The sequence below is a fragment of the Sminthopsis crassicaudata genome, chromosome 1, assembly GCF_048593235.1.
Source record: "Sminthopsis crassicaudata isolate SCR6 chromosome 1, ASM4859323v1, whole genome shotgun sequence".
In the NCBI taxonomy this organism is placed as follows: domain Eukaryota; kingdom Metazoa; phylum Chordata; class Mammalia; order Dasyuromorphia; family Dasyuridae; genus Sminthopsis; species Sminthopsis crassicaudata.
This window is the reverse complement of record NC_133617.1, coordinates 108,848,399-108,920,487: the sequence shown is the minus strand read 5'-3', so window position 1 is coordinate 108,920,487 and position 72,089 is coordinate 108,848,399. Positions and strand designations below refer to the sequence as shown.

Sequence of the window (72,089 nt, the reverse complement as noted above, 5' to 3'; positions counted from 1 at the left end):
CCTTTAGCAGGATATAATGCCCTTCCTTATCTCTTTTAATTAGATCAATTTTTGTTTTTGCTTGATCTGAGATGAGGATGGCTACTCCTGCTTTTTTTGGTTTTGCCTGAAGCATAATAGATTCTGCTCCACCCTTTTACTTTTAGTTTGAATGTCTCACCCTGTTTCAGGTGTGTTTCCTGTAAACAACATATAGTAGGATTCTGACTTTTAATCCAGTCTGCTAACTGCTTCCTCTTTATGAGGCAGTTTGCCCCATTCACATTTATGGTTAGAAGGACTAATTCTATATTGCTTGCCATCCTATTAACCCCTGCTTATGCTTTTCCCCTTTCCTTCCCTCTTACCCCCTACCCAGTATTAAACTGGTGAACACCACTTGCTTTTCACAGCCCTCCCTTTTTAGGATCCCTCCCCCACCTTAAAGATCTTCCCCTTATTTTACCCCTTTTCCTCAAAATTTCTGTATTCCCTTCCCCTTAGCTTACTCCTTCCCTTTCACTTTTCAATGAAGTGGAAGAAGTTTCACCATAAATCGAATATGTCTATTGATACACACTATGTTCATCTCCCTCCTTTCCTTCTCTCAGATATAATAGGTTACCTTTGCCTCTTCTTTTTATGATATAATTTCCTTTCCACCTCTAGTTTCTAAGACAAATTGTACATATGTTCTTTACATATTTTTTTTGGCAGAAGTATAGTTCTCAAGATTTCTTTTTACCTTTTTAGAAATCTCTTGAGTTCTGTATTTGAAGATCAAACCTTTTATGTAGGTCTGGTTTTTTTCATCAAAAATAGATGGAATTCATTTATTTCGTTAAATGTCCATCTTCTTCCCTGGAAAACGATGCTCATTTTTGCTGGGTAAGTTATTCTTGGCTGCATACCAAGTTCCTTAGCCTTTCAGAATATCATGTTCCAGGCCCTTCGTTCTTTTAATGTGGAAGCTGCTAGATCCTGGGTTATCCTTATTGTGGATCCTCCATATCTGAATTGCTTTTTTCTAGCAGCTTCCAATATCTTTTCCTTTGTCTGATGGTTCTTGAACTTGGCCACTATATTTCTTGGCGTTTTGATTTTAGGGTTCCTTTCAATAGGTGATCGATGAATTTTTTCAATGTCTATTTTACCCTCTGTTTCCAGAACGTCTGGGCAGTTCTCTTTGATAATTTCCTCGAAAATGGTGTCCAAGCTCTTTTTTTCCTCACATTTTTCAGGGAGTCCGATTATTCTCAAATTGTCTCTCCTGGATCTGTTTTCCAGGTCTGTTGTCTTTCTAGTAAGGTACTTGACATTCTTTTCAATTGTTTCATTTCTCTGGTTTTGCTTGACTACCTCTTGGTTTCTCTTTGAGTCATTCATTTCTACTTGTTCCAGTCTAATTTTCAATGATGTATTTTCTTCACTCACTTTTTTTATATCTCTTTGTAATTGTCCAATTGAGTTTTTATCTTCTATGGAATTTTTTTCCATTTTATCCATTTTATTTTTTAGAGAGCTGTTTTCTTTTTCCAGCTCACTAATCCTGTTTTCCTTGGAATTGTTTACCTTTTCCAGCTCACTAATCTTGTTTCTCAATGATTTGATTTCTTTATCCACTCTGTCTTTGAATGCATGGGATGACTTCTTCAGGCTCTCTTGTCAAGCTTCCCTTTCCTTTTCCCATTTCTCTTCCAGCTCTCTTGTGAGAGCCTTTTTTATTTCCTCTATGAGATTCTTTTGTATTGAGGAGCAGCTCATATCCCTCTTAGGGGATTCATCTGGGGACAGTCTGTTTTTAGTCTCCTCAGTGTTTGAAGTCTGCTCTCTCTCCATACAAAAGCTGTCAATGGTTAGAGCCCTTTTGAACTTTTTGTTCATTTTGTCAGAGTAGGAATCGAAGAAAACAAACTGACAAGAGAAGCAATTGGTCTGTTTTGGGGGTGATGGGGCTGGATGGTATTAATGGACTTCCTCTACAGACTGGGGGTAGGGCAGCAGAGAGCCACTAACAGAACAGCAATGACTGTACTGAGTCTGAGCTCTGAGAACGCACTGAGTCAGTCCAGGTGGGGGTTGGGAGTGGCCGGGTTCTGAGAGATGCTAGCTTTCTGGGGTTTTAATCTTCACCTCCGGTGTTTACACCCTCTCCGCTGTTCCTGGCTTGCTGCCAAGAAGGAGTATCCACACTGGGGAAAAAGTCTTTTTGCAGAAACGGCAGAGATCGTACCCCTCCCCCTCCGGTCTGAGCTGTGTGAGCTGCCTGTCTCACTCTGGCTTGCCTGCCCTCAGTCTGCGCCCAGTCTGATTGACCCTCCCCCGAGCAAACACAGACCTTTTCTGGCGACTTTCAAGGATGTCTTCTCTTGGTGATTATTTGTGGATTTCTTTCTGGGTCAAGCATTAAGTCAGAGGCTTGTCATGAAGTAAGTTCTGAGAGAAAACGAGGAGCTCAAGCAGCTGTCTGCCTCCACGCTGCCATCTTGGCTGGAACAGACCCAAATTCAAATTCCATCTCACACTTAACACTTTTAGTTGTAAAAAGAAAAGAAGTTATGGGCTTCCCTACTCTGGAATTGTTGAGATAAAGAATGAATGATCCTTTGCCAATTATGTTGTAGTAGGAGAAGTGAATATTTTTAAATTTTTATAATTATAACTTTTTTTTGACAGTATATGCATAGGTAATTTTTTTTTTTTTTTACAACATTATCCCTTGTACTCCCTTCTGTTCTGAATTTTTCCCCTCCTTCCCTCCACCCCCTCCCCTAGATGGCAGGCATTCCCATATATATAGGATATAGTATATCCTAGGTAGAAGTGAATATTTCTATCTTATACTTAATATTATTGTTCAGTCATGTCTGACTCTTTATGACCCCTTCTGGAGTTTTGGCAAAGATACAGGTGGAATGATTTTCAGCTCATTTTTACACATGAGGAAATTAAGGCAAACAGGATTAAGTTACTTGTTCAAGATCATACAGTTAGTAACTGAGGCCAGATTTGAACTCTGGAAGATGGATTAATAACTATGTCTCTTAAAACTTTTTAATTGGCTACTGTACCTCTAAGGTATAGTAGATACAATGTCAGTCTCAGGGCTAAGGAAACTAGGGTTCAGATTTGATCTGAATTCAAATTAATAATAGTCAACAATTGCTAACAATAATAGTTCTAACATTTTTATAATACTTAAAAGTTTGCAAAGTGCTTTATAAATATCATGTCATTGTATCTTCACAACAACCTTGGAAGTTAGTTGGTATACCCTCATTTAATAAATGAAGAAATTGAAGCAAATAGATATTAAGTGATTTATTCAAATTCACCCAGCTAATATGTATCTGAGGCTATATTTAAACTCAGGTCCTGCAGCCACCAGACTCAGTATTCTATCTATTGCACCTTGATCGTGTCACAGTCTCTTTTCCTTGATTTCCTCATGTGTAAAATGAGATTTAAAAACAGAACTTATAATAAATTATAATAATGATAATTATAGCATTTATCTAGTGTTTTAAAATTGCAATTTAATTTTTTTAATTGTCCTAATTGTTGATACTATTTGAATAACTAATATCTCTGAAAGTTGTGTTGAAAATAGAAATGTCATTCTCCTTTATGTTAAAATGAAATAGAATAATGGCAGTTAATGCTTTCTGGGCTTTTTTTTTTTTTTTAATGTTTTAAAGATCTATTTAATATAACAAGATATTTTGTATGTGAATACTTTTGCTCACTGAAATACATACAAGTTAAATAAATGATATTATAAAGATAAAAAATCACCCTATTTATCCTCACAACTCGGGGGAAGTAGGTGCTAAATTATACCCACTTTACAGATGAGAAAATTGAGATAGTCAGAGGCTAACTAGGCTCAAATAACAAATAAGTGTCTGAGACCATGTTCTAACATCAGGTTTCCTGATTCAAAACCCTGCAATTGTGAGGATGAAATGAGATTAGATTTTTTTAAATATAAAGCACTTCAGAAATATCAACTAGTTTTATTAGCAAAGAAGACACCTGTTCAAGCAACAGCTGGATTAGGATACCCCCTTACAGACACAGCTTTCAATTCTGATTCTGTGATGCATATAGTCCAGTTCTTCCCTGAACATGCAAATCTCCTAACAAAATCCCTAACTAGTCTACAGCATCTTAACCTCTATTCAAAGATCTGCAAGAACAGAGAGCTCCCTGCCCCCTGAGGTAACCCATTCTACTTTCGCCTCCCTTGACCAATAAAAGTTAAGAGCTTGAGTATGTTTTATGTTCTATTCCAAAGGGGGAACTCCAACCCCATGCAACTTTCTTATTTCTTTCCCTCTCTCCTTGTGTGTGTGTGTATCTTCCTCTTCTCTCAACACTATCTAGGAACAAAGGGTTTTTAAAAAGCTAAAGGGGCTTCATAACAGCAAAATAATATGGTCTTTATAGTTGAAATAGAATTAACTAAACTTGTTTGACAGACAGAGATTTGCTTTCACTTTGTTTCCAAAAATACTGAGAGAAATAAAAATAACTCAAGTGCAATCCAGGGATTTATTTTTATTCAACAGTCACATCATTTGGAAATATATATCAGACCTACAATTTTAATTGAAGAGGGAAAGAAATTCTTAAAAGCCAGAGATTCCCAGGTACTTGTTTTACTTCTGGCACATCTTATTGTGTGACTTTATTTTTCTATGCTTGGTTTCTTATCTGTAAAATTAAATTAGGGAGTAGGGATTCTTAACCTTTTGTGTATGTGTGCCATGGACCTTTGGGATAGTCTCATGAAGCCATGAATTCCTCAGAATAATATATTTAAATTTTTAAAATACATAAGATTAAAAGGAAATCAATTATATTAGGAGACAATAATGCAAGACAGCAGCAGGGGGGCTCCGGTTTAGATGTTATCTGAATTAATAATAATTGATAACAATACTACTTATAGTAAATAAAGGGAACAAATTTATAAAAGCAAGAGCCATAAATTGTCAGTGGATGTAAACAAGTAGTTTTCAGAAGAAGACATCAAAACCTTCAATAGTCATGGGAGGAAAATGTTGTAAATCACTAATTAGCAAAATTCAAATTAAAACAACTCTGAGGTACCATTTCACACCTATCAGATTGACTAATGACAGAAAAGGAAATTGACAAATGCTGGATGGGGAAAATAGGTACACTAATGCAACATTAGAGGAGTTGTAAACTGATCCAATCACCCCTAGAACAATTAGGAACTATGTCCAAAGGACTATAAAATTGTGCATACTCTTTGATCCATAATACTGCTATTATGTCTGTATCTAAAAGAAATTTAAAAAAAAAAAAAAAGGAAAGAGGCCCATATCCATGAAAAATTTATAGCAGCCTTTTTATGGTGGCAAGGAATTGGACACTGGGAGGAGAGGAGATGTCCATCATCTCCAGAATGGCTTAACAAATGATTGTGAAGAATAATGTGCTATAAAAAATTATGAGCAGGATGGTTTCAGAAATACCTGGTAAACTGATACAAATTAAAGTGAACAGAACTAGGAAAACGTTGTAAATAGTAACAGCAATATTGTAACAGGAATCAATTGTGAAAAGACTTAGCTACTTGGATCACTATAATAATGCATGGAAGTTGTAAAGAATTCATAATGAAAACTACTATCAATCTCCAGAAAGAAAGAAAACTGTTGAACTCTGTGTGAAGACTGAAGCATTTTTTTTTTCTTTATTTTTCTTTCTACTCCCACCCATCGACCTCTGACTCTCAATATGGCTAATGTAAAAAATGTTTTGCATGATTAAATATGTGTAATGGGAATTGTATTTCTTACCTTCTAACAGATAGGGGAGGAATAAAAGGAAAAAAAAATTGGAACTGAAAATAAAAATATTCTTTTAAAGAAAGTTATCAAAATATTTTTAAAAGTTCACTGACTCTAGGTCAAAATTCCTTAGACTTGGTAATTTCTTTTTTTTCCCAGCTTGTACACAGATGTTTTATTTTGGTTATGAACATAAATTATCATTGTATGCAAGATTATCTTACAATGAAAAAGTATTTTCCCAGTAGAACAAAAAAATTAAATGGAATTCATAATTGCTGTACATTAATATCAAAATCCAAAGTCAAGATGGAATCTTTTACATACACAGTCCATTTCCATGCAAGTTTCATTGCTACATGTATATCTAGCTTGTTTACATCTTGAAAAATTATAATGCACACATTTATGCAGTATAGATGCAACATAATGCACACAGAGAAGTAAAAAGGTGACTTAAAATGTCTGACTTAAATTTTGACATCTTCTTGCAAACATAACAATGCAGTTAGATAAAGGGTTCAACCAATACCAGTCCTAATATATACCATATTAATAATACATATAATATATAATAATATTTTACATAATAATATAGTATAATATATATTAAGTTTATAAAATCTGAATACATTAATATTTAGGTCATTAATATTCAAGAAAAAAATCTTAACAATTTTTAAAATGCAGATCTTTCTACATAATAAACTTTGTTTTAGACTTCAAAAAGAAAAATCAATTCATTGTCCATTTTGTACCACTAGTTCATTGTAAATGAAATACTTTATAATTTTGATTTGTCAATATTTTTCATCCTATAATTTCTGCAAGAAGTCTATTAATTAGCAAGGAATTAACACCCCTAAAAGCTGTTGCTAAGGAAAATCAAACTGGTTACTCTATTTGATATCAACACGGCATAATTTTAATACTCTAATTTTTCTTCACTTCTTACTACAAGGGAGGGCCAAAGTGACTCAGATTTAAATAGGTTGAGATCCTTTTAGGTTTACTTTATGATTTTTAATATTTTTTTCCAATACTAAAATAACATTTCTCATCCTCTAGGTTGAGGATTATGAACCCTTACATAACATAATGGAAAAGCAGATCAAATTGAGATGCCATTTTTTCAATCACTCATTCAGTAAGGATTTATTACTGAAGCAGGTAGGTGGCTCAGAGGCTAGAGCACAGGACTTGGAGTGACTTAGGAAAAAGTTAGTTTAAATTCTGCCTTAATGCATAACTGCTATGTGACCTTAGGCCTCTCTCAGCCTCATTTTACTAATCTATCCAGTGGAGATAGCAATAACATAAGTGTTGTGAGAATCAAATGAGAACATATATAAAACACTTTGTAAGCATTAGACATAAAACATATTGAACAAATGAGAGTCAGGGAGACCAAATAAGAGTTTACTAAAATAGGTCAGTTGCTAAGAAATAATAGCGGCCCTGAATTAAAGTATGAATGGAGATGGGTGAATGGATGGGAGAGAAGATATAGAGATTGAACTGAAATGACTTGGGGAATGATTTGATATGGTGATGGATTGAAGGAGAGTAGAGCAAAAGACTGATGATTACTTTGAGGTTGTGTATCTGAGTAGCTGGCAGGATGGTGGTATCCCCAATCTATATTTACAGAATTATTTATTACACATTACTTCCCCTACCTTGCTCTTTGACACAGCCAGACTGGCTGTTTTGGTGCATGCAAACATCTTCCCATGCAACATTCTTCATCCATCTCTTTGCTTCTAGAAAGGCTGTTCTTACTAGGAAGATGATGCATTCTTACCTTAGAATTCCTAGTTTCATAATCTACATTCTATATGAAGCCTTTCTTTATTCCTGATCAGTGTCTATCCTTCATCCCTAAAATTACCATAGGTTTACTTTGAATATGTATATGTATATGTATATGTATCCTCAATGTCAAGTCTGTGTCAAGAGTCAAAAAACACTTATTAAGCACCTACAATATGCCAGGCATTGTGTTGTCTTTGGAATACAAAGAAAAAGGCAAAAGAAAACATGATACCTGTCTTCAAAGCCCTCACAGTCTAGTAGGGGAGACAACATGAAAACACCTTTATAAAAACAAGATGTATCTAGGATATACTAAGGATAGTTTTAGAAGGAAGATTCTGGTATTAAGGGGAATTGGAAAAGGATTCTAAAAGAAGGTAAGATTTTAATTGAGAGCTGAAAGAAGCTGGAGAAAGCAAGAAGGGGAGAGAAGAAAGAATATTCCAGGCATGAAGAAGAGCCAGTAAAATGCTCAAGGACATAGAGTATCCTGTTCAAGCAACAGCAAAGAGACCAATTTCACTGGATTGCAGATTTCCTAGGGGATAGAAAGGGATAAAAAGACTGGAAAGGGAGTGTGAAAAACGAGAGGATTTTATATTAGATCCAAAGAATAACAGGGAGCTAAATGAATTTACCATACAGGGAAATGATATGGTCAGACCTGGGACTTAGGAAAAACTATTTGATGGCTGATTGGAAGATGGATTGGAATAGGGAGAGACTGGGAAAAGAGAAACCAATCAGTAGAGTATTACCATACTCCAGACATAAGGTGATGAGGATCTGCATCAGACTGGTGGTGATATCAAAGGAAGGAAGGGGGTATATACAAGAGATCAAGGTAAAATTGTAGGTCTTCTCAAATGATTGTATTTGAGGGATGAGGGGAAGTTAGAAATCAAGGATGACAATTAGGTTGTGAATCTGGGTAAGTGGAAAAATGGTGATGCTCTTGAAAGGTTTGGGCAGGAAAATTATAAATTCCATTTGGAAAATATTGAATTGAAGATGTCTACTCGATATCTAGTTCAAGATATCTCAAAAGCAATTGGAGGTTTGAGATTGAAGGCCAGTAGAGAAGTTAAGACAAGATAAGTAGATTTGAGAATAGCTAGAATAAAGATGGTAAGTAAATCCAGAAGAGCTGATGAGATCACATTTATTATCATCTTTATTCTAGCTATTCTCAAATCTAAGGAGTGGTCTACCAGTATCTTTCCTGTTGTGGATAGTAGGAATGACATTCTAAATACACACTCTGAAGATGTTTAGTATACTCCAAGTTCTTGCTCCCTTGCTTGAATGCTTAGCATTCTGAAAGGACTCCTCCCTAGGCAACAAAATATCATTGACTTTGAATATTTCTCTTTTTCATTAATCATTACCCTCTCCATTCCAATGATTCAGAAATAATACGAATTATCATTCAAACCTCATTTCCCATCCTGCACTGCTTGATTCCTTATTCCCCTTCCTTTCAATCTATTCCCTCCCCATCAAACTAAAACCACTAAATTAAAAACTACTCATCCCCTTCCAATCTACTCCATCTTACATACTTATATCTTAAATCTTTTCCTTTTCTATTCCCTTCTATTTTCTGCCCCTCAGAGTCCTTATTCCCTCCTAATGGCACAATATCCCTTTCCAGGATTGTTTTAGACTTTCATTCATTCCCACCAAATCTCTGGTCAAGGTGAGAGAATATAAGAAGAAATTGACTGAGTGATGGTGATAGGAAGAGGACCTAAAAGTGGCAATGGAGAGCAAGGAGTTTTTTGTAATTCTCTCACCCTGATCAGAGATTTGGTGGTAATGAATGAAATTGAACCTATTCAGTGAGAACATCAACTAATTTTAACTGCAATTACAAAAAATGTTCTCTTCTATTCTCTTCAATATATATATATATATATATTTTTTTTTTTTTTTTTTTTTTTTTTTGGAGGCTGGGGTTAAGTGACTTGCCCAGGGTCACACAGCTAGGAAGTGTTAAGTATTACAAGGTGGCAAAGTTAGGGTTCATGTCAGGGAAAAGTTCCTTACAATTAAAGTTGCCCTTAAGTGAAGGGGCTCCTCAAGAAGTAATGGGGGGCAGCTAGGTGGCTCAGTGGATAGAGCACCAGCCTTGAATTCAGGAGGACCCTGAATTCAAATCTGGTCTCAGACACTTAACACTTTCTAGCTGTGTGACCCTGGGCAAGTCACTTAACCCCAGCCTCAGAGGGAAAAAAAAAAAAAAGTAATGGGTTTCTCTTCCTTGGAAGTCTTCAACCTAATGAGGAGTCAATCATATCGCATATCATATCTGTCAGGGTTTCTTTTATACAAATATAAATGCGTGTATATGTGTGTTTATATATAAATATACCACATATATTATATATGTGTGTATGTATATAAATGTGTTTGTATGTACATGTGTGTGGGGGGGGGGGTGTGTAGGTGTGTATGTAATAATGTGTGACAAAGGAGTACCTCACATCCTCTGTATTTTCTTTTGCTGAAATCCCCAAGATAGTCCACCAAGGTACAGCACAGCTTCTCTGCTGGGATCTTTATAGAATCTTAAATGTGCTTAGTCTGTCCTTGGTTCCTAATGCAGACACTATTAGTAATATATTGAAAGAATCCAAATCACCCAGATGCCTCTAATTTCACAAAGCTCCCATGGCTAAAAAGGGTACAAAAGGGAGGAGACCAAGACTGAAATCAGCCTAGTCTTCTGCTTCTATCCTGGCCCCACAACCCTCCCCACTTTTTAGCAGTTTAGCTGGACCACCCACTCCTCTCTGCTACCAAAAGTTTCAATCTCAGATTCCAATAAACTTCCTGTTTTTTCACAGGTCCTCAGGGGTGTAACCAAGTGTTTCAGCCAATCTGAATAGACTTCTGATCACACTAAGGAACTGTGTTCACACCTTGTTCATAAAGTGAAAGATGGAATGTGTTCTTACCCAATATATCAGGGCATGGTATCTTATCACTTGCTTTAAGTAGGGTGGAGGTAATTGTCTAAGTTGATTAAAAATGTGATTATTGTAGAAAGAATTTCAGACTATCTGGTCTTCTGAAGTCTAGATATTGGAACAGAAATCTTTTCATGTCTATGCAAGACACATCCAAATGCAGATCAAAGTGAATCTGTCTATTGGAGAATTGCCTTTTGGTTGAGAATTTCAAGAAAATTAATGAAAAAAATGTCAGATGAAGGTGGTCTAGCTGTACCTGATCTAAAGCTATATTATAAAACAGCAGTCACCAAAACCATTTGGTATTGGTTAAGAAATAGACTAGTCAATCAGTGAAACAGATTAGGTACACAGGACAAAATAGGGTACAACTATAGCAATCTAGTGTTTGACAAACCCAAAGATACCAACAATTGGGATAAAAATTCATTATTTGAAAAAACTGTTGGGAAAACTGGAAATTAATATGGCAGAAATTAAATATGGATCCACACTTAACATCATATACCAAGATAAGATCAAAATGGGTCCATGATTTAGGCATAAAGAATGAGATCATAAATAGATTAGAGGAACAGAGGATAGTCTACCTCTCAGACCTGTGGAGGAGGAAGGAATTTATGACCAAAAGAGAACTAGAGATCATTATTGATCACAAAATAGAGGATTTTGATTACATCAAATTAAAAAGCTTTTGTACAAACAAAACTAATGCAAACAAGATTAGAAGGGAAGTAACAAGTTGGGAAAATATTTTTACAGTTAAAGGTTCTGATAAAGGCCTCATTTCCAAAATATATAGAGAACTGACTCTAATTTATAAGAAATCAAACCATTCTACAATTGATAAATTGTCAAAGTATATGAATAGACAATTTTCAGATGATGAAATTGAAACTATTTCCATTCATATGAATGTTCCAAATCACTACTGATCACAGAAATGCAAATTAAGACAACTCTGAGATACTACTACACACCTGTCAGATTGGCTAAGATGACAGGAACAAATAACGATGAATGTTGGAGGGGATGTGGGAAAACTGGGACACTGATGCATTGTTGGTGGAATTATGAAAGAATCCAGCCATTCTGGAGAGCAATTTGGAGCTATGCCCAAAAAGTTATCAAACTGTGCATACCCTTTAATCCAGCAGTGCTACTACTGGGCTTATATCCCAAAGAAATACTAAAGAAAGGAAAGGGACCTGTGTGTGCCAAAATGTTTGTGGCAGCTCTTTTTGTTGTAGCTAGAAACTGGAAGATGAATGGATGCCCATCAATTGGAGAATGGTTGGGTAAATTATGGTATATGAATGTTATGGAATATTATTGCTCTGTAAGAAATGACCAGCAGGAGAAATACAGAGAGGTTTGGAGAGATTTGCATGAACTGATGCTGAGTGAAATGAGCAGAACCAGGAGATCACTATACACTTCAACAATACTGTATGAAGATATATATTGATTGAAATGGATATCTTCAATATAAAGATCCAATTCACTTCCAGTTGATCAATGATGGACAGAAACAGCTACACCTAGAAAAGGAACACTGGGAATTGAATGTAAATTGTTTGCACTATTGTCTTTCTACCCAGGTTACTTATACCTTAAAAATCCAATTCTGACCATGCAACAAGAAAAATGGATTTACACACATATATTGTATCTAGGTTATACTGTAACACATTTAATATGTATGGGATTGCCTGTCATCTAGGGGAGGGAGTAAAAGGAGGGAGGGGAAAATTTGGAAAAATGAATATAAGGGATAATGTTGTAAAAAAAAAAAATTACTCATGCATATGTATTGTCAAAAAAATTATAATTATAAAATTTTAAAAAAGAGAGAATTGCCTTTTGCAAAATGTTTGATTTGTTGAAAGAGACAGTGCATATCTAAATCTTGTCCTAGAGGAAATAAGTACAGAATATTAAGAAATGTGATATGTGGGGCAGCTAGTTGGTGTAGTGGATAGAGCACCAGCCCTGAAATCAGGAGCACCTGAGTTCAAATCTGGTCTCAGACACATAACACTTCCCAGCTGTTGTGACCCTGGGCAAGTGACCAATTGCCTCAGCAAAAAAAAAAAAAAAAGAAAAAAAGAAATATGATATGTTCCCAAATACTTAAGTTGTTAATTTTTAATAGCAGACAGAACTGTTTTTTTGTTACCCCTTACTATAATATTAGTTTGACATGGGACTATCCTAAGGATTAGAACTGGATCCATAAACAGGAATACACTTAGGGAGCAAAACTCCCATGTGAAAACTTGTTCAACTAAAAACACATTGGAAATAATCTCAATGTTGGCAAAATGCTTCTTTGGCAGGGGGGAGGGGGTGTCTTAGTCAATAGACTAAAGAAAGCTAACACCAGCACAGAAACTTCCAACAGAAGCATGAAACTTAAATTGGAGTCTTTGCAGAAAACAAGAGTTCTTAGCAACCAGAATCTGCAAAGCATAAATGGATATCAAAGAATAAATAACCATGTTTTCTCAAAATATATTAGAAATAAAATCGTATGAATATTTTTGGGGGGTTGTTTTGTTTTGTTTTAAGAAAAAGACCTATGGGGGCAAATAGGGGTGCAATGTATTGAGCACCAGTCCTGAAACCAGGAGAACCCCAGTTCAAATCTGATCTCAGACACTTAAAACACTTCCTAGCTGTGTGACCCTGGGCAAGTCACTTAACCCCAATTGCTTCAGCAAAAAAAGAAAAAAGAAAGAAAAGAAAAAGATCCACATGTAGAAGAGTGCTTTATTTTCTCACGTGATTTTTCTTGCTTCACTTATATTATTTATCCTAATACAATGTGAATTTAAGAGCTCAACTTTTTATGACATCTTTTTTATAAGCTTCTTTAAATATATTGCTAATAAAACTGACTTTACTTCTAAAATTTTTTAAATGACTGAAAACATTTGGGGACAGTTCATAAATAGATAAATAGATAGGAATATTTTAGGTCAGATTCTGAACGTAAGGTCCATGAAGTTGGTTTTCAAAAGAAATATTTTGATAGTTCTATTTCAATAGAAGTGGTAAAGTTGTCTTCAGTACAGTTTGAATCTGTTGTTTTGGGGGTTTTTTTTTGTCTAAGTAAAAGAAAAATGTTTCTTATATTTGAAGGTTTGTTAGCTAGAGTATTTAACATGGATAGTATGTTAAATTCTAATGTTTACAGAGGAATCCTGGATTGGAAGCACAAGTCAAAAGAGACTATGCATGACACAAAGACAAATATTTAATGAGAAGTTCCAAGACTAAAATTAGCCCATGTCAAAGCATGCATTAATTCTAAGGTAAATAAAACGTGACAACATTTTAGATCAAAAAGATATGTTCTATAAAATAAACTTTAGTCCTCTTGTATAACTTGGAAAACAGGTTGTGAAAGCAATTCCAAGAGATATTCCCAAAGTGCTTTAAACAATGAAAAACTAATTGCAATCCTTGTAAAACTTGTTACTTTAAAGGATAACAGTCATTTGGATAAATAAGTTCTGACATGTTTATTTAAAAACATCCATTTAAACAAACTTTTTAGAATAATAAATTATGACTTAGGCTTAAATTGTAATACAAAGTGCCCCATTAAAAGTTTCCATTGTAAATAACCTCCTTTTAAAAGGTTGCATTTTAGAAATGGTCACCAATGAGAATTTTAGATTACCACAATGCCACTATATTTACCATTCTTAAACCACAATTTTATTTGACATCCATTAAAGAGGATCAACTTTTATGGAAAATATTACTTTAAGACAAAGGAAACATTTTTATAATTTCAGTATTTATTTCATCCTTATAAATTGTATCTGCTTTACATGAATTCTGAAAGGAGTTAAGCTTCTTTTTCTTAAGCTTGTTTGAAAGGTTTAATATGGATTGGGTTTTTTGGTTTCTTTTGCCTCCCCTCTTTGTAAATTTCTTGCCCAGTTAGTCAGTAGTTAATATAATAAAAATTGCATGGGAGCAGGACTGTTTCATCAAACTGTGTCAAAGCATAAGATGACAAAATGCTTTTGAATCATGCTCTTTACGTTATTTATCCATCCCCAATACATAGCTCTGAAATATTAGATTTTTCAATGAATCCCCAAGTTGTAAAATACCTCAGAAGTCATTTAGTTCAATTTATATCTGGAAAAGAGTCTTCCCTTTCCACCCCAACTCCTCCCCATCTCATACGTGGCAAGAAATTACCCAGCCATTTCTTGAACTCCTCCTTTTCAAGCAGCCCATTCTACTTTTTCATAACTTTACTTGTTAGAAGCTTGGTACTTCAGACCATAATCTCCATTTCTGTAACATTTTAACCCTTATTTGCCCTTACTTCCCTCTGGTGGCAAATAAAATAAATCTACTTTGACTTCCAAGCGATAAGCCTTCAGATACACAAAAACTCCTCTCACAGGTCCTTAAATCTGTTCTTTAGACAAAAGATCACACATTATTTCACTTAATTCCCATATGGCATAATCTCAAGGTACTTCCCCATTCTGGTTGCCACTCTCTGGATGTTTTCTAGTTTATTAATGAATGCCTTTTAAAGGGGGTTCCTTTTCCAACAGAAATGAAACACTTCAAATGTGGTCTGACCCAAGCAAAGTTCAGCGATATAATAGACTCCCTAATCATACATACCATGCCTCTCTAATGCAGCCTTGGATCTAATTCACTTAGGCTTTTTTAAATTAATTTTTAGCCACTTTACTGAAGACTCACTGAGTTTGCAATCTGCTAAAAATTCTCTTTTTTCAGATTAAATGTTAGCTAGTCATATGCTTCCAATCTACACTCGTGGATTTTTTTTTTTTTTTAGCCCTCACATGTAAGGTATTACAATTATCCTCAATAAATTTTACCTTACTGGATGTAGCCCAACTGTTTAGCTTGCCAACATGTTTTTGGATCCTGGTTCATTCATCCCTGCAAGCAATCCTTTCTAGGATTCCACTCTATCATCAGCAAATCTGTTAAGTGTGACATACATGTCATCAAATTCTTTAATCAATCTGCATAAAATTCTACTACAAATGAATGAAGCCAGAGGGGAAAAAGCTCAGGGAAGGAGCTTTAATGGGGAGTAAGGGCACTAAAATTTATCATGATTTTCTTTCCTTCAAGGTACATTCCTAAAGGATAGTTTTTTACAGTCTTGTTGGCAAATCACTAATGATGAAAAAAGATACTTCTAAATATTATTGATAATTGTTCTTTTATGTTCTTAATAGCTTCTTTCTTTTGTAAATTCTATGATCTAAAGCAGTACCTCATTTTACAGATGAGAAAACCGAAGCAAAAAGAACCAAGCAATGTTTAAAAAGAAAAAAACTCTGGAATATAAATTTTGGCTCATTAAGAGTTTATGCACTAAAACATTTACATATTCAAACAAGAAACTCAAGAACTTTCACTCAAAACCATTGAACACTTAAAGACAATTAACTGCAGTGTTGATTGCCTTGTTTCTAGGCCCACAGCTCATGATTAACTGAAAATTCTGAAGTGTGCATGAAAAGATGGGCCAAGAATTAACAAAGATAAAAAACATGAAATTCCATGAATCAGTAATATTATAATGTCCCAAATGAGAGACACAATAATTTTCTAGTATGCTTCCCTGGTCAGATCACAAATAAAATAGTATACTCAGATTTGAAAGTTACAAATAGAGGAAGGACATTTATATACTAGAACACATCCAGATGATTATGGTCAGGATATCAAGGAAAACTCAAAGTCAAATAAGGAGGAGGATCAGGAACTAGAGAAGTCTAACCAATAAAATAAGATTTGAGGAAGACAATTACAGTCTTCAAATATTTGTCAAATTGTCATATGAAAGGATAATGCTTATTCTGCCTGATTTTCTTGGATCAGAGTATTAGGTACAAATAAAAGTAATATAGACTTTATCCCAACATAAGTTCATTCAAAATCTAAAAATAAAATAGGATTCTTTAGAAACAATAAGTTCACTATCATGAGAAATCTTTAAGAAGTTAGATGGTTATTTGTCCAGGATGCTACATAACAGATTAATGCTTCATTTGAGGATTGGACTAGATGATCCTTAAAATTCCTTCCACCTTTAAGTTTCAATCATTCTATATGAAAGGCAGCAAAGCATTGTTCTATACAGTAAGTAGAAAACTATCCTCAGATGGGAAGACTGGGCTCGACTCCTGTCTCCAACAAATATAGAATTTGCTCAGGGTCACAAATTTACTTAAACATTTAGTGATTAAGACGATTCTTTTAAGACTACAAATTCCAGGGGCAGCTAGGTGGCGCAGTGGATAAAGCACCAGCCTTGAATTCAGGAAGACCTGAGTTCAAATGTGGTCTCAGACACTTAACACTTCCTAGCTGTGTGACCCTGGGCAAGTCACTTAACCCCAGCCTCAGAGGAAAAAAAAAAAAAAAAAAAAAAAAAGAAGAAGAAAAAAGACTACAAATTCCAGAACATTTGACAATGTACATTGGTAAAGGGAATTTTCTCACTGGCATTCTCTAACAAATGAAATCACAGGTTCAGATATTTTTTTAAAATCCATATGATAATTTACAATTTAATTGTTAGAGAAGAAACAAGAAATCAGAAAAAGCAGAAAACAAAACTCAAAAAACATATATTTGTCTAGGGACATTTATTGTAGGGTCAAATAGTCCTGCAAATTTCAATAAACCTTAAAAAGCATCACTTCCTTGTAATACAATATAATGCTAATGGGTTGCTTTGAAAGGAAAATTTGAAGGATTTTTTTAAAAGGTCAAATTCTATTCATTATATTCTTAAGAAGGGAAACTGAGTTCAATTTAGAAAGATTTGCAGCAAAAATCCTTAGTGGCAGAGTTGGGACCCTGATCATTTTCAAGTACCTTTGTATTTTTGACTTTTTCCTATTAAAGACCAAGGTACCCAGAGCAGGATTGTTTTCTTTACCGATGCCATAACACAAAATGCAGATTCCCACAGAGATGGTTACCTTTCTGCAAGAAGCATATATTATCTTAAATTTTCTATAAATCTAAGGGTTTTCACTACCTGGAGATAATTAATAGTGTCTATTTCAAAATCAAAACTACATTTTCAACTTCTTAAAATATTTTTAGTTCAATTTATCTCATTTAAAAAACAGCTGTTGTAATTAAGCATACAGTAGCAACAAAATACATTCAACTTACATGCATTCACAAGTTAAACAAAAACCAATACATGGACATATTATGACTTAAATGAATACTGCTGTAGCAGTTAATACTATTCTTGGCTCCATTATTATTTTAATGTTCAAACATTAATAAATAATTAGCATGAGAAATGAAGGCTTCATTTTTTAATAGAAGACTCCAAGAATTAAAAGAAAACAAACTCATATGAAGACATTATATTAGGAAGCCAAACCAACAAACCACCTTGTATAAAGCATCATACTTAGAATTATGATTTTGAGCAACAAAAACCTTTGGTAAGGGCACAGACATTGCATTTACTTTAACAAGAATTCATTATTTGAATGATTCAAATTGTTAGAAGTCTCAAATTAGGAATTTATTTCCTTTACATTATGAGATGATAAATTATATTGTGAATGTTGCATTCAAGCTTATGGGGAAAAAATTCTTGTTAAGGTCAGATTCTTATTAAGATTTCATTAGTTTGAGGAGGGGAAAAAATATCACACAGACTTTTTCTGGACAACAATAGGAATTTTGAGATAAGTTTGAAAAAATGTAAGCACCACACAATTATTTGTATGAAAATAAATGGGATTGGTTATACGAGAGCATCAAAAGTATCTAAAACATTTATTTAAATAAGTTTTCATTTAAAATAAGACATCATACTACTCATGTATCAAACAGATCAACATAATTTTGCATTGGTCTGATAGTTCCTGAATGGAAAAATGATATAAACCACAATTTTTAGAAAGGCTTCAAGTTCTATCCTTCTGTCCATGGTAAATGAAGAGTGTCAAATTATTTCTGCAAACTAAAAATTTTACTTTCTCCATATTTCCCTATTTTTGCATTCTATAATTTTTTAGGTTACTGTTTCTGCTTCTTTTCTTCTCTTCATCTACAATTTAAAAATGGCACTGAACATGTGGAAGTAGTTGAGAGAATTTATAACTAATTTTTGTGATAGTTTAACTCTTCATTTTTAAAAATGGGTTATTAAGAAGTAAATAAATGCCAATTACAAATACAACTTTAACATATTATGACTGTAAATATTACAGTCATTCTACAATTTTTAAAACCCAATGCAGCAGTATAACAACCTTGAATGGTCAAAATAAAATCCCTATTTGATACTTCTCCCAATAACATTTTAAAACACCATACAAGGTAAAAAATTGGCTTAACTTATATCCATTTGTAATTATGTAATTAATAGTTCCTATATTGAAAAACTATAAAGATTGAGAAAATTACATTTGATTCATGATTAAATTTCAATGATACCAAAAAATAGAAATGAGCAACTTCTATTCAGAACATATTTTGAATAACAAAAAAGGCAAAAAAAAAGTTTCCTCATAAGTTTTGACTACAGAGTTAAAAAAAAAAAAAAAAACACACACACACACAAAGACTAGTTTTGCCCACAGAATATTTTTTTTTTTTCTGAAAGTAAGTCTATCCATAAAAAAAGTACACATGTGGAGATCTCAAGTAGGAGAATTTTAGATATTTCAGCAGTGGAAATATTCCTGATAAAGATGAAATTTTTGAAAAACCCTCTTCTTCAAGAGAGCACAAGAACTTCTCTAATTCTGCCGAACTTCATTATCTGTATCACAAATCTTCTTAGATTCTAATTTCTTTTCCTAATTTTTTCTTGCCTGTAGAATTCATGTATCCTTAATTTTCAATTCTCACATACAATTTGTATTTTCTCTCCCTTTTGATTCCCTTAACTATAAAAATAGAATACCATGCTTAATTCTGTGATAATTTCCCCCATAAAACATACCAAAAATTATGTTTTTCTTTTCTATGAGCCAAAAACAGAACATAATTATTCACAATTGGGAGTTTTAAGGCAAAAAATAGAAGAAGAAAAAAGGAAGTAGAAAGTGCATTTTATAATGTGGGGTGTATTTTATGTAAGTGGGAAGAAGATAAGCTCATTAACTTCTGGCTCTTAAGACTCAAAAAGATCAAAGCAAAGAAAATAAAAAATTAAAAAAAAACTCCAGCAATAGTTAAACAAACTCATTTCCACACTGATTGAATGAGTCAATAAGGAAAGAGAAACACTATGCATGAATGGAAATTCATTATCTCAAATCAAGCCAAAACTGATACTAGGAGCAAGAACAATGATGGAATTACAAACCTTTAACAAAATAAACAATAGTTTTTGTATATGGGAAAAGTCTAAAGCTGATTTGGAACTATCATGAATAAAAGAGGATGTTTTCATGCAAGTATATATGATTAATAACAAATAAGCAAATTCCAAATCTATACAGTATATCAAGGACTAAAAAAAAATAGCCTGTGAAAAATAAAAATGGAAAAAACTGAAAATGTTGATTGCCACTAGTGAAGAGGCATTTCAACAATTTTTATGAAATTAAGAAGCTATCTTTTTTATAAAAAAATGTACTAAGAACACCAAGCCACAATAAGTTAGTGTTTTAATAAAACATGCTTAATTGCTTGTTCCCATATCTATACATAGTTACTGTCTTAATCCTAAATATTGTGACAGCATACTTAATAGGTGAGGTACATTATTTTACATCTTTCTATAGAGATTCTAAAACAGTTAATTTTTTTCTTCCAGTTTTTTTTCTTCTTCTTCTCCTCTAAAGAACAATAAAGGAAACATTCCTAAAATGCAACCAATAGCCACTCCGACAGCTTTGCCCTAAGGAAACAAAGGAGAACAAAAAATAAAAAATACTTAATATCACTCCTTTTAGTTACTTTATTCCTGAAAGAGATTTGTTTGCTTCACTTCCCATGTAATCAGAAAAGTGATTGAAATATATTATAAATTCAGGCTTAGTGGTTTTTCTAATAGAACCCATCTTCTAGCTTCTTTCAGTCCCATTTTCCCCTCAAGTCCTAAAACATGCTGCCTGGAGCCAAAAGCACAATTTCAGCTTAAGTGAAGTGATGATATCCCTCCTCTATCCCATAAAATACTATGCTCAGAAATCGTGATCAATTTTAAACATGGTAATTAATACCTGTGATAAGACTATAATAAACTTTTGAGTTCATTCTTGATTTCTCTTATTTTCACATTTGGTTCACTTCCTACACACAGTATGGAATTAAGCTTAATACTTTCTTCACTGAATTTTATTAAAATCTAATTTTTTAAAATGTATTACAATCACAACAATGTAAATGGAAAGAATAAAAAAGGAAACTAAACAATGAATAATTAGGATAACCAACACTGGTGCAAAAGAAAGGAAAAAATGCACCTCCCTTCCTTCTTCACAGACAATGTGAGTTTTGAGTGTTGAACACTGCATATATAATCAGATTTGGTGCATATATATATGCATTTTGCTGAAGTACTTTGTCTCTCCCTTTATTTTTTGTTATAAGGAACGAGGGAAAACATATTTAAGAATGAAAGTGATCTAAAAACAAAAGATATCATCAAAAACTAAAAATTATAAAAATCTATATTTATTATTCTTTGAAGAAAATAAAGATGAAAGAAATTAAGAACATAAAATTATTAATTTTCTTATTCATTAAGTCAATTACTAAGTTTCCCCTCCAAAAAAGGTAAAATGCTGCTAAAAATCAAATCTGTCTTCTGCAATTCCTCAAAGGTTTGAATCACGTTCCAAATACCAATGTTATTAAATCTTACCAAGTGCTTACAAAAATGCTTACCAAGTGCGCACTAACTCGTGTTTGCCACATATCAACTTGCTTGGGTGTGAGATCAGGAATTGACAGGCCTAACCTGGAAGCTAAAGCTTCAACATAGCCTGCAAGACTTAAAAACAAACAAAAAGTTAAATAGGATATAAAGTAACGTCTTTAGATATAAAGATTAATTTTTTGAGGAAATCATTCAATTTTTCTTCCAATAAAAAATAAGACTGAACAACCTGCTTTGTACCAATTCCTTCTTTCAAAAAGTTTATAATCTATTGGAAGGAAACAGCACTTACTATACACTGAAGAAAAATACAAAATATTTACAAAGAATTTATAGTGGGGAAAATAACACTATAAATAAAAGGAATTTACTCTTCCAGCACTTTAGCGGAGCTTTGAAGGAATAATATGATTCTATGATGTGAAGGTAATGAGAAAGTACATACAGGATGATGATAGCCAGAATGTGAATACAAGGAAGAGCAAGGAGGTCAGTTTAGTTGGAATACAAAGAATATGAAGGAAAGTAATATCCAGAAACCTTGAAAAGAAAGTCTACAGCCTCACTCTAAAGGGTCAAGCAAAGAACTCTGTATTTTTTCTTTGAGGATATTCCCACATATCTCCTTACAGAGCAGACTAATCACATTTGCGCTTTAAAAATATCCAAATACCTTTTGAGAATTGTGTGAGATATAGATTGAACCAGATCATGTTCTAGTAACGTTTTTTAAAATAATATCCATAGACATTCCTCATTGATTATTTGTTGTAGCCTAATCATCTCTACCACATTATCCTCCAGTGCCCTCTATATGATTTTTTTGAGGCTGTTGTATTCCATTTGACTATAAGTTCCTTGAGGGCAAGGACCGAACGGTTCACTTTTGTCTTTTGTATCCTCAGCACTTAGCACAGTACCTAAGTTCAAAAAGGATGCTTAATAAATACTTATTGACTGATTTTTGTTTTGTTTTGTTTTGCTATATAGCAATGTCAACAGAAAAATAATATTGCAAAGATAAGCCTTTACTTTCATGGGAAGCTTAAGTCAATTTAAAAATTCTGCAATTTCACAAAGTCACTTGTTTGCTGACTATGAAAAAAGCATTGGATTAGGTAAAAAGAAGCACTATGACATATACTGTTTTAAAAGGTTTCTCCCATCCATACATCACAATTGTTCATAATCTCTTAAAAGATGTAACTCTGTTCAACCATTCTTATAGTGTAAGATCCTTTTAAGGAGGGATTGGTTCATATGTTGTACGGGGTAAATAGTAGGTACTTGATAAAATGATTGCTCTTGATTCATTGATCAGGTAAGACATATTAATAGAGATGCATCCTTTTCAAAAGTGTCTGATACTATGATAGAAGAAATCCAATTCAGAGTACAGATTGAAGAGAGATGCCCTTTGGAGGTCAGGATGCTCCTGTTTATGGATGGCATTGTACTATTCATGATAAACAACAGAATACTTTACATCACTCAGAAAAGTTATGTCATCATTCAGAGATGAGCCATACCATCTACAAGAAAAGACCAAGTAGATGAAATATGTCTGTTTCCTGGCTTGATAATCGATTGAACAATGAAGCCACACTGCAAGGACTAAGAATTTGTTTTTAAAGAAAGAACACAGATTTTTCTAAAAGTTGGCTGTGAAAAAAGAAAAGAAAAGATGGTGGTTAGAGGAAGGTAAGATCAAGTGAAGGTTTTTAGGGATTCAAAAGATTCAGACACATTTTTAAACATTTGAGAAGTAATCAGCAGTATAAAAAAGAGAAAGGCAAAGAAAAGGCAAGTTTCCCAATAAAATAGAAGATGAGTGAAAGAAATTTTATGGTATTAAATGGTATTAAATTAAGGCCATTAAAAATGGCCTTAAAGTATTCGCTACTAGAACTTTGAAATTATACCTGTAACTTGTTTTCACTTTGCAAAACCAAATATAATTAATTGACATGAGCAACTCTTTTATCTTCATAAAAATTCATTGATTATGAAGGTATTTTAAACAGGTTTTGCAGAGTTTTGTATATGTGTGTGGCATATAGAAGACATTAAAGATACATAACAGACCATTAAGAGAAAACTGAAGCACTCATGATTTGATAGTGCCTAAAAGAACCAGAAAAAAAACAAAGATTCTGAAGTCTAAAAGATTTATCAAACCCATGCCATGCTGTATTCTAATTCAAAGATAATTTTATAAATATGAAAAAGAATTAAATATTACTAGATTATAAGATCATTATGTAAACTTTTGTCTCTCCCCCAGCACCTCACAGTGATTGGCATATAGTAGTATTTAATAAAAGATAAATGAATCAAATTAACTCAAAAATATTCTCTCCTGATTTGGCTGACTTTACTCAACACTTCAGAAAGCATCAATGGAATGGATAGAGTAAGTTAAATGATGGACTTTAGGATTGCCTATTATATTATTACACAATGTGATAACGAAGATGAATCTTATCCCAACCTAGTATACAGTACAAGGATTTGAGCAGGAGGGACTAGTTTTAAACCCTGACTCTGCCACTTACTTATTATCTGTAAGACTTAGAACAAGATACTTATGATAGACTTGAAGGTCTCACCTAGCTTTTACTCCTTGAAGTGCTAGTCTGCAAGCACCTCTTTACTAGCAGCCCATCGAAGCCTTGTAAGGAATAAGAAAATGACTTTTTAAATTTTGCCCTGACATGTTACCTGTATGACTACAGGTAAGTCACTTTACCCCCAAAACCTTGACAGCCTCCTTTACAGCACCTGTACTTCACATGGTGGCTATGAGGATCAGAAGAGAATGTGTATAAAGTATTTTGCAAGCCTTAAAGCATTAAGTGAATGACAACAATGGTATTGTGTTTATCATAAAGTTTTTACATCCTCATAAAGCTTTGGCTCTGAAAATTTCACTTAAAAATAAAACTTTTATATTTTTTCAAATATTTCAAGTTTTAAACACAAAAAACTTACCCAAGTCCAGCTAAATCTGAAACAAGATTTCCCAAAGCAGCAGCTATAAGATAGGAAAGATTATTTGAAAAGTAAAATTAGAAAATGCTTACTAAAAACACCATAATTCAGAGGCTCTCAGTTAATATATTTCCCAAAGTATGTGAACTTATGGCAATAGAATTTTCTTACCAAAACAGAAATTGGTCCACAAATTAAAAAGCAAAAGCAATTTCACGGAGGATATAGTGTTCTACCTTTAACAATTAGCATTTTTTTATTTTGTTCTAGCACCTGATGTCCCCTTGGAGGGAGGTCTCTAGTGGAGATCCTAGGGGATATTTCCTTGATCATGAACCATATAAGATGTGTCTAAATGACTGACAAAAACAAAGAAAGCATACTTGTCAAATCTGCAGATGACAGGACATTGGGAGGTAGAACAAACAGGAACCAAAAACATCAGAGGTTAGAATGATCGGGCAAAACTAAGTGAGAAGAAATGGGATAGATATAAATGAAACTCTATACTGGGCTAAAAAAAAAAAAATCCAACAACTTAAAGGATTTAGGAGGGGTAGATGGTCTTAAAAAGATAAAAAAGATAAGAGACCCAGAATGGTATCAGAGCACAATTTTAAGGAGCCGATAGTGTGTGACAATACAGCCAAAAAGCAAAAATCAGCATTCTGAATGCAATACAAGTGTGCCTTGTGAGGTAAAGTATACTTATTTAACTCACTTTAACATTTCTGAGTTTGATGGCAGCTAGCTGGTACAGTAGATAGAACACCAACCCTGAAATCAGGAGGACTGAATTCAAATCCGGCCTCAACACTTAATACTTCCTACTTGTGTGACCCTGGGCAAGTCACTTAACCTCAGTTGCCTCAGCAAAAAACAAAACAAAACAAAACAAAAAAATTTCTGAGTTTCAAGCTCATCTCAAAAAAAAGAAAAGAAAATAGGTGCAACACTTATTTTATGCGTATTATATTATCTCTTTGGTCATCTCATGTAAAGCACTTTGAAAGTCTTAAATCACTACATAAAGGCCATATGGTGCAGTAAATAGAGTGCTGGACTTGGAGTCAGTTAGAGTTAATCAAATCCTTCCAGAACCAATTAATAGCTTGAATGGCCCTGGGCAAGTTACTTGGCCTCCCTCACTCCCTTCCTTATCTGTTAAACAAAGAAGTAGTACTAAATGACCCTAAGGTTCCTTTCTCTTCTAAATCTATGATCTTATGATCTTGTAATAAGAGAAGTTCCCTGATCAGCCCATTTGTGAAGTATTATTTTGTTTCTGGCCGTCATATATTAAGAAGGATATTGTAGGCTGGAACAAGAACTGGAGAACACATTATACAAGTGTCAGATGAAGAAATTAGGGACATTGAGCCTGGAGAAGAGAAAATTGATATGTGCCATGATGGCAGTCTTTAAATAGCAAAAGATCAATTACACATAAAAGAAATTAGAGTTGTTTTTGCCTGATCCCAGGAGGTAAAAGTAGGAGAAAAGGATATAAGTTATAGAAAAGCAAACTGAACTTTGGTATTGGTATTTTTTTAAAAAATCTTTCTAAGTACAGATATATAAAAGTGTGATGTATGAACTCAAGAGGTTTCTCTTAGTGGGCTTATAATATTCCTTATATTTCTGCTTATGTAAGGGGCAGGAACATGAAGAGTTGAAAATGACTCAGGTATTGATTGGAAGATGATAGAATACAAAATATCCTAGATCTAGTGAAAGACCTCTCAGAAATCATACTAGTTCAACCACCTTTTTATGAATGAATAAACTGAGGCTCAAGGAAGGTTAGTAACTCAACTAACATAACTCAAGAAGCAAACATCAGAGGCAGGATTTGAACCTAGATCTTCTGATTTCAGAGGCAAAGCTTCTTCCATTGTACAATAATGTAAAGTCTACTTGAAGTCCTCCAGTGAGTCTCTATGAATAACTCAATCAGTATTTCTCATTGTATACTATATGACTCTCTCCATTACATTAATCACATTCTTCCTCCATGTCAAAGTTATCTGTATACTTATTTCTCCCCCAATTACATATTTAGTAACTCAAGAATAATAGGCATGTTACAGTCTTCAGTCTCTGAGAGGCTGAAGAATCATTTGTCAAGGATATCTGAGAGCACTCTTAAAGAAGCACAGGACTCTGAGACTGTGCAGTTCTATCCCTAGGCATTCTTTCCCTTCACTTCTCATTCATCTGGTGACTTCCTTTACTACTCTGTCACCTCCACAGAAAGGATTCTGCCCTCCACCTCTGTCTAGAATCCAGTGGTGTATTTCTAATGCCTTCTAGGTAGCCTATAACATGGCAAGTTCACAATGTTCAAAACTGAATTCCATCTTTACTCAAAATCTTTCACCCACTCAACTCTTTCAATCCCACAGATTCCAGTGAAAAAGGGATACTGCCTAAACCTCTTCTCTACTCTGATCATGTTCTCCCAAATCAAAATTTGAATATTTTCCCCCTAAATTAGATCGTAATCACTTTAAGAATAGTGTTTTGCTGCATTTATTTCTATATCCCAATTACCTACCAGAGTATCTTGTCCCTTTTGTTTTTTGGGGGGTTTTTTGGTCCAAATATATACAGAAAAGTTCCAGTGTAGAAATTTCACTAATGAAGGTTGACAACTTAGTCATAACATATTTTTCAAGAGTTGTGTGAAAATTCAAATGACTTTCTCAAGGATACACAATCGGTATCAGAGATAAGATTTAAACCCAGCTTTTGAAAACTGTAAGGTTAGTCTCACACACAGTAGGAAGTGATTCTGTTGAATTGAATTGAATTTTCGTCATCTGTCTTCAATGTAATAAATACAGCAACTAAGTCTCACCATAAAAAATGGAGAAGGGGTAGTAAGTTACGGGAGGGGAGGAAATCACTTTTGTGGTACTTTGTTTCTCTATATAATTTTTTACTTAATTGTAAATTGAGTGTGACATAGCAAAAAGACTACAGACATGGAGTCAGAAGAGTTCAGTTCAAATCAGGCTTCCACCACTTAGCCATGTTATTTTGAGCTATTCAACAGATGGGCCTCAGAATGGAAAAACACTATTTTCACAACCTATTTCATAGAGTTTCACATGTAAAAATATACATGAAAAGCTTTGTAACCAAAAATGTGTTGCAGAGAACGTAAAAGAGAGAGAAGTAAAAAGAAAGGTGTGATCTATAAGGGGAGTCTCAATGAGAGTAATTAGATTTTCCAGGAGTAAAATATACCAAAATGTTTTGAGTTCCTGAAAAAGGTGCTATATAATACAAAGTGAGAGAAAATAATTCCTATTTTAAACAACACTTCAAAGTAAAATCTATTAGAATAAATTAGCTTCCTCAACAAGAATTTTAGAAAACTTTCAATACACAAACAGTAAGATAAGGACCTTTTCATTCATGTTACTTGCCTGCCATAGTTGAAATCCCCAAAATAAGTCCAATAGACAACTCTATTTGGGTTCCCTAAAAGCAAAAGAGAGAAAAAGATGTTTTTAATATTTTAAAATGAAATTTAAAAATAAAACATAGAAAACCATAAAATATTATGCTGAAAAGATGACTATCTTATTATTCTACCATTACATAATTATACAATGATGACACCAAAAAATTTTAATATCAAACATTTCTAACATAGACTTTCATATTATTTAAAGCATATATCAGAGGTGACCTCAGAAAAGATATTTTAATTAAAGTTAGACAATGCTCTTTGTGGGGAGAAAAATATATACTATCATAAATATTAAATAAAATCAGGCATACTTTTACAAAGACATTTTGGAAAAACCTTGAACTAAGGGAAAACTTATAATTTTAACATTGAATGGCAATTCTTTTATGAACTTACTTTCTATTACAAGGCTATAAAAAGACATTCCCTTCCTAGAGATCCTTATGATTAGAGTGCCCCGAAAATTATTCTTTAATGTTAATTTTATAATTCATTTGTAAAGCTTCAGACAATCTGAGGTTAGATGACTCATTTACAAAGAGAATTAGCAATATTTGAGTCAAAATTCTATAGCATAAGACAACAATCTTCTATTAATAACATATTTAATTCAAAGAATTCAAAGGTATTTTATAGAAATTCCATTATTCCTCTGAAAAAGTAAAGGGGCTCAGATATTGCTGACTCCATTTTATGAATGATCGATTTGGGGTAGCAGTATATTAAATTATTCAATTGGAATTGATTATGTAAGAATTGGAAAGTAAATCTCAAGTTCACATTTCCCAATCCAATCCACATTGCTACACTTAACTAACCTCTCAAAGACAGGCTTTCACACTCTTGTCTGAAAAAGGTAAAAGGGTTCAGAAAACTCTACTGTGTCTGAAAAATATCATACTCTCTGATATAAGGGAATATTGAGTTACCTGACAGGAATTTTTCACACAACTGAAGAAAAAAAATTTTAGATTATTATTATTTTTTAACCTCAGTTTGTTTGATTAGTTTTATTTTGTTTTCCTGTAAGACATCTTTGTTTTACCATTTTAATATCTAATACTTACTGTATATGTGAACCTAACAAGCTGATGTGAAGCATTTTAAATTCCAAAGTGGTAATGCAAGTAAGTTCTTTAAAAAATAAATTTTGAAAATAAAAAATACAAGCAAAAAAATAAAAAGGAATAGTGCTAAGTATTTTAATCTGCTAGAAATGAAAAGAAAGTTGAATACTAATGCAAAAGAAAAATGACTCACAGATTCAGAAATATAAAAAAATACATATTGCTTCTTTGAAAGCAAAGAAAGGACAGATATATAACATTAGTGAAGTCTGAGGAGGGGATTTTAAATAAAAATGGTTTTTCAAGTAGCTACTAACTCAGTTTCATATAGGAAACTTATTTGTCTTCTAAATAACAATAAAGAGATTGAAAATTCTCAGATAAAGCAAAAGATAATTTTTGGAACAATTTAAATATAACTAAATAATTTAAACCCAACTTAAATTATGTTCAAGTATTTCAAAATTTTACTAATATCCACTTTAATAAAGTTGTACAAAATGTGAACCAATATTAAATATATGTAACAACTGACATAAGAAACAGGCTGTTGAATATAAAGATAGGATAGGGTGCCATATGAGGAAATCTTTGTAAAAGCCAAAGCTTTACACCATACAGACCAGATCTTAGTTCAGTGAGATTCACAGACTTCTGACTGAATTCTACCATGTGTCCCCAGTGAAAAGGTGAATCTTATAAATTATTGTGTTTTTATAATACATTTAATCCAAGGGAATTACTCAATACATGAATGTTCCTTGTATTAATGTATTATAAAAAAATCTTATAAATTCTTCTGTTTCCATTAATGTATTATGGAAACAGAAGAATTTATAAGATTTTTTTATTATAAAATAAAGCAAAAATTCCTCAATAATGATTTTCCTTTATTGGTTTGAGGAGAAATTATACAGAACACTCTGTATTAGTTTTAGCTAGTAATACTATTAGGAGATGAATTTTCTTTCAATTTAGTTCAACCCTCTTCTTTGCCCTATACAAAATAATGTGTTTTGTTACTTTTTCACTACAATATTATGTAAATAAGAATTGGAGACAAATTAAACACAGTATTAAATAAGTAAGCATAATTGAATCAGTGAAGTACTATTATTTAAGGTATTTTTCTAGAATTTATAAATCTAGGTAATTCCCATATTTCTAGAAGCAATGTAATAGATAATCTGAAATGTTAAATATTCCTCCAAAAATTTTATCTTTGGCCTCAGAGCATATTTTTTTAAATAAACATTTAAGCAGACAATAGGATGTTCAGGGAATTTATTTAAAATAAAATAAGAAAGCCACAATGTGATTTGCCACCAAAAAAAGCATAAATCCATATGATATGCTATATATATGTATGTGTGTGTGAATTAAGTTAACTCTGTAATCAATTATTCATCATGATTATATCATAATTATATATGTTCTATTAAACACTTTAATACTATAGGGCATTAATTACATAATATAACAAGTTATATTCAGACATATAAAAGCAATCAAGACTACATAGTAAATTCTGTTCTAATATATAAATGGAAGCAACTAAATAACAAATAAGCATTATTTTCAAATGACTAGACTTTTAAAAATTAAACTTTAGGGATCAAATCCATTGATATAGTCCATGTATCCTACTCTAATCTTTCAGGATCTCTAGTTTGTCTATATATGCGTGTGTATATATATATATATATATATATATATATATATATATATATATATATATATATATATTTTTTTTTTTTTTTTTTTTTTTCCTGGTAAACCTTCCATTTTTACTTTGGGTTACTATTATCACTAAGAAGTCACAATTATAAAATATTTTATTTTAACCTCTTTAGATAAGGAGGATTACAAGCATAAAACACAACAACTAAACTGTACCATTTAATGTATTTATATGTTTCATTATACCTTAGGGAACTGAAAGATTTAATTTAATCCTTTCTTCCTCAAAAGCTTTAGAACAGCTTTAAAGAATAAGATTTCTTGTCATTCTCTATTACCAAGTTAATTTCTGTTGATTTTTTTTTTTTTTTTTACATATACACTAGTCAATCCCAAAATGACAACTTTCCTTTCCTATTAACTTTGAGAGATGGTATTTTGTGGTGGAAAGAGTTCTAGGCTGAAGCACTGGAGAGACCAGGGCTCAGCTACTATCTCTAATACTTACTAGCTGTAGGACTAAGTTAAGTCACTTAATTTCCTTGAGTCTCTGGTACCCCATCTGCCAAATGGGGATAATAAGTATAGTATCTCAGAGTTGTTGTGAAAATTAAATGAGGTCAAGTAAGTTCAAAATGCTTTAAGGAAAAAGTACATTTTTAAAAATATAAACCTCTTTATAAAATGGGAATTATCTGTATATATCTCTAAAAAACAGAAAACCACAGGTAAATATGTATATTTGTATGTATATACACATATGTATGTATATATGTGCAAATTATATATGTGTATACACATTTGTAGCACTTTTTTCACTATTCAAAATAAATTTGAACAACATAAAAAGTATTTGAAAATATAAACCTAATTAATCCAAATTGATGATATAATCAATGCTGCAGATTACATTGTGAAAAGTTTCTTCTGAATCATTTCTTAAAATTTAACTATGGTAACAGTTGTTAATATAAACAAAATAATATATTTCAATACATTCAATACAAAATTGCAATACATAAATTATGACTTCATATATGAATAAACAAGAAAATGTTTTAAGATCATATTAATTCCTTTACTAAATAAGAAGTGGGGGGGAAAAAAAGGAACTTACTGCAACAATCATAATTGCATTATCCAAAAAGCCAAACCCTACGAAAGGTAATGCATTGTGGATGAATACTGAAAAACATCAAAAAAAAAAACAGAAAAGCAATAAATACCTTATATAGTTTAAGGCTGCCACAACTTTAGCACAAAAAAAAAAAAAGAAAAAAGAAAGAAAAACATATGGTCAAGTCTTCCAAAAGTCCTTGAAACTCATGGACCTTATGTTTAATATAACGTTTCTGTAATCCCCAGAATGAAACAGTAGTTAATAAATATTTATAGTCACGGTATCTAACAGGTACAAACAATATTAAACCTTCAAACTCTTTTAAACATTGCATATAATATGTAAAAAAGATTTGTTTACTATGATTAGATGTTTTATACTGATATAAACATAACAAGTACACATTCATAGAGGCAGAAATAAAAACAAATAGATACATAACTTTTCCATGTTTAACCTGGTCACAATACTACTAGAACTAACCTGCTTCTCTCTCATGAATAAAGATACAGTTAAACCAATTTCAAAGTTGGGGAGAAAAAATAAGCTTTAGTAATGAATAATAACCCACCAAATCTGTAAACTCTGGTAAACAAATAACAAGATTCAAAATATCAAGAAAGACTGATTAATAACTTCAACACAAGTAATAGACATTTATGGAGATAAATGGGTTTATGGGGATTTATAGAGGAAAAAACCCTCTAAATACATAATGTCTTAATTTGTTGCTTTTCCTAAAGATTAAGATCAAGAGATAATTGTCAAGAGTGCCCCATTAAAATAAATTTCATATGACAACATACGTCAAGGAACAGTTAATATATAGGTTCAATTAAAGATATTGACATCAAAATGAATGTAAAAACCCTTAATTATAAAGGCAAGCCAAAAGATAGTCAAAGGATTTCTGTGGTGTGTTTTAATGCTCTTAGGACTCTTGTTAACTACTGTTAACTCAAGGTGAATAAGACACTGTATGCCAGTTTTCATTGCGCTAAGCTTTGTGTCAAAAAGAAAAAAGAAAAGAAAAGAAAAGAAAAGAAAAGAAAAGAAAAGAAAAGAAAAGAAAAGAAAAGAAAAGAAAAGAAAAGAAAAGAAGGGAGGGAGGGAGGGAAGGAGGGAGGGAGAAAGGGAGGAAGGGAGGAAGGGAGGAAGGGAGGAAGGGAGGAAGGGAGGAAGGGAGGAAGGGAGGAAGGGAGGAAGGGAGGGAGGGAGGGAGGAAGGGAGGAAGGGAGGAAGGAAGGGAGGAAGGGAGGAAGGAAGGAAGGAAGGAAGGAAGGAAGGAAGGAAGGAAGGAAGGAAGGAAGGAAGGAAGGAAGGAAGGAAGGAAGGAAGGAAGGAAGGAAGGAAGGAAGGAAGGAAGGAAGGAAGGAAGGAAGGAAGGAAGGAAGGAAGGAAGGAAGGAAGGAAGGAAAAGAAAAGAAAAGAAAAGAAAAGAAAAGAAAAGAAAAGAAAAGAAAAGAAAAGAAAAGAAAAGAAAAGAAAAGAAAAGAAAAGAAAAGAAGAGAAAGAAAAGAAAAAAGAAAGAAAAGAGAAAAAAAAGAAAAAAGAAAGAAAAGAAAAAAAGAAAGAAAAAGGTTTTTTGGCTAGATGCAATGGTAAAGAGAATTTCCTACTCATAGCAACCAGCAAAGATTTTAAGGACAAGGAAAAAAAAATTAGTGAATCATCAAGTAACTATAATTTCTTTTCATGTTCTACTTCTCACGATATGCTTTTGGTAGAAATTATAGGAAAATATACTTTTGTTAAGCATCATGTTTAATATACTAAATGCTGACAGAGAAAAGTCTAATAAACAACATAGCAAACTTCCAAAGCAGTGGAAGAGACATTTTCAATTACAGAAATATAAATTAACCCAGCCTTGGTTCATTAATCATTCACCTTCCTTAATTAGACTCAACATTTCAGTTTTAATATTTTAAGGAATCCATAATGTTATAAATAGTAATACTCAAAATCACCGAATTCAAAGCTACAAAAAATCTTAGAGAACATCAAATCCAAATTATAATCCAAGGCATCCATAACACACCAGAAAAGCAGTCAGACAATCTTTGTCTGAAATCTCCAATAAGAAGGAAGACATTCCCTGAGAAGGAAGCCTATTCCACTTTGAGGCTAGCTCTAATTTTTAGGAAGTTTTTCTTTATTTCAAACCTAAGTTTGCTACTTTGAAATTTGAACACATTGTTCCTATTTCTACAGTTCTTTCAACTAAATCTTATTGGGAGAAGAGGAAGGGTTGATAAGAAGAAATATGGAAGTTGGGTTAGAAATGAGTGGCAGGTTGAAGAAAAGACAGAAAAAGAGACTGACAGATAAACTTCAGACAAGATGATAAAGACAACTACAGTTCTTATTAAAAGAACAAAATTGAGTCATTGACAATTAAACACCAGTACAATATCAATATACTGACCAATCAGCAGTATGAAAGTAGATGCTAAAACTCCCAAATGTTTCATGAAAAATATCTTTTAAGTTATCAAATACATATTATATATAGTAACGAGATTCAAATGAGATAATTATGAAATTTATGGAGCTAAGTAAAACTGCCTCATGCAGGATATTTTATAATTTGTATGTTAATTTGAATTTCAAAGAGAGTTATGAGTTACAATGATTAAAAATACATATCTTAACATATCTTTCATTATAATGAAAATATATTTAGTATTTTAGTAGTAATGAAAATATTTTAGAAAAAAAATTAATATTTAGGATTCCCAGGATGTCTCTCTGGGAGAGTAGGGGGAAGGGTACAGGAGAAAATTGAGGGATTATACAAATCTTTTTTAAATTTTTAAGAAAGGATCAGTAGTTTGATTATACATCAAGATAACTGTATAAATATGTATATATATATATATTGGATTTAACACATATTTTAATATATTTAACATGTATTGGACTACCTGCCATCTATGGGAGGGAGTGGGGGGAACAAGGGGAAAATTTGGAACAGAAGGCCTTGCAAGGGTCAATGTTGAAAAATTACCCATGCATATGTTTTGCAAATAAAAAGCTTTAATAAAATAAATTTTAAAAAAGAAAGGATCAGTAGGTCAAGAATTATTTTAAAATGGAATCAAAACAACTATCCTTTACCTAAGAAATAGTTATCAAGAAAAAACAAAGTAGCAAAGAGGGACTTTGAAATAACTATATATAATACCTTTATGTTTACTAATTGAGATAGATGTCCTTTAACAAAAACTTCAGTTTTATAAACAATAAGATAACAAAGTACAAAATGTTTGGGGAAGGTATTTCCTTATTACTTATAAAAAGAAGGTAGTTACTCATTTAGTAAAAGTACAGAAAGGAGAGAGATAAGGAAAGGAGGAAAAAAGAATAAGGATTGCCATATCATACCTTACTCAATTCAGTTATCATTTGTTGAGCAAATGTTATGTGTTAGAACAGTATTAGACCTTGAAATAAGAAAGACAAAAAAGCAACAACAAAAAAGCTTACATGGAAGGGAAAGGGACAAAGGAAGAGGGTGTAAAGACAACTCATACAACATTAAGTACACACAAAATAGAGAAAGAGTGGATACAAAGTCATGGAGGTGAGAAGTAGAGAACACAAAACCTGAGCAGTTAGCACAAAGGTTCCCATGGGAGAGAATTGGTTCTCCTGCTACTTGCCTGCTCACTCCTTCTCAGTTCCCTTTGTGGGCTCATCATCCAGAGCATATTATCTCATAATAGGTGTCCTACAGAGTTCTATCCTAAACCTTCTCTTCACCTTCTATAATACTTCATTTGATGATCTTATCATGTCCAATGATTACCATCTCTTATGCTGATATTCTTAAATCTACCCATCCTGTCCCAACTCTACTGATCTCCAATCTCATATCTCCAAATGCCTTTTAGACATTTCAGAATAGATGTCCAATAGAAATCTTAAACTTAACATGTCCAACTGAAACTCCTCATCTTTCCCCCCTAAATCCTCTCCACTTCTAAACTTTCTTATTATTATAAGGAATATCAGAATACTCCTAGCCTCCCAGGGTTACAATGTAAAATACATTCTCAACTCCTCACTATCCTGCAACTTACATCAAATCTGTTGCCAAGGCCTGCTGATTTCACCTTTGCAACATTTCTCAAATATATTTTCTTTTCTCTCTGATAGTACCACCACCCTAATGCAAACTCTCATCACTTCATCCATGGAATACAATATTGCAATAAACTAGCCATGTATATACCTGCCACAAATCTCTCCCTACTCCTTAATTCCATGTCCTCCTCCTAAAAAATTCCAGTGGCTCCCAAATACAAAATTCTCTTTTTGGCATTAAAATTTCTCCATAACCTAGCCCCTCCTACCTTTCCAGTTTTCTTACATCTTACTCCCAACAAATACTTTTTAATTAAGAGACAATGGCTTCTGTTCTTTTCTACAAACAAGATATTCCATTTTTTGATTCCAGATACTTTTTTCTGGCTGTCCCCCCCCCCACCTACTATGTTCCCCCTCATCCTGGCTTACTTCAAAACTAAACTAAAATCCCACCTTTTTATAGGAATCTTCCTAACTCCTTTTAATTCTAGTACCTCCTTTCTTAACTATTTTCTATTTATTCTGTATATAGCTGGTTCAAATATGTAAAAATCAGCTATATACAGAATAAATAGGAAATAGTTAAGAGAGGAAGCACTAGAATTTCTGTATATTATGCTGTATATAGCCAGTTTCGACATATTTGTTTGCTTCTTGTCCTCCCCATTAGAATGTAAATTCCTTGAGGACAGGGACTGTTTTTTGCTTCCCTTTGTATCTATCCATAGTGCTTAGCATGGTGTCTAGGAATATCACAGGCACTTAATAAATGCTTTTTTGTTAACAAACTGAAACAATATCTAAACTATTCTTTGGTAGAAATTTTACCAGGCAAAGGGGACAGCTAATGCAGAAGTATACAGTTGAGAGATGGAATATCTGTGTATGTTATAAAATATCGTACTACATTACTCTTATTTAGTCTAGTAATAAGTGAATTTTGTAAGTCATAAGGAATGTTTTAATATCCTTTGGGAAAAGAGTCATTCAACAAGTCAGCTATGATAGTTAACTGTTATATCAACATCTACTACTTAACTCAAAATTTTAACCTTTTTCAAATTAATTATCAAGTGTGAAAAAAGCATCTTTCCCAAGGCAATTAAGAATCAAATGTCTAGATTTAAATCCCAGTTCAACTTTCCTAAAATAAACTCTTCAATATTTTCCATAGGATGGTATACTTTGAGTCACAAATTACTGTGCAAGGAGGCTTTTCTGAATACTCCAAGCTCACTCCAAAAAAAAAAAAAAAAAAAAAAAAAAAATTTGTGATCTAGCATTATAGTTTATATGCTCAAGTTCTATGATTCCTAACTGAATAAAAGGTAGACCTATTAATGAAAAGAGCAAGTAAATGCTTTTCCTAGGAAACTGAAAAACTCTCTACCGCTAAAGCAGTTTTTTCTTCTTCTAAAGGATAGTTATTATACTTATTGTTTTAAACTCAGTTTATCAATAAAATGATCCACAATATTGTGAGATTTCTTAACAAGGATTACATAACTTGTATATCAGTACAATAGTACATATCCCACTGTGATATATATATATGTATATATATATAGAGAGAGAGAGAATACATTTATTTCACTAAAAACCCTTCTACTACTTAAGAATAAAACCATTAAAATCTAAAAGATATGTATTCAACATTTATAGAACTATTACCATATCTCAGCTGTGCCTGGGAAGGTGGTGGAGCCTCCAATTTTTCTATGGGGGAAAAAGCATATGATGCAATTAGTTACTACTTCACATATTTTTTATTTCAATGTTAAAAGAAACATTTTCTTTTTAATAGCAGGAATTTACAAAAGAGCAAAAATTTTATTTTTACTTTTATATTACATTTCACTTAGTTAACCAGTCACATATATTATTTAAAGACTATTACTATTAGCAGAAAAACAATGATAATTTCACAGGGCACTAGCACTAGAATAATCCCAGATCTACTTTGTTCTATAATTTCTGGTTTATTACTGAGGTTACCTACAATATGAAAAAAAAAAAAAAAAACTGTGCATCAATTAGTGTCAAACAAAAACACAAATTATTTGCTCACAATTAAATCTGGAAATAGTAATGATCTACAAAATATGCCTACATTAAAAGCTATCCTGTAATTTTTCATACATTTCTAAAGAAAAAAAATACAAGATAGAAAAATAAAACATATCTTTGAAGTAATCTGAAAAACAGCCATGGAATACATTTAAAATAATTTATAACAGCAGTAACATTCATAAATCTGCCCTATACCTTAATTTTTTACATTGAAGAATTCAAAAGAAACAATTTATGTACAGTAAAGAACAACATAATTTTATTAAAAGGGCTAAAAATGTTGCATAAGATTGCTAATACACCACAAATACATTAGTTTAAAATAATAAAAAATTTCTTCTGATATAAGCTGGAATGAGCATGTTTAAAATAATATTAGAAAATATAAAAACTACATGATTACTCTATAAGAACAACAACCTGTCTTCTCTGAAAGAAGTAATGATCTTACCAGCTATAAGAATAAAACAAACTGTTATACAGTAGTAGAGAAAAACCATATCCATCGACCAACAAAAAAAAAAAAAATGAGCTTAGAACAAACATGGGAGAACTGTGTTAAAGTTATGATTTTCTGGGGCAGCTAGGTGGCGAAGTGGATAGAGCACCAGCACTGAATTCAGGAGGACCCGAGTTCAAATCTGTTCTCAGACACTTAACACTTCCTAGCTGTGTGATCCTGGGCAAGTCACTTAACCCCAGCTTGGGAGGGGAGGGGGAGTTATGATTTTCTCTTAAAGATTTAACCCTGCTTTAAAGCAGATCTATTACAACATGATGAAAAACATCAAACAGAAAAATATTAATTCAGCTAATACTTTCCTAATGTAGACATTTTATTTCAGATAAAGATAGATTTTTATAGGATTCAAGTAAAAATTAAATAAATGATAGACCCATATTATAAGACAATAAGGAAGCAATATAACATTTATAATGTCATATTTCACTAAAAATAAGAATATCAAACTATTCAAAATAAAATACAAAGAGATTTGCTACCAAATAAGTTCAATATAAAACTAGAATTAAACTTTTCAACATTAGAAGTACCAGACATCACAAAATTTGGAATTAAATAAAACTTTATTCCCTATAAGCTCTCTTTTATCAGTACACCATAACCTATTTTCAAGACATGCAAACATTTCTTCTGAAAACATTTTTCAAAATATAATTTACCACTGTAGTCCATATAGATTTCTGATGAAATAAACATGCAAAGTAAGTGATTACATACCAGCACTAGTTAGTTGCATTACTCTCATCATCACTACAGTTCTGACACTGTGAGGAGAGGTCCTTGTCAGTTGACTGGAACTTCTTGGAACACCTAAAATTCAATAAGCACGACCTTCCCAATGGAATGAGAATATATGGAGCCTTTGCTTCCATCTCTTCAAACTACCTGAATATTGAACAAGCACATTAATGTGTTCTGTACTGTGTAAAAAGAAGGTGTAAGGGTCAGGTTTATGGATAAATGTATAGTAGTAAAGAGAAGATGTCACTCTAATAATTATTCTTCTTCTTTCCTTCTATACATAATATAAAAAATAAAGGTAATGAGAAAATGAAAGATGAGGAAGAGGAAAAATAAATAAATAATGCAAGGAAAATTAATAGTAAAATGGCATACAGGTGAAACAAATCCATGATTAGAATAGATTCTGTCTCTTATCTAAAGCAGGGCTTCTTAAACTTTTTGCATTCACGTTTTTACCCAAGAAATTTTTATGTAATTCTAGGTATATAGGTACATAAGAAGATAAAATAGGCTATACAAATTAAATATTTGCTGATAAGAAATTGTAATTTCATGAACAGTAAAAGATATTAAATATTTACAGTGATTTCATTCTTTATGTAAAAACATATACATCCATTCCATTAATATGTAGATTTTCTTTTGTCTTTAATAGGTAATAAAATTATGGATACAGAAATTGTTTTAATATAAATTTCTTTATGATTTATTATCAACAAATATTTGATTACCCAGGGTCACATAAAATTTTTTCAGGCAAAAAAAAGGTCATAAGTAGAAACAGTTTAAGAAAGGCCTTTCTAAAGGTTCTAAAGACCTTGCTGAAATATGGTTAGCAAATGGAATGATGAATTTTAATTAAGTGGAATTTAGTTAGAATAAATTCATAAATATTTCAAGGATTTGTGAATTCATCAGCGTGTGTCCTATTTCCAATTGCAAAACTGCTACAACCATAAAATTCAATTCCCCATATAGTCAATCTGGTGCAAAGCCTTTACAAACTGTATGTACCTATTACTGACATGTTCCAGAAAACTTTTTGTTTGATAGAATCTAGCAAAGTTTGAGCTTTACAGGTACTGCTTTTGAGAACTAAACTTATCTGCAGGCCCAAGGAGGCATCAAAGTAAGATATGAGGAATGAATCTATAAATATAACTTTTTTAAAATAACAATTTACAATGTGATTTTTGAAGATCTAAATTTTATGTCTAAACTATCTTGTACATATTGAATGTTTTGTTTGTTGTTTTTTAACAAATAAGAAGAAAATCTTCAAAATATTTGACTTAATTCCTAATTGACTAACCCTAACTGATTTCATCTTCCATTACAAAAGCTGAAAAATGTATAACTCATAACAGAAATAAGTATTACTTAGATAAAATATGTATTGAAATTCAATACTATGGCCTAAAGACAAACAGTCATAGATGTGACCTATGGTGAAATAGAACCAAGAAAAAGTAGGGTAATTTTTAAAGATAGGAGTAAACAAGATAATAAATAAATAACTTTAGAGGGGCTCAATTCTAAAACATATTATACAATGAGAGTTTTAAGATCTAGAACATCTTTATTTTTCCTTTCTGTGATTTTTCTCTACTACTAATACTATACTTACACTCCTTGGTACTTCCACTATAAAAGGGATAGTAAACAGACATAAAAGAAATAAGTTATATGCAAAGTGGGATTCATTCACTACTACCTGAAGAACATTGATTAAATTAACCCCCATTGGTTTTCTTAAGAGCAGACTTATCTATAATAATCATTGGCAGAATTTCCACAAAAAAAAAAAAAAAAAAAAGAGAGAGAGAGAGAGAAGGGAGGGGGAGAGAGGGGGAAGAAGAGAGAGAAGGGGATGGAAAGAGAAAGAGATAGAGGGACGGAGAGGAGAGAAGAGGAGAGGAGAGGAGAGGAGAGGAGAGAGAAATGGAGAATATGATATGTAAGTGACTAAAAAATGATTTTTTTTCTTTCAAGTCTCTTTAACAGTCTCAGGTATGAAGAGTCAAGCAATTATTTTAAAAATATTATTTAAGTCTACCTTTTCAATTCAATTTAAGAAGCATAAATATAGAGTATCCACTATAGGCTAGGAAAAGAGCTACACTCTAGAGACACAAAGATGAAAACAAAACAGTCCCAACCTTTAAGGAGCTTACATTCACCTGCAGGATGGGGAAGGCAGAAGGAGGTAGGGCAGGAAAAAGGAGGACATAGTAAATAAATGAAATGTACTAAGGTAGGGAAGAAGGGCAAAAAAAGTCCAAAGAAAGTGAGAAAGATAAAGATAAGGTGAGAGGCTGCCAGGCCTGGTTTATGAACAAATATTTGCCACCTATTCTCTATCCCAACTTCCTTCAAAGGCACGTGGCTTCAATTTAAGCTCCTCCATGCCCTACCAAAACAAAGAATTTTCTTTTGGCAAAGTCTTTTTGCTAGTAGCTCAGTTACCATTTCAAAGCAGAAAAGAAACTGTGTTTAGGGGAAAGAAGAGGAAGGGAAGAGTAGAGAAAAGATTTAATAAAAACAACCTTTTAAATTTTCTCCAAATAAGGAGATACAGAGATAAATATGCAGGTAATAATTTAGTAACAATATCACACTCAAACTATACTGTATTCAAAATGAAACTTTTGGGAGCCAGATTTGTGGTTTTATTAATGTAAAAAACACCAGGTGTGGAAACTCCCTCTATTGATGCAGACTGGTGTGAAGTTAACATTAGAAATAATAAAGAACTGACAACCTATTAGAAAAAAAAAACACTTTTTAAAATAATGCTTTATGTTCCATAGAGAGGAGTAGTGAGATATAGAAAAAGAACACTAGAATGGGAATCTCAGAATTTTGGCTCTGCTATTTACTACCAACGTGTGACTGGCCAAATCACTTGGGCCTCAATTTTATCTATAAAATGAAGGACTTGATCTAAATGACCTTGAGCTTCTTCTTTAATATTTGAAACTGAAGGGAACTTAGGAGGTTAGCTATCCAGAACCCTCTTCCAATTCTGGAATGATTGGCAACATCTCTGATATATATTCAGACAACCTTTGCTTAAACCACTAGATGGAGCAGTGCCTGGAGTACTGGACTTGGAATCAACAAAACCCAAATTAAAATCTTGCCTCCAACACTTAAAATCTGTGTGATCCTGGGCAAATCACTAACCTCTTAAAGCCTTAGTTTCTTCTTCCACAAAATGGTAATAATAATAGCCCCTACCTCTCAAGGTTGTTCTGAAGAGACAATGGGATGACATTTAAAACACTTTGCAAATTTTAAAGAGTTACATAAATGTTAGTTAGCTAGAAATGGAGGTGGTGGAGGTGGTGGGGGTGGGGGTGGTAATAAACAAGAATACCTATATTGGAGTGCTAGATTTGATTTCTACAATTCAGTGGCTTGCTTGAGTGACTTTAGTTCTGGGAGCCTCCTATTTCCATTTCTCTAAAACAGAACTATTACTTGCACACCTATCTCAAGGACTACTGTTACCCTAAGTACTTTGAAATTGGATAGCACCAAGTAAAATATAGGCAATTATTCCAACAATAGGAAGTACATGCCTTTGCGAAACAGATATTGCTAGTCAGCCAGATAGGTAAAATCTTTTTATCATATCAAAACCTGCCACTTTTTTTAGCTTCTCTCCACTGGTCCTAGCTTTAGCCTCAGTGGCTGCATAAAATAATTTAATTATTTCTTCTAGATTGCAACTCTGTAAATATTTTCACTTTTTTAAGATAGAGTGAAAAGAGCAAAGGACTTGGAGACAAAAGACTTTTTACCACTCACTAGCTTAGCAAGCTCAAGTCACTAAACCTCTCTGAGCTTTACCCCTGGACTTTTAAAACTTCATCCCTATCATATGGCAACCCACTAAACAGTTCCTTTACAGTAGAATGAAGACAATCTACTTATTGTTTTATTACTAATATTATTTCTCATTCCTATTTATAAGCTTATTCCTTTAAAAAGAGTTAACTGAAGTTTAGAATTTCTAAATAATTAAAAAATAGATGTTAAAGTTTGGGTTTTCTGGGCAATGTGCTGTTGAAACTCAGGCTTTTTGCTTTCCTCTCTCTGAGATAAAATCTACTTTGCTTAAAGGAGACTGAGGTTATTTAGGATTTAGTAGTTTGCAATGTGGTGGGAAGGAGACAGTCGGCATACTACAGTTAACTTTACACAGATCTGTGTATGCCTCATCACCTAATTTTGTTCTCTTCAGCTTAATCATTTCTATAAACTTCTATATCACTTTTAAATGGATGCTTTAAAGTAGCAATTTTTGAAAAATAATTTTTTAGCAAATAGACTCATACAAGGAAGAAAAAAATGTCTTTTAAGTCTACATACTCACTTTTCTTCGATGCCCGCCTTTTAGTCCTGCATATCTAATTGCTTACCAGATATTTCCACTTGTCCATTCCTCTAGGATCTCAAATTCAACATGTCCAATCTGCAAATCATCTTATTTCCCAAGTCTACCCCTCTTCTGATGTCTCTATCTGGTCACACTGGCATCATTATTGACTTTTCCTTGTTTCTCAGCCCCCATATCTTACTAATGCTAAATCCTACTGATTTTCTCCACACAGTCACTCTACATCCATTCTCTTCTCTCTCCTTATACTGTAGCCACCCCAGTTTTGGCCTTCATTATTACTTCTTAGACTACTACAATAACTTCCTATTTTCTTTCTTCAAATTACCCCATAACCAGATCATTTTTTCACATACTAGCCAAAATAATCTTTTTTTTTTCCCCCTGAGGCTGGGGTTAAGTGACTTGCCCAGGGTCACACAGAGTGTTAAGTTAATTTGAACTCAGGTCCTCCAGAATTCAAAGCTGGTGCTCTATCCACTGCGCCACCTAGCTGCCCCCGCCAAAATTATCTTTCTAAAGACCAGAATGTTCAAAATCCTTCATCAACACACCAGGAAATAGTTTCAGTAGGTAATCCCTTTATCCTAGTATTTAAAGTCTTCAACAATCAATAGTTAAAATGAGGGGACTGTACTAAATGTATCACCCTAACTTTCTAACTTTAAAAAGAGAAGAATAATGTGAAATAAAATTATTCTTCTCTTTTTATTCCATATTTTTTCCAAATTGAAGCTATAGGTGTTTCCCAAATTCACATTATCCCTTTCATACATTAAAATACATCACCCATGCTAAAAAAAAAGTATTCTTCATTTTTGCCTTTCAGATTATCTCTTAAAGGCTCAGTTAGTCTTAAAGGCTCAGCTTAAAAGGGATTGTCTTGACTAGGAAATCTATCCTGATCCCATAGCTGAATGTTCTCTTCCTTGTCAAATTTAAACGATTTTGCCAAGATCTCGGGTTTTTTTGCCTCCACATCATAGTATCTGGTATCATATTTATCCCATGTACCAAACAATCCCTTCCCAATGCCCCAAAGTAGGATGTAAGGACAGCAAACAAATCTTATTTTTTGCATTACCATGACTTTGTATAGTATTTTGTGGATAAAAATTGCTTAATATTAAAAGTTGAATTGAAATTCCTCCCATGGAAAGAAGAAATCAATGAAAAGTTTGGGAAATAAAATTAATATGTCAGAGAAGAAAAGGCAGTGCTAGGAAACTCCAATTATCTGAATATCTGCTGGAGCTTGTTTTTCTCTCTACCTAGGGAGCAAGATGGCACAATAAATAAATACCTGGTCTCAGTGGCCTTAAAACCTTTCCAGCATGTGAGCCTGGGCAAGTCACTTAAATTCTTCTCTGCATTGGTTTCCTCATCTATAAAATGAGGATAATAACAGAACCTACTTCCCAGGGTTGTTGTGATATTTGCAAAGTGAGTAGACAGTGCCTAGCACATGGTAAATGCTTAAAAATACTTGTTTCCCTTCATTTTCCTTCACTGTGATATTCAAGTTGTCCATATCTTTATATCTATATCCTAGAGAATTAAAATAACCTGGAACATATAACTGCTGATCCTCCATATATGATTCTTCAAATACTCTGGGGAACAATGGAATTGAATTAACTCAGAAAAAACTTAAGATGCACAAAGTTAGAGAATTCACCCCAAATGTTCGTAGGGATCATCTGTGCCCAACCTGTGACAGAGCATTCCGAACTCATATTGGTCTGACTGGCCAAATACACTGTAACTTGATTAACATAACGATGTCATGTTGATCCTGAAGGACAACAACCAAACACATTTACTATGTTCAAGCCACTATACCATACACTAAGAAAAGACAATCCTGCTCCCAAGGAGCTCACAGGCTAATGGGAGAGAGAACAACAACAACATGTAAATAACTATGTACAAACAAGATCTCTACACACAATAGGGAATAATTAACAGTATGAAGGCACTACTAGCATTAAAGGGAATTAGGAAAGGCTTTTTGCAGAGGGTAGGATTTTAACTGAGACATGAAAAAATCCTTGAAAATTAGGAGATGAAGATGAAAGTGAAAAGTCTAGGAATAGTGCATAGCCAGTGGAAATTCTCATTCAGTTGTGATAGGAGTGTCTACCCCATGACACAGACAGGAGGTCACTGTCATTGGATCACAGAGTTGAAGCAAGAAAAGTGCAAAGGTAGGGAATAATCGGCTTTAAAAGTCAAGCAGAGGATTTTATATTTGATCTTGAAGGCAATAGGGAGTCACTCCAGTTAATTAAATAGGGAGTCGCTATGGTCAAACTTGAATTTTAGAAAGATCAATTTGATGGTTGAGTGGAGAACAAACTGTAGTAAAAAGAAAAAGATTTGAGACAAGGAGACCAATCAGGGAATAATTCCAATAATCCAAGTACCAGGTCATAAGGACTGAGACCAGAGTGATAGATGCATCAGAAGCAAGAAGAGAATGTAGAGATACTTTGAAGATAAAAAATGACAGGACTTGGCAAACAATAAAGACAAGAGTGAGGAGTCAAGGAAAAAATCTAAGTATCAAGTCTAGGTGACTGTGAAGATAGTGATGGTATGCACTTTAACAATAGAGAAATTAAAAATAGAGGAAGATTCAGATAAAAAGGTAAACAAACTCAGTTTTGGGGACGTTAAACTGAAGATGTTTATGAGATATCCAGAATGAAATGTCCAAAAAGCAGGTGGAGACAGAAAACTGAAGGTCAGCAGAGAGGTGAGATCCAGACAAATATATCTGAGAATTATCTTCAAAGAAATGGTAATTGAAACCTGATGAGATAATAACATAAAATTGGTATAAAGGAAGAAGAGATGAGGGCACAGTACTGAGCTTTGGGGAAAACATTCAGTTAACAGGTGTGGTCTTGGATAAAAATCCAGTCTGAGAGACTGAGAAGGAACCCTCACATATAAGGAGAAGCAGAACAAAGAGAGGTTAGTTTAGGGAAATCTAGAGAGAAGAGAGTATTAAGAAGAAGAGGGTAACTGACAGTGGTCAGTGACTGCAGAGAGATTAAAAATGGATGCGAGTTGAGAAAAAGTCATCAGATTTGTTACTGAAGAGATCACTTGGGGCAACTAGGAGTCACAGTAGATAGAGTATTGGCCCTGCAGTCAGGATGACCTGAGTTCAAATACAGCCTCAAAATACTGGCTGTGACCTTGAGCAAGTCATGTTACAAAAAAAGATTGACAGAGAGAGAAAGGGAAGGGCAGGGAGAGAGAGGGAGAGCGAAAGAAGGAGAGAGGGAGAAAGAGGAAGAGAAGGAGGGAGGGGGAAGTAGAGGGAGAGAGATAGGGAGAGAAAGAGAGGAAGAAAGGAAGGAGAGGGAGAGGGAAAAGGAGAGAGAGAGGGAGAGGGAAAAGGAGAGAGAGAGGGAGGGAGAAGAGAACGTTCAGTTGAGTGATGACATTGGAAGCCACATTTCAGAGAGTCAAGCAAATGAGAGAAAAGAAATAGAAGCATTAATTACAGACAGCCTTTTCTAAAAATTTAGCCAGAAAAGGTTGAAGAGATATAAGATGATGATGAGGAAACCCCAAAACTCTTCAAACCTCCTTGGACTCTGCCTCAGAGAAAGAACCCCACCCCAAGGACAAAAAGTTTCATCCTTATCTAAAAACCCATTCAATTCTATTCAAATTCTAACCCAGGCTGAAACCAACCTGGGACTCCACCCATGAGCCCCTTCAGATTATCCAAAGTCCCTCTATTATAAAAAGAGACAAACTGGAGTCCACTCTTTGCAGAAGTCCCAAACATGGCATCCTTACGCCAGCCATGTCAAGGGTTTCTGCCCACTGGAAATGTGGTTCCGGTGCCCTTTATCTCTACCCTCAACTTTACTAACTAAAACTTTACTTCCAAACCCCATAATAAACCTCTTTTATCAATCTAGGTTTTCAGATCTGTAAATTCCTTTATAGAAGACTCTCACACTGTTACTAGACCTCATTTAACTCTGTATCCTTGTGATGAATCCAAAGGAGTTGCAGGGGAGCTCTATTTGACTCCCTATACCCCGAACCTGCCACTAGACCTCAATTAAACCTAATTTCATTTAGGTACTCTTTATCTGGTTCTCATCAATGATAGCTAGCACTAATGAATAATCAAACGAGTTTTTGAAGGTGGAGAAAACGTGGACAAGTTTGTAGGCAATAAGGAAGCACTCAGTAGACAGGAAGAGATTGCAGATGAGTGAAAGTGGAGATGATAGAGGGGGCAATCTACTGGAAGAAACAGGATGGAATGATACCACTTCTGTAGGTAGAGAGGTTTGCCTTGTCAAAGAGAATGATCACCTCAGCACGTGGCATAGGTGGAGAACAAGAATGATATTAAGAAGGGGTAAACAATGAGTTCAAAGCAAATTATCTCAATTTCTTTTCAGTGAAGTATGAAACAAAGTTCTCAAGCTGAAAGGGTGGGAGGAGCCATGGGAAAACTGAGGAGAGACAAAAAGGTTTGTAAAAGACTTTGTGGTGAGTGAATGGGATATAGTGAGTCAACTGTTATCTTATCATTTTTCAGTTGTGTCTGACTCTGTAAACCCATTTAGGGTTTTCTTGGAAAGACATTGGAGTGGTTTGTCTTTTCCTTCACCAGATCATTTTACAGACAAGGAAACTGAGGCAAACAGGGATAATATGAATTACCCAGAGTCACACAGCTAATAAGTGTCTGAGGTTCCTTATTCCAGGCCCAGCATTGTAACTATTGAACCACATACTTGCCCTAGCAAGTCAATTAGGAAATTGAAAAAAGAAAAAAAAAAAAAAAAAAAAGATTGCCTTCTTCATCTGAATCAAGTTGAGACTATGTAACACAAATTTGTAATGAATCCAGTCAGAGGTTTTGCGATTTCATTCCGGAGCAGGTAAGAGCAGAGGCTTGACAAGGCTTGCACATATAAGGAAGTAAGGGACTTAAGACAGAATAGATTAAATTGGTTCATGAAAAGATCAAGTTGGTCAAGGAAGGAGAATGTAGTCAAGTGCAGAGAAAGAGCTGAAGGATGGAGGAATTAGGGGACCATAGACGATGCTGAGGTACAACAAATTCTCACACTTGCTTTGTCCAAAAAATGTATATCGCATTCTACATTTTAGGTTCATCAGCTCTTTGCCAAGAGATACATACCATGTGGAGCATATATATGTGTTTCATCTTCAGTCTTTTGGACTGGCAATTTATCACAGAGCTGATCAGAGTTCTAAAGTCTCTTAAGACATTTTCATGCAAGCATATGAAAAATGTTCCCAAGAGAAATACAAAGCAAAGCAACTCTGAGGTTTTGCCTCATACTTATCAAATTGGCAACAATGAAAAAAGAAAACAGCTGCACTTTTGGTGGAACTGTGAACTGGTCCAGTCATTCTGGAAAACAATCTGGAATCATGCCCAGGGAGTTACCAAACTATGCATATTCTTTAACCCAACACAAAGGATTGACCACCACAAATGAATTTTAAAGGAAAAAATGAAAAAGCACATTACTAAAACACAAACCAAAAGATATAATTGAATACACTTCCAAGTTAAAACATGCACATGCAAAAATAACTTATACAACCAAGTTTTAACAAATGGAAATTAAAATGGCAAAAAAAAAAAAAAAAACATGCATTAAAAATGAAATGAGAAACTTTGAAAAGCAGAAAAAAACAAAGAAATTTTTAAAATCTCTCAAAAATGAATTCCACATATAAGAAATGTTAGCAAAAATACTTCTCCAAATGTGTTTTAGTAATTTTTAAATAAAAATTCTAGCTTCTCATTGTCTTCATGCACTTTTACTTCATTGCAAAATTAGTAAGTAACCTCACATTTGCAGAGACTTCCTGACCACCTACACTGGCAAATACTGAATTCCTCATAGGTGGTTTAGACAGGCTGATAGTAAATGGGAGCAAAACAATCCCTACCTCCTAGAAAAAAAAAAAAAAAAACTGGAGTAAGAGCTAAGGAAGTATAAAACCAAAGGCTGTATAGATCAGGAAATCAGGAACTTGGGTTTCCCTATGGTGCCAAAATTCAAAAGTACTTAATTAGAACTAGAGATCTATCTATGTGCAGAAACAGAGTTCACACTAGGAGGCAACCTAAAGAGACTTTTAATCTGGTTACAATCTAGGTACCTAGATTAGTGACCAAAGGATTTACATCAGTTTCATATCATTTCAAATCTCTACTATTTTCACATGAAAGAAATATTCATGGATGTCCATCAGTTGGGAAATAGCTCAATAAATTATGTTATATGAATGTACTGGATTATTATTGTTCTATAAGAAATGATGAGGAGGCTGATTTCAAAAAAGCCTGAAAAGGCTTACAAAGACTAATGCTGAGTGAAGTGAGCAGAACTAAAAGAACGTTGTACACAGTAACAACAAGATTATGTGATGATCAACTATGATGGACTTGGCACTTTTGAACAATAAAGTGGTTCAAGGCAATTCCAACAGAGTGCCATTTACACACAGAGAGTGAACTATAGAGACTGAAAGTGGATCAAAGCATAATATTTTCACTTTGTAGTTGTTGGTTATTTACTTGTTTCTTTTTCTTTCTCATGTACTTTTGCCTTTTGATCTGACAAATATGGAAGAATTTAGAAGAATTGCATATGTTTAACCTATATCAGACTGCTTACTATCTTGGAGAGCAGGGAGAGGGGAGAGAGAGAGATAAATATGGAATACAAAGTTTTCCAAAGGTGAATGTTGAAAACTATCTTGGCAAATATGTGGAAAAATAAAATGCTATTAAAAAGAAAGATTAATCAGCCCTAAATTACCAACAAGTAATGGCTCTACCCCATCTCCCCATATAGTACATCTGGGAGTTAGTTCATAATCAATGTTTAATAAATGGTAAATGGTGGCTGAGGAAAAGAGCCACAAGAGCATTGTTTACTACAACACTTAATCTTGAAAGTTTTCAAGAGTGTAAGGTTTGACAACATTATATACTCCCATCCTATACTAACATTTTAATGCAATTATGGGCCCAATGCATTACACTACCCTCTTTTAATAATAGTTACAGAGCCAGGGGATCTGAGAGTAATCAATATACTTGGGGTTTTTTGTTTTGTTTTGTTTTGTTTGTTTTTGTTTTTGTTTTTCTGAGGCTGGGGTTAAGTGACTTGCCCAGGGTCACACAGTTAGGAAGTGTGTCTGAGACCACATTTGAACTCGGGTCCTCCTGAATTTAGGGCTGGTGCTCTATCCACTGCGCCACCTAGCTGCCCCTGTAATCAATATACTTGTGAGGCCATTGTTCTATTTCTGGTTGGAAAAAGGTTTGGCATGAAATATGGAAAAGAGATAGACTTTAATTAAGTGACTTTAAGGGAGGTCACAATGACAGATAAATTACCATCTTGATTATTCAAATTATTCAAACTCCCACTCTATTCATTAAGAATATATTAAACAAAAATTATCAAAATTAGATGATGGGGGCAGAGCTGAGGATATTATGTTCAGTTCTATAATAGGAAGAAACATTCAGACAAAATTTTTTCAATGCTCTTCCTAAAATAAGCCAGGAATAATTTAAGAAAAATATACTTGAAGTTCTTTGGGTGGAAGAATGAAGATATTTGGTTGTTCCAGGTGGATGAGAAGCATATACTATGATTAAGAATGGGAAAGAACCATACATGTATTCTAAAATAGAGGAAGAGAGGAAATAGACTAAAAGAAGAAATTTATCATTGCTCTTATTAATATTTTCATCTGAAGAACAAAGAACTAAAATAATAATAGCTCAAATTAAAAAAACATAAAATATACCAACATCACATTATAATAATCATGGGCTAAGACAATATTAAAATTTTGGAATTTATCCTCTCTTCCTCAAAAGGAATTAATCACCCATTAACTACACATCTTATGGTAACTGGAAACTTTCAGAAATACCAGAAATTGGGCCAAAAAATGAAAACTCATAATTCATTTTTGTAATATCTTAAATGATTAAAGTCTCTCTCCACTCTATCTTCTGCTCTGCCTGGTTGCAATTCTATCAAACAAGATGGCTCTTCAGCCTCCTCTACAGGCAACCCTTATTCTCTCCTCCAGATCCTTCATTCTGCTTTCCTGTTTCATTTTGTATGTTGTCTTCCCCAGATTCTGAGTTTCTTAAGGGCAGGAATTGTCTTTCTTTTTATTACTGTATCCCCAGCACTTAAGCACAGTGCCAAGCCTTTAATATGTTTATTAAATTGGACTGGATAGATTGGACAATGCCCATCACAAAACAATGCTTTCTAGACATAAAGTTAATGAAAATACAAAGTAATAGATGGAAACTGCTATAAAAGCAGGAAGAATTGAAATTCAAAACTTCCTGATCAATGAATTATTTTTCTTTAAATATTTCTTACATAAACATGTCTTGTTTTGCTTAAATTATAAAGTAAGGGATCTCAACACTTGAAAGAATAAATGTAGACTTATTCAAAGGCTTTTTTGAAAAGAGAAACATATATGGAATATTATTGTTCGGTAAGAAACTGCCAACAGAATGATTTCAGAGAGACCTGGAGAGATTTACATGAACTGATGCTGAGTTAAATGAGAAGAATTAGGAGATCATTATACACAGCAACAAGATTATATGATCAATTCTTCTCTCTTCTCTCTCTCTTCAACAATGAGATGATTCAAACCAGTTCCAATTGTTTAGTGATGAAGAGAGCCATCTACACTCAGAAGAGTGTGGGAACTGAGTGTGCTTCACAGAACAGAGCATTTTTACTCTTTATTGTTTGCTTGCATTTTATTTTGCCTTTTTTTTTTTTTTTTACTGGTTTGATTTTTCTTGTGCAGCAAGATAATTGTATGAATATGTAATACTTGCCATCTAGAGAAGAGCATGGGAGAAGGGCAGAAAAACTGGAACACAAGGTTTTACAAGGGCTAATTGTCCACGCATATGTTTTAAAAAATAAAAAACTTTAATATAAAAAAAGAAACATAAGCTTTACATAATACATATATACACACACATAAATCCAATAATTTGCAGCAATTTAGAAACCTAAATAAGGTAAAACTGTAATGCTCTGTAAAAAAATAAGCATTCCTACATTCTGACTCCACTGAAATATGAACTCTAATTCATACAGAACGATTTGAACATCTTAAAAAGAAGTCATTAGCACTTAAATACAACTTCTATTTTTCTATTTAATTTATATATGCTCATAAAAAGTTTTAGTGAATAATATTCCATAACATTCATATACCATAACTTATTCAGTCATTTCCCAAATGATGGGCATCCACTCAGTTTCTAGTTCCTTGATAACTAGAAAAAGGACTGCTACATTTTTGCATATGTGGGTCCTTTTCTCTCCTTTAAGATCTCTTTGGGATACAGGCCCAGTAGAAATACTGATAGATCAAAGGATATGCACTGTTTGATAACACTTTGGGCATAATTCCAAACTGCTCTCCAGAATGGTTGGATCAGCTCACAACTCCACCAACAAAGACTGGTGTCCCAGTTTTTCCCCAGCCCCTCCAACATCTAAGAGGTGTGTAGTGGTACCTCAGAATTGTCTTAATTTGTATTTTTCTGATCAATAGTGATTTAGAATATTTTTTCATATTCTAGAAATAGTTTTAATTTCTTCATCTGAAAATTGTTCATATCCTTTGACTATCAAGTGAAGAATGGCTTGTATTCTTATAAATTTGAGTTAGTTGTTTATGTATTTTAGAAATGAGGCCTTTATCAGAATCCTTGTATATAAATTTTTTCCCCAGGTTTTTGTTTCCCTTTCAATTTTTCTGCATTGATTTTGTTTGTATAAAAACTTTTTAAATTTAATATAATCAAAATTATCCATTTTATATTTCATTATGGACTCTAATTCTTCTTTGGCCGTAAATTCTTTCCTTCTCCGTTGATATTTTGTACTTCTAATTTGCTTATAATATCACTCTTTATGTCTAAATCATGAACTCATCTCAACCTTATTTTGGTATAAAGTGTTAGGTATTGGGCAATGTCTAGTTTCTGCCATACTATTTTCCAATTGAAAGATTCTTAAAAAACAAACAAACCTGTAAATAGTTTTTTATTTTGTTTTTTGTTTTTTAACCTCGGTTAATAAAACTTATACTGCCCTTCAATCAATTTTTTTTAAATGTTAGTTTAGTTTTCTGAATATTTAACTCCTTAAACTATTAAGATTTTTTAATGCAATTTGCTTATTGTGAAAACACACTATTTTTTATTATATCCTTAACATACTTCTTTCAGGCTCCATTTTCCCATTACATTGGTAATGAGTGCATAAACGATTTCATGACATTGCTTTTACAAATGTTTCGTTTCCTGAATATTTTGCTAATTTAATATAGTGCAAATATGCCTAATTTTGTAGTTTTTAAGCTAAGTAGACTTTAAATTAATGAAACATGCAATAGCAAAAACTTTTCAGTCATCCACAAAATATATTAGATAATTATAATGAAAGTTTAATATATACCCATTATAAATATTAAACACATAAAATTTTAAATAAACCAAAATGCAAACTTTTTCATTATTACCAAAGCATTCTCTTCCAAACAAGCACAAAACTTTGTCAGACTTGTAATTTGCCATATACCAACATCTGTCAAACTTAAATATTAAAAGATTTACTATACCAAAACTAGGAGGGGATTCAGTTGATGTCGCCTGCTTCACTCTCTGTATAAGAGCAATCTCAGGTTTGGGATATCTGGATGCTAAAAATATTTCCAAAGCAAATAATTTTTATGTATTTCATAATAATATATGCCTTTATTCTGAATTGTCATTCGTTAACAACAAATAATAAATGTAACACAACAAATACACTCAGAAAAAGAAATATTACCTTTTATAAAATATAGTATGCATATTTTTGTCCATGTACATTTATATTTGGAAGAAGGTAAAAAAAAAAAAAAAAAAAAGAATGGACACCTTTTCCTCTCCTTTAAACAAAGATGGGTTTCATCTAAACTTAGCTCAGTAAAACAAAGTGTCTGAGTAAAACAATGGCTGTCAAAAAGAGACAATAACTCCTCACAAGACTAAGGAACTGAATCCTACTAAATTATTAAATTAGTAGTATTAATTTATATACCATATATATATATATATTAAATTAACACTACTAGTTTATATACATTTTCAACCAATGATATGGGGACTCATCAAGGGTCCAAACCACTACCACACCATACCTTTAGGTGATCTAGGCCTTGATGTAGATAAGGTTAGATACAACAAAGCCTCCATCCTCATGGAAAACAAAATCAAAAGGGCATAAGAAACTAATAAATATAGTTATAATATGCAATATCACATGATTAATGACCCAAAAGATTGAAGCAAAAAAAAAAAAAATGCTAGTGAAGTCTTATAAACTAATTCAATAGATTAGTCATTCAAGTGCATATCATAGTCTAGACAATAGAGATTTGTGATCCATTTGAGTTTTTTCTATATGAGTTTTTATACTGATCTAGTAGAACTAGGGAGACCCGGGCTCATTGACAAGGCCTAATAACTGTTCTGGGGCTTAATGCAAGGGAAATGCCACCTGCAAACAGAACTATAATAGACTTTACCATTTATTGGACATGTGACTTGTATTTTAATTCTGCATAAAACATCCTCTATATAACTGTAGTGAGCACTTTTGTACAATCTATTAATCAGGGGTTCTTAACTTTTCTGTTTCATTGAACATAGGATAACAAAGGAAGAAACCAAATACACTGAAATAAAATTATCCAAAAAAGTTTTGTAAGATATGTTCACATGAGGTAATTAGATGCTACAGTAGATAGCACCAGCCCTCGAAATTTTTCTACTTCCTACAAGTTATTAGTCTCTTCCACCTCAAATTATTGTTTGTTTGTTTGTTTGTTTTTTGGGGGGCTTATAGGTTACATCCTCAATTGAGGATGTTTCATTTGTATTTATATTTTTTTCCTAATACAGACACTATGCCTTCCATGTAATAAAAGTTTTTGAAATGATAGGAATGAGAGGAGACTGGCAAAGAAAAGAATAGAAAAATATCAGAGTAGTAGCATTTGCTTTTGTCTGGGGATTCAACAAATGAAAATGCAAAAGTAAAGGCAATCCAGGTATAAATAACAGAGTGAACAAAGACATGGAGACACAAATAGGAGCACTCAGGGATTAAAGAATGGTCTAACCAAGCTGGAATTAAAGGGCATTCAGAGAGCAATATGAAAAAATAGCTAGAAATTTGGACTGGCAGCAGATTCTAAAGGCACTTGAATGCCAGAGGAGAAAGTCTAAACTTTTCTTGGTTGTAATATGGCATTGTTAAAGATTTGTGAGCAGGGAAATGACCAGATAGATCTACAGTTCCATGAATAAAGAAAATTATTCTTACAATGGTAGAAAAATGGACTATATTAAGTGGGGCAAAGATGGGGTAAAGGAATTGAGAGTTGGGAAAACCTTTAAGGAGATTATTACAACAGTCCAAATAAGTGGTAATGAGAATCTAAAGTACAGTGTTAGCAGTGAGTAGTATAAAGGAGGGAAACAGATACAACAGATCTCATAGAGCTGGAATCAACAGGACTTGCTAACTGATTTGGAAATGATCAATGAGAGGAAAGGAAAAAAACAAAGATAACCAAAGAATACTGAGAGCCACATTTAAGTTCTAAGTTGAACAATGCTAAAATATATGAACCAAAGAGTTAAATTGTTTATAATAGCCAAAATGAAAAAAACAAAAACAAAAACAAAACACGCTGTTCTTCCCAAAAATGATCCCTTCAATAATACATTCAAAAATTCTAAGAATTCAAGCAAGATAAGCTTAACAACCTCAATGAAAACCTCAATCTTTTCCGTCAACATGCCATGTTTGGTCATTTCTTTAAAAATGTACTAATCACCTGCAGGATTTCTGCCATTTTCCATGAGTTTTCATAAATCACTAGTAGTAACTCACTGATCACAGCTACCAGTTCTTTCACTACTGAGATTTAATTCATTAATAGCACTACACATTTTCTTACCATCTCCATATTTATCTTTAGTTTCAGCTTCCCAATTGTCATTCACTTTCTTTCCCTACCCAAAAATTGTCTTCCTTGGGGCAAGAAAACTGAACCAGAGCATAAGTAATTATTCTTTCTTTTTGTCATCTATTATTTATCATTCTTACTCTCCCAAATAATGGTTCTATCTTCTCTTTGACTTTCCTGCTTCCAACAGAGTGCAGGCAAAAGCCATAGTTAAGGGACTGGCTGGAAACTGGAACTTAGGTGATGAAATGGACCTTGACATGTGTATATATGAAGAATGTAGATACTTTCCACCAAAGAGTGATAACTAAAGTCATACTACCAGGACTACCAAAGAAAAAGAACAAAGAGATAAAGGCTAAAGACAGAGGTTTAAGGAATATCCACTTTCAGAGGCACAAGGAAGAACATAAACCAGTAAAGAAGACCTGAAAGGTACATTAGAAATCATCTAATCTAAACCTGGTCATTCTGGTCATTAAAGCCCAGTGATGTAAAATTATTTATCCAAGGTAGTTGGTTAATGCCACAGTAGATACTAAAACTCAGTTCTCAACTTCTAGTCCAGCACTCCTTCTGTAATAGCCAATGTGTCACTACTCAATGTGTTGATTCTAGATGAAATAAAAAGGTACTTCTGAGTTCTGATTATATAGCTGCAAAATGTATCTAAAAACAACTCAAAACAGAACCCTGCTTTAAATTGCATAATGTATGTATATCTAAATGTAAAATTAAATCTACTCTGAATTTGGCATATAATAAGATCATAGCAAACCAGAACTCAAATTTTATAGACATTAAATCTAGCTTTTTGGATTAAAGAGTAAATAAAAATTACCCTGTAATTTCCTCCTAAATTTTATCAATTTCTACACAAAATAGTCCCTTCATCCCATAGCATAGTTAAATGATCTTGGCATCTATTTAATTCAGCTTCTCTAAGGAAACATTTCCAAAAGTTTTTCCTAGGCAGTGAAAACCTACTATTCTTCAGGAACAATCATCTACAGGTATGCCATGAAATGGTAAATGGCTCCAAGCCATCTTAACAAACAGGAAATCTTCTGTTTAAAAATGATGGTGTAGAAGTTGGCACAATACAATGACTTCTCACATTTACAGCATAAAGCCTAAACAATAAAATATTCCACATTTCCAAAAACCTTCATAACGCTTAAAAGTGAATTAGAAAAACAGTACAACTATACTCATCTGCTTCAAAGGGTCATGGGCAAATAGGTGATATACTAGATAATGCCGGACTTGAATTCAAGGAGACCCCAGTACAAAAGTTGCCTCAGATAATTACTAGCTATGTGACACTGAATATATCACCTTCCCTCTCAGCCTCAGTTTCCACATCTGTAAAATGGGGACAATATCAGTACCTACCTTTGTTTTGTAAGAAACAAATAAGATAATACATGTTTAGAGCTTTTATAAACCTTAAAGAACTACATAAATGCTAGTTATAATTATTATCATCATTCAATTATCAAATAATTTCAAAATTAAATGTTATAGAATTGATATAGCATGTTTCTCCAGTTGGGAAATATTTTCTAACCATAGATGAGTGAGGATATGTTCACATGTATTAAGATTTCTAAACATAGCACTTTAAAATAAACAAGAACTCATTACACATGTATATTTTGAGGATAAAATTTCACTAAAAGTACTCCTTTGATGCATCATCTATTGAGAAAAGAGGCTGGATTCTTAAAATTCTTATGCTAATGAAGCACAAGTTTTATGATTACAGCAAATGTTAGAGATTCCATTATCCTCTAACAGTCACATATTCATGCCTTGCTTTTATATCTAAATCTCTATTTCTGAAGAACTAGCTTTTACTATCTTTTGTACCACATACCTTCTCAGAGATAAGTACTCTGCACACAATGCCCTACCCTATGCTCTACCCCAAAGATATTCTGCTCAGAGAAAACTCACAGCCAAGCTAGGACACAATTTATTGATATCCATAACCAGTCAATTTTTCCTTGGGATGATAAACAACAATGTTTATCCTAGAAAGAACCTAAGCTCTGTTAATTAGTAATAAAATAATTTGGTCTAAGTAATCACACAAGTGTACAGAACAAACAAGGGAAGATACCCACCTTTCCTCATTGGACTCACTGAGACAGTCTGTCCCTATCTGAAAATCCCCATACCAGACTTAATGTGGAGACCTCATGGGTTGCTAATGAAATTAAAGGTCCCTTGGAGACTGACTAGCAACTATCACAAGTGAGCTGATCTAGCTGATGCTATTCTTATGGATATTTCTTTCTCCAGTGAGCCTGTAAGAAGGGTAGACAAAAAAAGGAGAATCGACAGTGTCTCATATATCACCATGAATACATTTTATCTGTGAAATTAGCTTACCCCAAAGGAAGTAGAAGTCCCAGGCCAACTATGTAAATAATGGGGTTATCTACTAAAAGCTAGCAGGAATGTACTTCAGAGCCACTGATTCTGGTCTTATCTTGTGTCTTCTTCAATAAATATCTAATCTTACAATTCTTTTTCTCTATAGTTATTTTCTGCCTTTTTTTTTCCTGCCTAAGCATTATTCCGTTTGCCAGCCAAGTCAATATGCACAGTATCAATCAAGGCAGAAAAGCTTTTGAGTACATAACTGGTATGTCTGCAGTCCAAGAATCATTTCAAGTAAATTCAAGGCTCATTGCCAAGTTAGTTTTAGATGCTAATTTCTCAGCCACAATTAACATACTCAAAGAAAATTCACTAAGTTAAAAAAGATTCACAATTTATATAGAAAGAAAAGCCATCCAATAAAACTATAGATCTCTGCCATATTAAAATATTTTAATGAGCAGTTGATTAAAAATAAAGTATCCAAGTTTCAAAAATAGAGTGGCCTATGTTAAAAGGTAGTAAAATCCCCTTAAATTTTACTTTCAAGCAAAAGCTGGGTACCCATTAATCAGGAATGATGTAAAGAAAGGTAAAGTTAAAGATCAGTAATTTCAAAAGATCCCTCTGAAACCTTAAGATTCTATGACATTCTTTGCAAATACTTTATAACCCTGTGTGGTACAGAAATGGTAAGGGGTCACCATTTAATAAAAAAAAGCTGGAGAGAACTCTGCAGTAAAGCAAATTTTATTGTCTTCGAGCAGACAATGGAAGAGAGGAAGCGCCTCCAGTGGACAGGACAGCACCTTTAATCCCTAACGCAAAACACCACCTCCCACCACTGACCCTCATCCTCATTGGCTGAGAGTCTTACATTCTAAACTCGAGATCTACCCAAGAAATTGAACTTGACCAATAAGTACATAGTTGCCCTTATTTGAATGAAATAGGGAGGAAATTGTGTTGTGGGAGGATAGCAGGAAGGGGACTCAATTAAGTCCTTGACTCAATCCTCAAAGTCCTTCAGGCCTACTCAAACTCTGAAGTATATGAAGCCTTACTCGATTTTCACAACTGTCTTGAAAGATCTCACCTCATCTCATTCAACTCTATTTAACTATATGAATACCCTAAAGCTAAGAAGTTTATGACCTCAAGAATCTTGACAATTTTTTTTATTTAGTTTGTGCAAAGTGACCAAAAATTCAACAAACTAAATGCTTTGATTTTTTAAAAACTAATTTTTAAAAAGTGAAGTTTTGTTTAGCAATCATTCAAGTCGAACAATAATGAATTTTTGTTTTGTTGTGTTTGAGGGTTTTTTTTTAAAGATTACCGATATGTTGATTGGTAATATAAAATAACTGCTTTGCAAATTACAACAAAATACTAGATATTTCAGACAACCAAAGATGGAAAGAATCTGAGTTCATCTAGGCCAACCTGTACTTACCTGAACAGAACCCCTTTATATTCTTAAATAGTCATCTCAGCCTCCTCCTTAAAGGCTTCCATCAAGAAAAAAATCATTACCTCCTAAAAAAGCATTTCACTTTGAAAATAGACTGTTAGGAAGTTTTTCTTTATATCAACCTAAAGTCTGTCATTTTTTCTCAAGGTCTTTTCATCAGACAAGAAAAATAATAAAAGGAGACAGGCGATGGAATATAAACACAAAAACACAGCATGGTACTTCAAGAATAGTGCCAAACACTAAAGCCCAGGATGTGTTAAGATTCATGAGGAAAAGTAACCCAAAAGTGGGGTTAAGAATAAAATCAAACAAAGAATAGAGCTGCTGTGAATGAGATAAGATAATAAGACTCCATCATCATTCCAGTGACCCAAATTCATCACTGATCTGAGGAAAAGGCTGCTAGTAGAGGCACATTTTCCCCTAGTCTTCCCTTTACTCCTCCCTCCTAGAACAGGGGTTGGAAATGTTTGGCCCTCATCCATAAAACTCCCTCAAAATCATTTGCTAAGGCAATCACAAGCAATGGTGAGCTGAAAGGTAGGTACAACAACCTCCCACTGCTTGAGTTCTGTAAGTGGATAATTTTGATTGGGAATGATGTTATAAATATTCAAATGGCCCTTAGCACAAAAATGGTTCCCCACAAATGTCCTAGAGGGCGAATTAACCCTTTCTGCAGAAGTTATTTTTCATGAAAGATGAAGTGAGATCAAGTACTTTCTGGTTTATAAGGTCCATTATTCTTATATATAGTAAATAGTACACAAAAAGCCAATCTAAAGAGGAGAAAAGTAAGAACAAACTAAGACTACAGCTGAGTCAGTAAATGGAAGCATGTACTCTTCTAGGACACACCTTTCAGCAGAGACAATAGCAGAAAATGCCATTGTGAGGCCTAAACTTCCCTCTAGCTTCCCCTCCTCCATCCTCAAGCCTTCTCAATAGTTTAGAATGAATAGATCCATAACCTCCATGTCTTTCTTTAAGAAGCAGCTTAAGAATCATTTTATGAATGAAGTGAATCTTTTCCAGATCCTCCCACCCACCTGCAAAAACTTGTGCCCTGCCTCCCAGTGTTCAACTACTAATATTAACATTATATTTGTTCTATGCATATTTATACACACACTTGTCTCTCTCCATTAGAATGTAAGCTTCTTGCAGGTGGGCTTTGTTTCATTCTTTGTACATTTTCAACACCTACCACAGTGCCTGAACCATAACCAGTAATAATTTTAATATCTTTGCAGATTAAAATTATCTCTAACATATAAGGTTCAGATTAATCTCTACCTGCTAGTTCCAGGACATGGCCTGAGTCCCTTACACGAAGGAACTGACTCATTTTTTTCCCCATTAACAAATTCAGCCTTTAGTTGTATAACCTATGTGTCTAGTATCAAGGAAAAGTAGCTTCTTTCAGAAATGGTAGGAGATTATAAAAGTTAGCTTTAGAAACCCAAAGAAACATTCCTATTACTTGGTCACTTGGGATCTGGGAAGATTATAAAAACAGAATGGATCATAAATTTAGACTTTAGATGATAGAAGTACAAGAAGCCAGTGGAAGATGGCTCTAAAGGAGAAAGTAAGGCCAGTAACTTTACACAGTCCTCACTCACTTAAATTTAATCCACTTGGGGCAGTTAGGTGGCACATAAATAGAGCACCAGCCCTGAAGTCAGGAGGACCTGAGTTCAAATCTGGTCTCAGACATTTAACACTTCCTAGCTGTGTGACCTTGGGCAAGTCACTTAACCCCAGCCTGGGGGGGGGGGGGAATCTAATCCACTTGCATGTCATAGTCCTCTTTGAAAATGAAAGATTAAAAAACTGCCCAATATTTTCATCTGATAATTTTTCACTGCCTTCAATTTTCATATATTGAGCTGAATTAAATGACAATTTTTGGAGAAATGTTCAATCTCAGAGATGATCTCTTTACTACAAATTGTCACTTAGATACAATTTCTTGCTTTTCTACTAAACATGGTACCTATTTAGAAAATTATGCACTAAAACTAAACAGATATAATATATAAATTATATCAAGTAATCTGCCTAGTAATCACAGCATTCATAAGATTTCAAAAAATATCTATTAAATAGTACTATATAAATTTTGGGTAATTAAATTATATTCCAAAATTTTTAAACTATTTAATTCACAATGTATACACAAATTTGGACTACATAAATATATACAAAATACAAAAAAAAAAAAAAAAAACTGCTTTACTTACAAGAAAACTAATTCTTAAACTTTATCTCAATAGGATAAATGAAATGGTTAAGTAGAAACACTCAAGTTTTGCCAGAAGACCATACAGTCAAACTTGAGCAGTAACAATTTCTATTTTCTGTAATGCTTTCTCATCAATTACATTGTACATCATTTAACTATATAAGTCTCCTTTTCAAGGAGACAGAGGATTTCTAATCTCATGAAGGGCCCATCCTAAACATGAACCTATTTCATAAGCATGCAAACTTACAATACTTAGACATATTCAGGGATGATTTAAACATATACAATTAGGATCAGAATGTTTTTCAATGTGCATTAGATAATTCAGGATGAGCTATACATATGTTGAATATAAACTCTCTTGCAGCAAAAAGAATTAGGGAATAAGATAAACTTAATATCCTAGTTAAATGTGCTATACCAAATTAGAAATTTGGATTAGAATACAATAAAATATCTAACATAAATAGTATTTAATATAATAACTGAATTTTTAATGATTCAGATGGCACTTAAAGATAATGTAGTAGTTTAGTGATTATTATGAATACCCACAAAGTTTCACTATTTAGCTGCTAGGATTCTTCATGAAACTTTACTGTATTTCATTGTCTAACATGCATTATTTCCTGTATCCTTACCAATATTTCTAAACATGTCCAGCATTTATTACTAATTTTACTAAAAATTCACAGAATAGTATTCATTTTTGTTATACAAAATAGATATTAACACTATGCTCTCCAAGTTTTAAGTCCTTTGTACAAAAGAACTCAATTTATTAAAAATGGACAACATTGAGTATACTTTCCAGTCATATTCAAACACACATTTATTGAGCACAACTACAAGCAAAACACCAATGGGGATGAATATAATAGTTTCTATCCTTACATTCAAATTAGATGTTTCCCTATAAACTCTTAATATAAAAATAAATTTTCCAGTTACGCAGAGAGCATTTTTCTTGAGTTGCCATGTAATCATATCCAGAGACCCTTACATCAGTCTCAAAACAGGTTTAATTTTAATTTTCAAACGTAAATATGTCTTTAGATACATACACAGAATAAATGTTTTGGAATAGTAACTTATATGTTGGATAAGAACCCCAATGTAATGTGAGTTTATGGAGGAAATTCAAAAAATCGCATTTTACAATGACCAAAACTATTAGGATTTGTAGAAAATATTTGGTATACTGATCACTGAAAATGCTCAGTCTGTGTATCTCTTTATAATAATACACAAATTCCAGTTACACACATGCATGCAATTACATGTTCTTACATAGCATTATGTTGCTCTGAATGTTTAATAATGTAAGTTTAGGGTGTTACCCATAGTGCAATGCAGGTGAATGTAAACAGCATCTGGGATACCAAGCTATTATAAATTCCCGCAATAAGAAAACAGGTTAAAAAAAAAAACCACAACTGTGAATTCCAGAAGAGGTAGCACAGATAAATCGTGTAAAACCAGTTTAGTATCACCTGGTTAATATAGACAACATTTTGCAAATAAGCCAGGGTCATCCTTTGGCAATGCTTTCAGCAGATCCCAAATCAATGTGTCCTAAAGAGTGAATTACTTAAATAAAAATGTGCTATTTCTACTGAAGGAAAAAATAGACTTTTTATTTTCATTCATATCAGTATTTAATATTCCCGGCTTAACACTCCCTTCTCTCCTGCTTAAGTAACTTTTTTTTTTTCAAAAAAAAATTTTGATTCTTCTCAGTTTGGTCTTCACCTCTGCTGTCCATCATTTCAGTTTCCTACATTTTTTTCTAAGCTCAAACTTAAGAAATAAATGCTACATAGTGTCACCATTTTAAAGACACTATTGACTTGAGTCAGTAGTTTGGATCATTTATTTCAACTTACTGATTTACCTGGGAGTCTCTGGTTTTTCTAAGAACTAAAAACTAACACTAATCTACAATAGAACAGACTTCCAATTACTGACTTTCTTTTCCTCCTTTCCGGAAACTGATTCTTATATAGGTGCTTAGTTTGTGCAAAACCAAACTCAAAGGAGCTACTTTCTATCCATTCAAAGGAAACATTTGAGTCGCTTAAATGGATACAAGTTGCACCATAAGACAACAAACTGGTAAGAGTATCTAACTCTAGGTCAGTGCCCTCTTTCTTGAATAGATCTAAGTGTCATCATATAAATAGATGGACGTAGCACTTAAGGGAAAAAGCTGACTTGTCACACCCTACACTAATAAGGGGAAGGGGTTGAAGTTCAGAATTTGAGAAGATGAGAGGAAAAAGCACCCACCACCAAAAAAAAAAAAAAAAAAAATCCCACGCCAAACTTCCCAAGACTAGGGAAGGCAGAGGCTTCCGAGGCTGGCGAGGGAAGCATCCCGTCGGTCACGCCCCTCGCAGCCTGGCAGGTTTCTCACTTATCTAACTCTCCCGGGAGGGGCTGGGGGCACCTGACAGCTCGGCGCCCGCGGCCCCGGGAGCTGCGCGAAGCGGGCGCAGGGAGCAGCAGACAAGCAGCTGGCCAAGGCGAGGTGGCAAAGCGGTGCCCAGGGGCGAGGGGCTCGCGGCCCCGACCCTCGGCTCGGGCCCCTTACCTTGCGCTATGGCTATAGACTCGAAGCGGTGCAGCTCCTTGAGCAGGCAGCTTCTCTCCGTGGAGTGCAGGCTGTAGATGAAGTCGCGGGCTCCCTGCGCCGTGTTCAGCGATTCGATGGGCTCGCGCTTGGGGTGGGTGCCCAGCCCTCGGGAGGGGAGCGGCCCGGCGGCCGCGGCGGCCAGGGCGGGAGGTGGCCGGAGGAGCAGCGCCGGGGCCCCCGCCGCGCCCCGCGGGCGGCAGCCGGGCAGGGGCCGCAGGCTGTGCGCAGTCCGGCTCCTCAGCAGGGGCAGCAGCAGCCGGGACATGCTGGGGGATGGGAGGGGGCGCCGGAGGGAGGCCGAGGGAGGGAGTCGAGGGGGAGGGACTCCGACCGGGGCTCAGCCCGACCCCGCCCCGAAGCCCTCCTGACAGGCTGCAGGGGCGCAGGGCACCATCCACTCCCCGGGACCGGCGGGCCGCCGCTTTCGACTTCGAGCCCCCCCACGGCTCCTCCTCCGGGCACAACTTTCTCTGCGGGCGGGCGCAGCGACAAGCAGACCCTGCTGGAGCCGGGGCGCGCGCGGGCTGAGCAGGAGCTGGGCGGGCGGGCGGGTTTTGTGTGTATTTTTATGTGTGTCTGTCTGTCTGTCTCCTCAGCTGCCGTGAGGGATGAGTCAGCCGCACACCGCCCTCCTGCAGCCGCGGCTCCTCCTCCTCCTCGTCCTCCCAGACTCTAGCGTTCTGTCTACGCGGCTCCACGTCTTTAAGGCACCCGCGCCTACTCGACCCGGTGGCTGCCACCGCCGCCCTCCGAGGCAGGATAGGGGTGGGGGAGCGGAGGGGCGGGCAGCGGAGAAGGAGGGAGTTACCGCGCAGGCGCAGCTCCGCCGCCCCGTCCAGTCCCCTCCGCTCTCGCTAGCTCTCCTCTCCAGCCGCGCAAGCTCTTTACCTCTCTCCCTCTTTTCCCCTCCACCCTCGGCCCAGGAGGGGCGCTGGAAGCCCAAGCCTAGAGGGCCGGTAGGTGCCCATGGAGCCCCCAGGAGCTCAAGGAGACTGGGCGGCGGAAGGACGTCCTCTCCCGCCTTGGACGGCTGGAATGGGGAGAAAGGGCTTCGGGCCTTTTGCCCGGCCCGAGCCGAGCAGCTGCCCTCGCTGTGCGGCGCGGGGGGAGGATGCCTAAAAATGGGGATCGTCCTGAAATGCCCCAGCCCGGGGGCCGCGTGCGTCCTTGTCACTACCTACGGCTCTGGGCTGCTGGGTCAGGCTGTGCAGGCCCTGCCTTGGGTGATCGTGACATTTGCACCGCGGCTGTAGAACCTCTCTTAGCTTCTGATGCCTCAGCAACCCCATCCCGGATAACCATCCCTGCTTGCCAGCCCGTTCCATTGCAAAGTCAGCAAGGCGAGGCTGAGCAAGTCCAACCACTCCCTGCCATCCGAGATGCTTCCCAAGAGGGCGAGGCACAGTCCACCTCTCATTCCCCCCTCTCCCGCTTCCGGGAGGAGTGCTTAAGAACAGGAATCCCCACTCAGCTCCCCAAAGCTTTGCTTAGCTCTACAGATAGCTGCACAACACGTGATGGGCCCACTAATATTCGTACAAGCAGACTTTTTTTTCCTGTAGCTAGTAATTGTCTGCTCTATGACCCCAAATTTCCAAAGCTAAAGAAACAGGGCAATAAATGCATTATTTTCTAATGTTTCTCTAAAGATTGTTCATAGGTCAGAAGGCAGAACAAGCTTCCTCCATCCAAAAATATCCCCTCTAACTATTGAAAATAGATTTGCTTTGAATTAATAGGCTGGGATTAAAAAGTCATATACCCCTAAAAGGGTTAAGGCATTTGAACTTTAATGTGGATTAGCTTCTTTAAAAGATTTTCAAAGAAAATGACGGTGGAGGGGGTAGAGGCAGGAAGAGTATAATTCGAGTATGCCTCGGAAAGGAAATAGGCTTAAAGGAGAACCAGTAGAGGCTCTAGGCAGAGACATTGGGCAGGTCACTTCTTAGTGGTCCCTTTAAGAAACTAGTCCTTTCAGATGTATTTATTCCTTTCTGATTCTCAGCTCCTAGCTGATGTATTAACAATTCGGGAAGCTAGGACCTTTGATTCACAAATTCTGGTCAAAAGCACCCCTTTGAATTCCAATAGGAGATATCTGGGATCTCACAACCCCCTCAAATCTGAGCCAACTTGGGCGGTCTCAGCCCCCATTCTAATGATCTGGTCAGATCTTACAACTCCCGCCTAGTAAATTCTAGCCCTCCCCCTGGAACACTATTTCTGGTGACCTCTTATCTCTACCTAAACCTTTTACTAACTAGACTTTAACCTTACTTCCAACCCCCATAATAAATCTCTTTTATCAATCTAGGTTTTCAGGTCTGTAAATTCCTTTATAGGGGACTCTGTATCCTTGTGCCTAATAGAAAGGGGTTGCAGGGGAGCTCTATTTGACTCCCTGTACCCCAAATCTGCCCCAGGCCTCAATTAAACCTCAATTTCATTTAGGTACCTCAATTCTAGACCTCATCACTTGGACTTCATCTTTGAAAGCAGAGGATTCGACTAGATGGTATCTGAGGACTCTTCTGAGTCCAGATTTATAATCTTATAAATGAGCATCTTGAAGGTCCTGGGACTGAAAGAGACAGGAAGAACTACTAGAGGGGTGCATTTTCATAATGCCCAGAGTGAAATCCTACTATAGATAATATCAGATTTACCAATGAAATGAAATGTAGAGCTACGAAGTCACACTGCCATATGCTCATCAGTATTTGGTATTGTCTTTACATTCCTGCAAAAGTAAAAGGGAACTATTTTAAGCTGAGTGGTGGAAGATCATTGGAAGATGCTTGCATTGCTCTGTAAGAAACTTTCAACTTGGACTTTTGTTAACATCTTTAAATCAAAAAATGTGCCCCTCTGTACAGTGAAGTACACTATTTAACAATACAAAGCTGTGTAACAATAAATAATTTTGTTCCCTTGAAAAAAAAAAAGAGACAGGAAAACACTAGAGAAAGAGAGGTTTGAATGTACCCTAAACAAATATACCTATTCTACAGTTTTGTCGAGGTTGGGCTCTGACAGTTCTACCCTTTAAAATCATGCCTCTGACAATAATCACGGTATGGTGGATATGTGAGTGAAAAGTCTAGTATTCAGCTATCATTCCTTTTTAAGCTGCTTATCTACCCTGGCAAAAATTCAGGGCTATTGATGTTTGCTGCAGCCTCAATCTTGATTACTCTGCACCAACTTATTGTTTTCCATATTGAATGAGATGAGGTGAGATCTTTCAAGACAGTTGTGAAAATCGAGTAAGGCTTCATCTACTTCAGAGTTGGAGTGGGCCTGAAGGACTCTGAAGTTGGAGCAAAGGGCATTGCCTTCCCCTCCTATGATATCATCTCCCTATTTCATCCAAATATGGGCAACTATGTACTTATTGGTCAAGTTCAATTTCATGGGTAGATCTCGAGTTTAGAATGTAAGACTCTCAGCCAATGAGGATGAGGGTCAGTGGTGGGAGGGGGCGTTTTGCATTAGGGATTAAAGGTGCTGTCCTGCCCACAAGAGGTGCCTCCTCTCTTCGATAGTCTGCTTGAAGGGTGGGACGCCCTTCTCTCGAGAATGTACAATAAACTTTGCTTTTCTCTAGAGCTCTCTCCAGCTTTTTTATTAAATGGTGACCCCTCACCATTTCCGTACCACACAATATCAATTTTTACAATTTTGATTCCAGTGTCTTTATGACTGGAGTTGTGTCATTAAATCTTTTATACACTAGTTGTTTTCATATTTGCCCTTACTTACACTTAGGGGCAATAGAGTAAAATGAACACAATCATAAAATGGATACAATCAGTTGTTAGTCTTGGAATAAGGAAAACTGAATTCTAATCTATTGTCTCTAGTACAACTAATGTATGATCTTGTGTAAATCTAATAGGGAAGTTAAGTAAATCTCTTGGAACTCCAATTTCCTCATTTGTCTTGGGGTAGAGAGAGTGACAGTTACAATGCTAGTAGTACTTATGGGGTTTTTGTAAGACTGAACTGAGATAGAAAAGCACTTCCCAAACCTGAAGGTAGTCCAAACATATCCAGTTTAGTATGCTAGGCTCAGGTCTCTCAGCCAGGGTGTAAAACAAACATCTAATCCCAAGGAGCATGCCTCTTTCTTACAAAGGCCATCAAGTCTTTGAATCTTTCATTTTCTTAATTTAGGGCTGAAAGAGGGAATTTATCAGATAGTTCAGGGATTCCATTACCAAAAAAAAGTTGACAAATTTGACAATGTTGACAATGGTGAGGGATCACCATTTAATAAAAAAAGCTGGAGAGAGCTCTGGAGTAAAGCAAAGTTTATTGTACATTCTCAAGAGAAGGGAGTCCTACCTTTTGAGCAGATAATCGAAGAGAGGAAGCACCTCCTGTGGGCAGGATCAGCACCTTTAATCCCTAATGCAAAACACCTCCTCCTCCCACCACTGACCCTCATCCTCATTGGCTGAGAGTCTTACATTCTAAATGCAAGATCGATCCAAGATATTGAACTTGACCAATAAGTATATAGTTGCCCATATTTGACTGAAATAGGGAGGAGATTGTGTCATGGGAGGATAGCAGGAAGGGGACTCAATTATGCCCTTGAATCAATGCTCAAAGTCCATCAGGCCTATTCCAACTCTGAAATAAATGAAGCCTTACTCAATTTTCACAACTGTCTTGAAAGATCTCACCTCATCTCATTCACTCTTCCATGATCTGGGTGTCAGAGGTAGGATGTGAACCCAGGTTTTTTCTAAAGACTACTAAGTCTAGGCTTCTTTTAATAAGAGGGAGGGAACAAGCATTTTTAAAGTACCTACTGTGTGCCAAGTAATCTCATTTTATCCTCACAACAATTCTGAAAAGTAGATGCTATTATTATGCCATTTTACAATTGCAAAAACTGAGGCAGACAGGTTAAGGGACTTGCCTAGGATCACCCATCTATGGCTAAATTTGAATTAAGGTATTTCCTCCTGATTCTATTCCCAGCACTCTATCCACCACCCTGCTTAGTTGCTGGACTTTTGGAGATGATAAATAAGGACAAATGTAAATAACTCACATTTGTATAGTAATTTAAGGTCTGTAGTTTTCTTTAAATACAATAATTCCATATTATTGCTCTGTAAGAAATGACCGTAGGAGGAATACGGAGAGGCTTGGAGAGACTTAAATCAACTGTTGCTGAGTGAAATGAGCAGAACCAGAAGATCACTATACACTTCAACAACAATACTGTATGAGGATGTATTCTGATGGAAGTGGAAATCTTCAACATAAAGAAGATCCAACTCACTTCCAGTTGATCAATGATGGACAGAAATAACTACACCCAGAGAAGGAACACTGGGAAGTGAATGTAAATTGTTAGCACTACTGTGTATCTACCCAGGTTACTTATACCTTCAGAAGCTAATAATTAATGTGCAACAAGAAAATGGTATTTACACACATATATTGTATGTAGGTTATATTGTAACACATGTAAAATGTATGGGATTGCCTGTCATTGGGGGGAGGGAGTGGAGAGAGGGGGAGGATAATTTGGAAAAATGAATTAAAAAAATTAAAAAATTAAAAAAAAAAAAAAACAATAATTCCATATACCTAGGTTGAGTACTGGAGAGCCAAAACAAAAGAATGAAACAGAACCTGCCCCCAGAGAACTTGAATTCTCTAGGAGGAGACAAACATTTACAATTCTTAGGAATCTGGAAAGGCCTGTTTAGTAAATATTCCAAGGACTCAGCATTCAAATGGATCTATGATTTCATTGATTTAAAAGTTCCTTCCATGATTTATCTTGAAATCAATCCATGTCTGATAATCTATGACATTCATCAGTCCACCAGAGAATGCTAATCCAACACTCTCCAGAGTGTTGAAAGTGAGGTGAAAGTGAGCCTTGCTCACTTTCTTCTTATAATGTGAAGATACCAATGTGTTGTGACCAGCACAACACAAATGGGCTAGTGGAGGTTGCAAATAAGGAGATGGGGTTGCTGAGAGTTCAACCAAGCTGTTTATTGAAAGAATTCATGCTGCTTATATGTCTTAAAACCATAGATTATCATGAGAAGCATTGTTCTGTGACCAACTCTGGTTCCTGTGTTCTATGAGATCATAGAGCATGTTGTTCCCTAAAGCATGTTGTTATTTTCTGGAGACTCATTTTTCCCAGTAAATGTGCCAGGATCTTGTTTTCACATGATTTCAAGCTTAAATGTACCCCTGATTTATCTTAGAAGGAGGGGAACATCCCAGTTATCAAAATCTCTAGCTTCCTGGATCCATTTGGTCTCAGTAATTCCAGAGAAACTGAGGCAAGATAGAGATGAGAGAGTATTTAATATTTTATTTGAAAGGGAGAGATTTACTGAGACCAAATGGATCCATGATTTGGTCCAAGGGCTGAATGAGACTATCATCTCCAAGAATCTAGCAAACAATGTTAGTTCTCAATGACCTATATACATGTGGCTCAGACACAGGGGGTAGATCGAGGCAGGGGCAGAGTCAGGGTGCTGAGAGCAGGAATGGGATTCTGAC

At 34.5% G+C, this 72,089-nt stretch overlaps 1 protein-coding gene across 3 annotated transcripts; it reads right to left on the bottom strand.

The window, feature by feature from the left end:
- Positions 1–17,248: 17,248 nt before the first annotated feature.
- TMEM65 (transmembrane protein 65) lies at positions 17,249–65,939 on the bottom strand. Of its 3 annotated transcripts, XM_074265976.1 has the most exons (8): positions 65,496–65,939; positions 39,230–39,322; positions 37,591–37,635; positions 31,825–31,892; positions 27,914–27,968; positions 24,480–24,522; positions 21,497–21,602; positions 17,249–20,504 (listed from the first exon to the last, which is right to left on the bottom strand). In XM_074265976.1, the coding sequence occupies exons 1-8, from the start codon at positions 65,800–65,802 to the stop codon at positions 20,403–20,405; spliced, it is 819 nt and encodes a 272-aa protein (XP_074122077.1). In that variant the 5' UTR covers positions 65,803–65,939; the 3' UTR covers positions 17,249–20,402. The 3 variants fall into 3 exon arrangements, with proteins under 3 accessions (XP_074122077.1, XP_074122080.1, XP_074122090.1); XM_074265979.1 differs by lacking the exon at positions 39,230–39,322; XM_074265989.1 differs by lacking the exons at positions 17,249–20,504; positions 21,497–21,602; positions 24,480–24,522; ... (2 more) ...; positions 37,591–37,635; positions 39,230–39,322 and adding an exon at positions 52,502–54,467.
- Between the last annotated feature and the right edge of the window lie 6,150 nt (positions 65,940–72,089).

Coding starts and splice junctions, on each gene's coding strand:
- TMEM65 (XM_074265976.1), bottom strand. CDS start 65,802: ATGTCCCGGCTGCTGCTGCCCCTGCTGAGGAGCCGGACTGCGCACAGC. Junction 21,603..24,479: donor TCAGATTTAGCTGGACTTGG/GTAAGTTTTTTG, acceptor TTTGTTTTTAAG/TCTTGCAGGCTATGTTGAAG. Junction 20,505..21,496: donor CACGAGTTAGTGCGCACTTG/GTAAGCATTTTT, acceptor TTGTTTCCTTAG/GGCAAAGCTGTCGGAGTGGC.